This window comes from Eptesicus fuscus, chromosome 13 (genome assembly GCF_027574615.1).
Source record: "Eptesicus fuscus isolate TK198812 chromosome 13, DD_ASM_mEF_20220401, whole genome shotgun sequence".
NCBI classification, from domain to species: domain Eukaryota; kingdom Metazoa; phylum Chordata; class Mammalia; order Chiroptera; family Vespertilionidae; genus Eptesicus; species Eptesicus fuscus.
In genome coordinates this window covers 66524078-66583035 of record NC_072485.1, presented here as the reverse complement: position 1 = coordinate 66583035, position 58958 = coordinate 66524078, and the positions used below count along the sequence as shown (strand labels likewise).

General features: G+C 37.1%; 7 protein-coding genes and 1 pseudogene across 7 annotated transcripts in view; 3 read left to right on the top strand and 5 right to left on the bottom strand.

Annotated features, from left to right (window-relative positions):
- The first annotated feature begins 4597 nt into the window (after positions 1–4597).
- LOC103291002 (olfactory receptor 5L1-like) lies at positions 4598–5548 on the top strand. Its single transcript, XM_008146968.2, has one exon. It carries the CDS (start codon positions 4598–4600, stop codon positions 5546–5548), a length of 951 nt encoding a protein of 316 aa, XP_008145190.2.
- Positions 5549–11264: 5716 nt separating this feature from the next.
- Positions 11265–12200, top strand: LOC103291001 (olfactory receptor 5L2-like). The gene has a single exon (XM_008146967.2). It carries the CDS (start codon positions 11265–11267, stop codon positions 12198–12200), a length of 936 nt encoding a protein of 311 aa, XP_008145189.2.
- Positions 12201–18373: 6173 nt separating this feature from the next.
- Positions 18374–19312, top strand: LOC103291000 (olfactory receptor 5I1-like). The gene has a single exon (XM_008146966.3). It carries the CDS (start codon positions 18377–18379, stop codon positions 19310–19312), a length of 936 nt encoding a protein of 311 aa, XP_008145188.2. The 5' UTR covers positions 18374–18376.
- Positions 19313–21328: 2016 nt separating this feature from the next.
- On the bottom strand, positions 21329–22267 carry LOC103290999 (olfactory receptor 5W2-like). Its single transcript, XM_008146965.2, has one exon. The coding sequence runs from the start codon at positions 22265–22267 to the stop codon at positions 21329–21331; it is 939 nt and encodes a 312-aa protein (XP_008145187.2).
- A 6936-nt stretch (positions 22268–29203) lies between these two features.
- Positions 29204–29540, bottom strand: LOC103290803 (transcription initiation factor TFIID subunit 10-like; annotated as a pseudogene).
- Positions 29541–34496: 4956 nt separating this feature from the next.
- Positions 34497–35435, bottom strand: LOC103290998 (olfactory receptor 1052-like). Its single transcript, XM_008146964.2, has one exon. The coding sequence runs from the start codon at positions 35433–35435 to the stop codon at positions 34497–34499; it is 939 nt and encodes a 312-aa protein (XP_008145186.2).
- A 13828-nt stretch (positions 35436–49263) lies between these two features.
- Positions 49264–50202, bottom strand: LOC129151329 (olfactory receptor 1019-like). Its single transcript, XM_054725708.1, has one exon. It carries the CDS (start codon positions 50200–50202, stop codon positions 49264–49266), a length of 939 nt encoding a protein of 312 aa, XP_054581683.1.
- Positions 50203–58230: 8028 nt separating this feature from the next.
- Positions 58231–58958, bottom strand: part of LOC103290997 (olfactory receptor 5W2-like) — a 939-nt gene continuing 211 nt past the window's right edge. The window contains exon 1 of the mRNA XM_008146962.2: positions 58231–58958. This exon is cut by the window's right edge and continues 211 nt beyond it. Within this exon, the coding sequence (XP_008145184.2) occupies positions 58231–58958 (728 nt within the window).

Sequence of the window (58958 nt, the reverse complement as noted above, 5' to 3'; positions counted from 1 at the left end):
AACTCTTGAGAAACAGAGGTTCTGACCTATTATGGCAAGTATGGTTCATTTCAAAATGGAATTCCTCTTATTTTACAATAAAGAATCACCTTTGCCAATTTATGCACAGAGTGAAATTCACATATGTGTGTCTATTCTGTTTGCTGCTCACTGCTTGCTTCCTTTATTATATTTTTGTTGTTGGCATTGCAGTGTATAATGTCTTTGGAACTTCAGAAACTAATATTTAAAAAACAGAAACACGAATAATAATTATTTCTCAGAAATGTTGGAGAAATTAAGTTACATGTCATGTGTAAAGCACTTAGAAAATTTATGGCACTTAATTAGTTCCCTGTTTCTGTCTCTATTGCTTTATCTGTTTCAGTGTACACGTGTGTGTATATATGTATATATTTATAAAATGTATACATGCATTTAATAACCATGGTCATGAGGGGCAGCATTTCTGACCGTGGCCTTTTTAAACACTTTATTTTTTATTTATCATCATGCTTATTTTACAATTTGTGGATCAAACACTTACTGTGACTTATAGGTGGATGTCAGACTTTGTTTACGTTCTTTATTTATTTTTGCTATTGATGAAATAAATGGCCTTTTTTTATCCTTCCTTAATGGGTAATTCATTCAATCCTGATTTATATGCACTGCTGATAATTTATTTTCCTTTCATTATGTTTATGTCAATTTCTACATTATCTTTACTTAGTCAATGAAGCTTCTCTCCTTATCTATATATATAAGCCTAAGCGACCTTTACAAACAAAAAATCAGAATGACGCGCACCTAGCACCGATTGACACAGTGAGCTTAGGCAAAGTCACACTCCTTTTCAAGCCTTAGTTTTTCCACCTACAAAATGAGGATAGTAATAATCATAATGATACTGTTTCATGATGTAAGGATTTAAAAAGACAATGAAAGTAAAGTGCATAGAATAGTGCCTGGTTCTATGTACCTCCCGCAGTCCCTCCCCCACCCTGACCCCAGGCCCAGCCCTTATCGGCCCCAGGGGGTTGGATGGTCAACCTCCCGTGGCCCCTCCCCCCTATCTGCTGGGCCTCGATTGGTGGCCAGGCCAAGGGACACCACCTGTGTATGAATTCATGCACTGGGCCTCTAGTATCCTATATAATAAAAGCCTAATATGCAAATAGACTAAACGACGGAAAGACTGGTTGTTATGACACGCACTGACCACCAGGGGGTAGACGCTCAATGCAGGAGCTGCCCCCTGGTGGTCAGTGTGCTCCCATAGTGGGAGTGCCACTCGGCTGACCAGGATGAGGAGCTGCTCCTGCAGCGGGAGCAGCTGCTCAGAGGACAGGTCCATAGCTGCTTGGCTGACCAGGATGAGCAGCGCTCCCACAGCGGGCCAATCCCTGCAGGCCACACCCCTCACCAGTGCACAAATCCCGTGCACAGGGCCTCTAGTCTATCATAGTGTTAGAAAACAATAAGCTTGATTTTGCAAAAACCAGGATTTGTGACTTGACCATGAATTTTAAAATTTGACTAGTAATTTAAACTTTTTCATTCCTCAGGTTTAATCATTGAACAATAGTGATAACCTCTCAACATTAGGCTGACGTTATTACTTTTAAATATATTTTTATTGATTTCAGAGAGGAAGGAAGAGGGAGAGAGAGAAAGAAACATCAATGATGAGAGAGATCTAGCCCACCCTCTTGCATGCCCCACATTGCATGCCCCACACTAGGGATCTAGCCAAATGCCCATCAGCAGATGAGTGGTTCAAAAAATTCCATTGTACATTTACACATTGGAATATTATGCAGCTGTACTAAAAGAAAGAACTCTTACCATTAGGAATGGTATGGAGGGACCTGGAGAGTATTATGCTAAGTGAAATAAGTCAGTAAGAGAAAGATATGTACCACATGACCTCATTCATATGTGGAATCTAATGAACAAAATGAACTGATGGACAAAATAGATCCAGAGACATAGAAGCATGGGACAGACTCACGTATTTCATAGGGAAGGCAGGGGTGATTAACTGGGGAACCTATATGCAATAGGTTCTAACGTGTAACAAGAGCCCAAGAAGTGTCTATTAATAGTTTTCTGACCAGTAGGTTATCGCCTTCCTAACATTTGAGGGGAATCTGTGTGGCTTTAGTCACTGTACATTGATGGAATTGAGGAATGCTTATAATATTATAAGAAAGGGGGATTAAAATTAATGAGAAACATTCCTGTGATTTCATTATGGCAATGTGATCTGTGACCCACACATATGACGCTAGAATGGAATATCATACAGCACCATGAAATCTGGAAGGAGGCTTGTTTGCTTTCTAACAATTGTTTCACAAATTAGGGCATTTAAAAATATTCCTGATAATATTCCATAGAGATTAATTATGTGTCTGGTACCACATGAAGTACTAGTTGAATTTTAATTTATTTTTATAGCATAAATGATTAATGATAGAATTGGAACTAAAGAGACCCATTCCCCAGAGGTTAAAATTACAGAAGTCTCTAACTGTTCAAATCACATATAAGTCTCTAAACTGTGTATTACATTTATCCTAACATCTCCAGCAACATGGAGGAACTGTCTGTCACTCAGGTTTGTTAGCTAGAGCTAGGTAGGCTCTGGTTACTTGATAGTGGAAATGAATATATTTCCCCAGCAAACAATTATGTAGGATAAGTTTAACTCATCTGGCTTCTACTTAGAGAATGATTTCACAGATCATATTCCTGTGCACTCACTGATTCAAATGTTTGTTTTTCTTTTAGTATTGAGAGAACATTGATAGTGAAATTAGAACAATTTCCTCTGGAGCACCAAACATTGATGATGTATGTGAAAGAATACAGAGGAAACAAACGGTATTCTCTCTCTCTCTCTCTGTCTCATTTTTGCCTTTCTCCACACCAATTTCTGTCATGGAATTGAGAGCTCCCTAATTGTCAACCTAAATCTGAGGGTTGAATTTATGTGTCCCGTGAGTTGGGGGAAAAGGACGTGTAAACTACCTCTGCTCAGTAAATGAAATGAATTCTTTTAGATTTGTTTTGTGTTTACCATAAACTAGTTTCTTATTATTAGCCTAGAACATTAGGAAGAAGTCTTTCCAAGCTGATTTTTTTGTTTGAATTCTGAAGTGGGCTAATGATTCAGGTTTTGGGGGAGGTCAAGTAATGAGAAAACTATGACTTCAGCAAGGTGTTTTGTTTTCACTTCTTTAGTTTAAGATATGGAGAAAATACCAGGTTATGTTTTCAGTCCAGAATCTCTTCACTCAGTTTTCATTACATATATGTGTATGAACTCATGGGTATACTCATCTACACAGAATGTCAGAGAATAAGATCTCTCACTTTCCATATGACTTTTCTTTAAGGAGAGGTCTGAAGGTAAAATGGGACCTTATAAAACATACAAAGTAACTACTTTCCCAACCAATTATTAGAGAGAATTTAGGAAAGTTTTCACTTACCTCTTTCTCAATGTGGGTAAAAGATTTATCTTTTAGGGTTTGTAGCTAAATCAAAGTGATATCATATGTCATTTCCAGTATATATATTCATACCTCAACATATACATTTTATTTAAATCTACATATATACACCAAGCATACTAGTTTATTTTTTATAAGAATAACCATCTCCACAATATAATATTAAATACTATAACATAACTTTCTGCTTTAGATACGATATAATATAGTTTAAAAATTACTCTATTTTGACAATTATTTTTCCACATTGTGAATATAATAATGCCACAATGTAGTTTTAGGTATAGTTTTTCATAACGTGTAAATGTAATTAAAGCTGTCTTACAATATCATAGTAAAAATAAAATCTCTCATAAATATATTATATAGCTTTTATTATTGTCTGGGATAAGGATATATGTTGCCTAATTGCTTTCCAGAAAAATGTATATAAGAAGTTATACTTTTCTGAGTCATTATTGATATTGATTACTACCATTATAATTAATTAAGTCACTTTGTTAAATTGACAAGTGAAAATGATGATGGATTTCAGTACATATTTTAAATGTCTCTTTTTTCATTTCGCATAACTACAAATTTAGAGTCCACATGAGCCACTAATCTTAGAGATTTGTCACATTTCCCAATAAGGAAACTGTACAGGACCTCACCTGCTAAAACCTTATGCTACTGAAAGACTGACCTAAAAAATGTTAGTGTAAATTACTTAGGATCACAGTAGATGTAATCTTACTGGAACAGAATTTATTACATTTTTTGGGGAACAGGAGTTGATCTAATGTGTTTTCCAAGTATATCATTGGATCTATTTCAAAGACCATCAAAACACCTAAGTTAATTCATCAACTAAATTTCTTGTGGTAGATAACAGTTGGGAATCACACAGATGTCTGCTGATACTTTCAATCTGATCACTGATACCTCCTGACACACTGAACATTTTGAATTATTTGACAATTATATTTCAAATGCATTGTGTTTGACATCAGTTTTATATTTTTCTTAATTAAATATAAATCTGTGTTTTATTATTTCTATTTCAGAAGACACACAAAACTTATCATTTGGTTTTCTAAACCTGACCAATGGTGGAAATGGGGCAGGGGAACTGCACCACCGTGAAAGAGTTCATTCTTCTTGGGTTATCTGATATCCCTGAGCTGAGAGTCTTTCTCTCCCTGCTGTTCCTTCTGATCTATGGAGTCACGGTTTTGGCCAACCTGGGCATGATCGCACTGATTCAGGTCAGCTCTGGACTTCACACTCCCATGTACTTTTTCCTGAGCCACCTGTCCTTTCTGGACTTTTGCTACTCCACGATCATTGTGCCAAAGATGCTGTTCAACATGCTAAACAAGGATAAAACCATCTCCTTCCTGGGATGCATGGTGCAGTTTTACTTATTTTGTGTTTATGCAATCACTGAGGTCTTCCTGCTGGCTGTGATGGCCTATGACCGCTTTGTGGCCATCTGTAACCCACTGCTGTACATGGTCACCATGTCCCGGACTCTCTGTGTGGAGCTGGTAATTTGCTGCTACCTCAGTGGAACTGTGTGTGCTCTGATTCACTTGTGTTTAGCTCTTGAGATCCCATCCTTTAGATCAAATGTGATGAACCATTTCTTTTGTGATCTGCCCCCTCTCTTATCTCTTGCTTGTACTGATATCTCTATGAATGAACTGCTATTATTCATTGTAGCCACTTTCAACGAGATCATCACCATTGTCATCATCTTTACCTCCTATTTATTTATTCTCATCACCATTCTGAGGATGCACTCTGCAGAGGGAAGACACAAAGCCTTTTCCACCTGTGCCTCCCACCTCACAGCCATCGTTGTCTTACAGGGAACACTCCTTTTCTCTTATTGCCGCCCCAATTCTGGCAACAGTGTGGATACAGATAAAGTGGCGTCAGTGTTTTACACTGTAGTGATTCCCATGCTGAACCCCCTGATCTACAGCTTGAGGAACAAGGATGTGAAAGAAGCTCTCAGAAAAGTGGTGAGCTCCAAAATATTTTCCTGGAGAATATTTTCTTAGTAGGACCCACGGTCCTCTAATGGAGGCTGGTGTAGAGGTGAATTGGTTGGCTGCTGTGTTATAGAGTAGAGGGAACAGCCAGGGGGCAGGTTTTTATGAGTGAGTCTTTCACATTCAATTTTCTTTGTCTCCTTAATTGACCCGGGTCTGTTTGAACACATTTCAAAATTTGCAGCTTTGGTCTTTGCTTTTATTCAATCTAAAAAAAAAAGATAGATCTCTTACCCTTTGAGCCAACCTGGAGGGACCTGGAGAGTATTGTGCTGGAACAGACTAAGGAATCTCAGAGGGAAGGTGGATGGGAAGAGATCAACCAAAGAAATTGTATGCAGATATAAATAACCCAGAAAACAGACAATAGGGTGGTGAAGACCTGGGGTTGCCAGCTGAAACTGGCTAGAAGAGATCAAGATGGAAAAAGGGGACATATGTAATACTTTCAAACAATAAAGGTTTTAAAAAATAAAATATTTTAAATGGTTTTCGGTATTGGACTGTTAAGACACACACATTTTGTTTGCTGTAAAACCTGCATAAGATTAATGGAAAACTCTTGAGATACAGAGTTTCTGACCTATTATGGCAAGTATGATTCATTTCAAAATGGAATTCCTCTTATTTTCCAATGAAGAATCACCTTTGCCAGTTTATGCACAGAGTGAGATTCCCATATGTATGTCTATTCTGTTTGCTGTTCACTGCTTGCTTCCTTTATTATATTTTTGTTGTCATTGCAGTATCTAATGTCTTTGGAACCTCAGCGACTAATATTTAAAAATTAGAAACACTAATAATAATTATTTCTCAGAAATGTTGGGGAAATTAAGTTACATGTCATGTGTAAAGCACATAGAACAATTTATGGCACTTAATTAGTTTCCTGTTTCTGTCTTTGTTCCTCTATTGAAGCATAGGCCATCTTGTTTCAGTAACCTCTATGTTGTAAAAACTTCTGTTTGAAATTTTCTACTAAAATGGTCCCTTGTTCTATAAACCTGCTTGCTCACATAATAGGAAAAATGAGCTCCCTTACCTGCAGGATCTGTTTACTTAAGCACTGCTCACATTTGGAAAGGCCATAAACCATGCAACCCGTAGATGGAGTTGTCAATACTGGCGCCAGGCCAGGCCTTGAGATATAGTCTTACTGCCCCATCCCAGCACATAGTTTTTTGTTGTTGTTGTTTTTTGAAAAGCATGTGAAAGGTCTGGAAGCCCCATTCCATGTTTGGGAGACAAAGAAGCTAGAAAGATATAAAGAAAAAATTTCCTCCAGGTTAATTTGCTCAGACTTTGAGAGACAACTCCTCTGAGACCACTAGCGTAATAAAGGCTCCAAATTAATTTGGCTTATTGATTAAGGCGTCTTCTGTTTAGCTTGCTGATTTACAATATAACACTAGCTGTCTCAGTGTGTATGTGTGTATATATATGTATATAAAATATAAACATGCATTTAATAACCATGGTCATGAGGGGCAGCATTTCTTACTGTGGCCTTTTTAATCATTTTATTTTTTACTTATCATCACGTTTATTTTATAATTTGTGGATCAAACACTTACTGTGACTTATAAGTGGATTTCAGCCTTTGTTTATGTTCTTTTTTTATTTTTTCTGTTGATAAAATAAATGACCTTTGATTATCCTTCCTTATGGGTCTAAACTATAATTCTCATTCAATCCTGATTTATATGCACCATTGATAATTTATTTGTCCTTTCATTATGTTTATGTCAATTTCTACATATATTTACTTATTCAATGAAGCTTCTCTTCTTATATCTATAATAATGTTAGAAAACAATAAGCTTGAGTTTACAAAAACCAAGGTTTGCGACTTAATTCTGAATTTTAAAATTTGTCTAGTAATTTAAACTTTTTCATTCCTCAGTTTTAATCATTGAACAATAGTGATAGCCTCTCAACATTAGGCTGACATTATTATTTTTAAATATATTTTTATTGATTTCAGAGAGGAAGGGAGAGGGAGGAGAGAGAGAAATATCAATGATGAGAGAGATCTAGTTCACCCTCCTGCATGCCCCACACTAGAGATCTAGCCAAATGCCCATCAGGGATGAGTGGTTAAAAAATGCTTTGATACATTTACCCAATGGGATACTATGCATCTGTAAAAAAGAAAGAACTCTTATCATTTGCAACAGCTTGCAGGAACCTAGAAAGTATTGTGCTAAGTGAAATAAGCCAGTCAGAGAAAGATATGTACCACATGATCTCACTCATATGTGGAATTGAGAAGGCTAACCCCTATTTGTAAAACTACTGTTTGGAATTCTCTGCTATTTTTTAGACGGCCTCTTATTCTAAAAAAGTAACTTTGCTTTCTAGCCTGCTTTAGCCTGCTTGAATAATAGGGAAGATAAACTTAGCTGTCTGACCTTGTAGGTCAGAGACTAGATATGCCCATAATCTCAATGCCATGCCAGGTGTATTTTTTTAATTGGATAGAACTATGTTGTTTTCAAGGCCAGCAGTGAGATAACCACTAAGCACACATAGGGCTGGTTCTTCAATAAAAAGGGAAGTTCTGCTGAATTTGAATTCATTTTCTCTAAGCCCACCATGGTGAATAAAGTGTGACTCCAAACTTTCTGAGCATTGCTTGATTTATTCCAGTTCTTTGTAACAGAATCTAATGAACAAAATGAATTGATGAACAAAATAGATCCAGAGACATAGAAGCATCGGACAGACTCACGTACTTCATAGGAAAGGAGGGGGTAGTGAGTCAGTGGGGAGTGATTAACTGGGGAACCTATATGCAATAGGTTATAATATATAACAAGAGCCCAAGAAGGGTGAACTAGTCCTAGTAATAGTTTTCTGAACAGTAGGTAATCTTCTTCCTTGTATTTGAAGGAATTCTGGTGTGGCTTTAGTCACTGTACCTTGCTGGAATTTAGGGGAGTTTGTAATATTATAAGAAAGGGGGGTTAAAATTAATGAGAAACATTCCTGTGACTTCATTATGGCAATGTGATCTGTGACCCACACAAATGACGCTAGGATGGAATGTCATACAGCACCATGAAATCTGGAAGGAGACTTACTTGCTTTCTAACAATTGTTTCACAAATTAGGGCATTTACAAAAGTTCCTGATGATATTCCTTAGAGATTAATTATGTGTTTTATACCACATGAAGTATTAATTGAATTTTAATTTATTTTTATACCATGAAAAATTAATGATAGATTTGGAACTAAAGGGATCCATTCCGCAGGGATTAAAATTACAGTAGAAGTCTCTAACTGTGTTAACATTACATATAAGTCTCTAACTATGTACCACATTTGTCCTAACATCTCCAGCAACATGGAGGAACTGTCTGTCACTCAGGTTTGTCAGCTAGACCTAGGTTCTTGTTAACTGAAAATAGAAATTGATATATTTCCCCAGCAAACAATTATTTAAGAATACGTTTAACTCATCTGGCTTCTACTTAGAGAATGATTTCACAGATCATATTCCTGTGCACTTACTGTTCAAATGCTTTTGTCTTTTAGTATTGAAAGACAGTTGATGGTGAAATTAGAACAATTTCCTCTGGAACACCAAACATTGATGTATATGAAAGAATACAGAGGAAACAAATGGTAGTCTCTCTCTCTCTCTCTCTCTCTCTCTCTCTCTCTCTCTCTCTCTCTCTCTCTCTCTCTCCATCTCCTTCTCTCATTCTTTTTCTACCTTTCTCCACACCAATTTCTCTCATGGAATCAAGATTTTATAAAGGAGCTCCCTAATGGTCACCCTAAATATAAGAGTTGAATTTATGTGTTCCTGCGTTGGTCATAGTGAATCAGAATGTGTAAACTATCTCTGCTCAGTAAATGAGGTGAATTCTTTTAGATTTGTTTTGTGTTTACCATAAACTAGTTTCTTATTATCAGCCTAGAACATTAGGAAGAAATGTTTCCACGTGGATTTTCCTGTTTTAACTCTGGAGTATGTAAATAATTCAGTTTTGTGTGTGTGTGTGTGTGTGTGTGTGTGTGTGTGTGTGTGTGACGTAATGAGAAAACCCTGACTTCAGCAAGGTGATTTGCTTTCACTTCTTTAAAATTAGTTCAAGATATGGAGAAAGTATGAAACAGGTTATGTTTTCAATCCAGAATGTTTTTACTCGATTTTTTTACATATATGTGCATGACGTCAAGGGTATATTCCTCTAGGAAGAAAGGCAGAGAATAAAATTTCTCACCTTCCATATGACTTTTCTTTAAGGAAAGGTCTGAATGGTAAACTAAACTTATAGAATATACAATGTAATGATTTCCCCCCAATTTAGAGAGAATTTAGGAAAGTTTTCACTTACCTCTGTCTATATGTGGGCAAAATATTTATCTTTTAAGGTTGTAGCCAAATCAAAGTGATAACATGATAATTCTACCATAGGTATTCATACTTCAACATATATATTTTATTTAAATCTACATATATACACTAAGTGAATTAGGCTGTTATTTATTTATTTTTTTGGCTGTTATTTTTAAATAACCATCTTCACAAGGTCATTTCAAATAACTTGATAACTTTTTGCCTGAGATACAATATACTGTAGATTAACAATTGCTCTATTTTGACAATAATTTTTCCCATCCTATATAATAAAAGGCCAGCAACCATAAGCGTAATGACTGGAATGACCACTTTACCAGTTGCTATGAGATGGGGGGCCGGTGAGGGGAACCAGGTGGCTGACAGTGGCAGCGGGGGGTGGAACCAGGGATTGGCGAGTGGGCGGAAGATGGGCCTGATTGCAGGCTAGATGTAGAGACCCTACCCATGCAGATTTCATGCGCTGGGCCTCTAGTTGTGAATATAATAAACAATTCTGCAATGTAGTTTTGGATATAATTTTTAATAATTGTAAATGTAATTAAATATTTCTTATAATTCCATACTAAAAATAAAATATCTCATGAATATATCACATAGCTTTTATTATTGTCAGGGTTAAGGATATATGTTGCCTAATTGATGTCCAGAAAAACGTCTACGAGAGTTATACTTTTCTGACTTATTATTGATATTGATCACTACCATTATATGTAATTAAGTCACTTTGTTAAATTGACAAGTAAAAATGATGATGGCTTTCAGTATATATTTTAAATCTCTTTTTTCATTCTGAATAATTTCCAATTTGAAGGGTACTCATGAGCCACTAATCTCAAAGAGATTTGTCAGATTTCCCAACAAGAAAATGGTACAGAACATCACCTGCTAAAAACCTATGCTACTGATAAATTGACCAAAAAATATTAGTGTGTATTATATAAAATCACAATAGCTGTTATCTTACTTGAACAGAATTTACAACATTTGTTTTTTCAGGGAATGGGATTTGATCTCATGTGGCTTCAAAGTATATCCCTGGATCTATGTAGTCTATCAAACACCTAAGTTAATTCATTAACTCAGTTTCTTATGGTAGATAACAGTTGGGAATCATAAAGGTTTCTGCTAATACTTAAATTTGGACAGTGAAATCTGACACACTGAACATTTATAATTATTTGATAATCGCATTTCAAATATACAGTTTGACATTAATGTGATATTTTTCTTCACTGTTTGACATCAATGTGATATTTTTCTTAATTAAATATAAATCTGTGTTTGCTTTATTATTTCTATTTCAGAAGCCACACAAAACTTATTTGCTCCTCTAAACCTGACAGATGTGGAAATGGGGGAGGAGAACTGCACCACTGTGGCAGAGTTCATTCTTCTTGGATTATCTGATGTCCCTGAGCTGAGAGTCTTTCTCTTCCTGCTGTTCCTTCTAATCTATGGAGTCACAGTTTTGGCCAACCTGGGCATGATCGCACTGATTCAGGTCAGCTCTGGACTTCACACTCCCATGTACTTTTTCCTGAGCCACTTGTCCTTCGTGGACTTTTGCTACTCCACAATCATCGTGCCTAAGATGTTGTTCAACATGCTAAACAAGGATAAAACCATCTCCTTCCTGGGATGCATGGTGCAGTTTTATTTGTTTTGTGCCTATGGAATCACTGAGGTCTTCCTGCTGGCTGTGATGGCCTATGACCGCTTTGTGGCCATCTGTAACCCACTGCTGTACATGGTCACCATGTCCCAGAATCTCTGCATGGAGCTGGTGTCTTGCTGCTACCTCGGTGGGACAGTGTGTTCTCTGATTCACTTGTGTTTAGCTCTTGAGATCCCATCCTTTAGATCAAATGTGATTAACCATTTCTTTTGTGATTTGCCCCCTCTCTTATCTCTTGCGTGCACTGATGTCTCTATGAATGAACTGTTCCTATACATTGTAGCCACTTTCAATGAGATAATCACCATTGTGATCATCCTCACCTCCTACTTGTTTATTCTCATCACCATCCTCAGGATGCACTCTGCAGAGGGAAGACACAAAGCCTTTTCCACCTGTGCCTCCCACCTCACAGCCATCGTTGTCTTACAGGGAACACTCCTTTTCTCTTATTGCCGGCCCAATTCTGGCAACAGTGTGGATACAGATAAAGTGGCGTCAGTGTTTTACACTGTAGTGATTCCCATGCTGAACCCCCTGATCTACAGCTTGAGGAACAAGGATGTGAAAGAAGCTCTCAAGAAAGTTTTGAGGATCTCTTTTCTTAGCTAATTCAGGGTTTCATCACAGATCTTTAAAGAGAGCTTATTGGGGTGGATATTACAGAAAAGCAAAAGGAGGAACTTTACATGCTAGAGATCTATGCATGATTTCTTGTTTTCCATGCTTCTGTCTTATTAAAGCCATATTTTAATAATATTTTTTGCCTGTAATTATTTTTTGATCAATTAATTTATTGAAATTTATTGGTGTGACATCCTATATAATAAGGAGCTAATATGCTAATTAGACCGAACAGCAGAACGACCATCTGGATGACCTTTTGGACAAAGCTGGGGCTGCAAGGGACTGCAAGGGCTGGCTGGGGCTGAGAGGGGCTGTGAGGGCTGAGCCCCCTTGCACGAATTTTGTGCATTGGGCCTCTAGTTGGTTAATAAAATTATATAGGTTTCACCCTAGTTGGTTTGGCTCAGTGGATAGAGCATTGGCCTGTGGACTAAAGGGTCCAGGGTTTGATTCCAGTCAAGGGCACATGCCTGGGTTTCTGGCTCGATCTCTAGTAGGGGACGTGCAGGAAGCAGCCAATCAATGATTCTCTCTCAACATTGATGTTTAGATCTCTCTCTCTCTCTCTCTCTCTCTCTCCCTCTCCCCTCTTTGAAATAAATAAAAATATATTTTAAAAAATCATATAGGTTTCAAGTATACAATTCTGACACATTATCCTTTTGCCCACCACCCAAAGTCAAATCTTGTTCCATCACCATATATTTGACCCCTTTTATCCTTTAATACACCCCACACCTCTCCCTTTGGTAGCCACCACGCTGTCTGGATGTCCATGAGTTTTTGTTAGTTTTTCTTGTTTGTTGCTTTCAGTTTAAAGCTATACCTTATTATTTTTATTGGCTAGTTCAGTTGTATCTGCTACCTTTTCTGCTATTCTCCAATCTCTAATTGCTTTGAATGGGTTTTTGGTGTGGTATTGTTAGCAAATATATTTCTAGCAAAGTGCACATAGACACATATCTTTATCATCCTTAATGAATACAACTATTTTTATGAAACTGACTTCATTTTTTAACATGGCATGAGTATACATTTGTCTCATATTATGTGTTTTCTCATGAAAATTTGTAGTGAATTTCCTATATGTTTATGTGTATTTGGGGTATTACTTTTCAGTCATTTATAATTATTTTCTTTTTTAGTACCCTTTCTATTGCAAGATTATAATTTTAGAACTTTTAAAACCTTTTTTTGCAAAATAGAGATAATAACACTTGTTGAATTTAAGTATAACACACTGCAAGACCTGGCCCATAAAATACACTCTTATGAATGTTTCTTAATAAGAACATTTTGAGAGCAAGGGTCATTTAAAATATTCCAGTATTACTGGCAAAGACAGCTACTCAGTGTTTTTTAAATAAGTAAGGACTAAAAGAATGGAGATATGTTCTACTTATGATAAAAAATGGCATGGCTTTGCATTGGTTTTTGAATACATTTTGTTTTTTGTTAATCCTCACTAAAGGATATTTTTTCCATTGATTTTTTTTTTTTTTAGAGAGAGTGAAAGGGAGGGTGGGAGGGGGACAGAGGAGAGACAGAAACATCAATGTGAGAGAGCCATATCAATTGGTTATCTCCCACACATGCCCCAAGGGGGGCAAGGAACCTGCATCCCAGATAATGCCCTTGACTGAAATCAAACCCATGACCCTTCAGTTGGCAGGCCAACACTCTAACCACTGAGAAACACCAGACAGTGCTCAAATACTTTCAATGGAGTGAGATTTCCCATATCACCTATGAGAATTTGAATTTTAAGATGAAAGGAGAAAATAGTCTACTTTTGGTTTTCTAATTAGAACAGGGTTTTTCAACCTTACTACTTGTAACATTTAGGGCCAGACAGTTCTGTTCTATAGGGTTTTTCCTGTGCATTAAGGGGTATTTAACAGCATCCTTGGCCCCTACCCATTAGATGCTTGACCCACCCTTCGTCACATTTGTGACAAGCAAAAAAGTCTCTAGACATCATCAAATCTCCCCTAGAGAGCAAATCCTGACCTGGAGTCACTAACCTAGAGTGTGTCAATATGCTTGAGCTCTGGTCTCTCAGACGAACCTTCAGTATTGAACTTCTCTGTATTTAAGAACCATTTACAGCTTCCCAGGCCCTCAAATTTTAGCCAGTTACTATTTTGATCTCTCTCCAGAATCTATTATGTCCTTTTCAGAGATCTTTGATTTTAGGGCTTTAGGGACACAGAGTTACTCTTAACTTTAGCATGGATAATGACTGTTCTCCTTATCTTTTGAAGATGTAAGCATACTTTTGGTACCTAAAAGCTGATTGTTTTGTTTTATTAGCAAAAAAGAAGTCACATTATATTCAGCTTCACAAAATCTTGGAATGTCAGATTTCTATTTTCTTCCCAAAGTTTCTTTATAGGTAACACTCCCAGTTGTCTGGGAATAACCAATAAATACTGAGTGCTTCTCAGACATGTCTGAAAAGCAAGCACATAAAAATTTCCCATTTCTTTAAGCGATTTTACTTTACTACATATATAAACTGGCTACTCCCTTATTTGCAAACTATAGGAATTGATATAGTATTTATCATCCCCTTACTAATTGCATTTCAGTTTCCTGGTGGGCACCCAGCCTCTCATGTTCTTGGTGAGTCTTTGTTTTTGCACCAATGGGATTTGGTGAAGTGTTCATGGCTAACCATTGAAGACCTGGTGATTGCTTTCTGAGTGGACACTAGGGAACTAGTGATTTAAGTTGGAATTTTCCTGGAATTTTTGGGAAAGAAGAGTTTCTTTCTTCTGAGAATAATCTGGGAAGATAGAAGCTTAAATTTTTCTCCTCATTGGGTACTTGTCAAAATCCTTAATGTTCCATTGAAATTATCCTTCTTTTCTCTGTAGAACACTGCCTGACACAACATATTCACAGAGTACATGTGTTTATTGAATGAAGACTCTGGGGTCTATTCTGGCCTTGGATAGGCAGAATTCCATTTCAACATGATGCACATATAACACATACCAGAGTCATTAACTTTGTTTATAATTGTTTTTTTATCTACATGTTGACTTTCAAGATCTCTAATTCTCAATGACCTGATAGATACATTTTTACTTCTTTCCCAGCAAAATGGGATTTGTTGAGGTGTTCATGGCTAGCTATCGAGTTTTTCCACCATCTTATCATATAGCATATTCTGTTGTTTCATAAATTGGTTTGAGCTGGTTAAATCAAATTAGATAGCTAATATCATAATCCAATTTTATGTATAACAGTTTATTATTTCGAGAGCCAATATTTTTGGAGATACTCTCTAGGTGTAGAAAAACACATTACATCATCTCATTTTTGTTTAATCAGCTCCTCAGTAGAACTGTCTAATTGCTCACATAAATTTTTCCACTGGGATTTGGATATCAGAGTGTGTGTTCCTGGGATTTGATGTGAGCTCAGAAAGCTAATTTCAAAGCTTCAAAGCAAAAATATAAAAGGTCTTGCATTATCTAAGGGAACCATAGCCTTCCTAAGGGAGGCACAACTTTCTTTTATGAGCACAGAAGGCCTACACAAATGGATTATAACAAATTTGGCAATGGTCCATTTTTAATCTTTAAGTCACACAATTAATTTTTCCAGTAAAAATTGAACTGATACTGACAACAGTGTAGGAAGAGGTGAGTGAAGAAGATAGTGACCTGGTAAGTGTTCTTACCTTAAACCTAGGATATAAGAGTTTGATGATATTTTAGGTGCTTATCTTCTTATAGGCACTTACTTTACTTAGGAAACTGATGTTTTGAGGAAAAATTCCTGGGATAACACAGCTTTTATTTTTTTATTTTTATTATTATTTTTTATATATTTTTTATTGATTTTTTACAGAGAGGAAGAGAGAGGGATAGAGAGTTAGAAACATCGATGAGAGAGAAACATCGATCAGCTGCCTCCTGCACACCCCCTACTGGGGATGTGCCCGCAACCAAGGTACATGCCCTTGACCGGAATAGAACCCGGGACCCTTGAGTCCGCAGGCTGACGCTCTATCCACTGAGCCAAACCAGTTCCTGGGATAACACAGCTTTTAAATCATCAAGGTATTTTCCACAAAACAATAGACTAACAACCAAAAAAAGTGCATGTTTAACATATGATATTCCTAAAACAATGCTCAGGATCATTGGAGGGGATTTAATGAAGAAAGGAGACATCAAAGCTATCACAGGGAATAGAGAAATAAAGTTTATTATACATTGAAAAATATTAGATTTAACATTAGGAAGTAATTTGGGATGTGGACCAAAAAGAATTTGCTATTGTTCAGACAAAAATCCTACCTCACTTAGTAAGCTGAAGTGAGACAGTGGAAACCAATGCATATGCATATAAGGAAACATTGAAGTGAATGAAGGAAAATAAATAAAAGTAAGTACAGGGCAACATTTTTGAGGATGAAATTGACTTAAATGTTGCTATGTGCTGACAGTTTATGAGAGAAAGATTATTAATAATAGTAAAGATTAATAGCAATAATTAATAAGTATCTTAATTGATATAAACAGTCAGAATTCAGTGGTGCAAAGTTGGAGAGATTAACTCAGAGAGGAGGGACACAATTTTCCCAGAAAAAGAAAGGAGGGAGACAGGGAATTACTGATGAATTCAAATGCTTATACAATGATAAGATGGGATAGTTGAGGATAAACTTATTTGGTATTCTATATTTTCTCCACAAAATAGAAATCACTTTCTGGTAGTGAGAAAAAGGTCATAGAATGAGACCTAAAAAGAAATATGAAGGTTTGCGGTAGTTATTACATGAGGGAAACAAATGTGTATAATATGAAATGTTAAAGAACAATTATATATAAATATATGTAATATAAATCATATATATACACACACATACATGTGACTAAATGTGAATTTTATACAAGTATAAAATGAACATGTGTCAAATATTTTACTTAATTCATTGGTTTAAAAGATAATTTAAAGAATTACAGATCAGGCATTCTACAAATAAATACAAAATTGGCTTTTTGCACAGTGGGGGAAGGAAATCAATTGTCTACACTGGACAAAATATGTATGTCTATAGTCAAGTATCACTTGAATTGCTATCAATTATCTACAACTTACACATTTGTAAACTAGAGCAAAGACAAGGAAAGGCAGAGATAACTCAGAGAGGTAGGTAGGAATGACTTTTCAACATCTTTTACAATTTTTCATTACAGACAACATAGAAACATTTCTGGATATAATTATCATACTGCCTGGATTTAATTTAATGGATTTGTAAGCATGGGAATTTCTCTAGCTATATTCCATAGCTCAGATTCCAGATAAAATAAAATGTCTGAATGGACTTAGAATTGCTATGTTGCCAACTTAGAACAGAGAAATCACAAGATGCTGAGGATATGGAAGCTGGAGAAGAGAATTTAACACGTAATTTGATACGAAAGGTACTGTTGTTCTCCTATTGTAGATTATGAAACTGAAACTCAGTGATTAATTGGCCTAAGGTTTCACAACCAGTAGGTGACAGAGCTAGGAGTCAGAGCCACTTTTATAACTAATTCAGAATCTTCTTTCTGTTACCAGTGAATTTCAAACAACTCTAAGGAGTTCCTTCGTTCCTTAGAGGCAAAACCAGGTATCAAGATGAGAAATACCTTTACATATACAAGGCTTCACCTTAAACAATATGCTTTATCTGTTGTGGAAATAAAAACAACACAAATAGGAATAGAGGCTATTTATTCAGAGTTTGCTATGTAATAAAGTGGTTAACTAGCATTACTTGACATTGGTGGAAGATGAGGGAGTTGAAGAAAATAAGAGTGAAGCCCAGGCTTAGAGTTCAACAACTGGTTTGATGGTGGTGCCATTTAATGTGAAAAATAGTAGCTTTAATTTTATTAACCGATGTCACACCAATAAATTTAATGGAAAAAAAGAAGTGAAATTTATCAATTTACTAAAAAAGGAAAACCTATGCATTATACTACATTAACTGCAGAAATGCCTAGGAGTTATCAGGATGCCCAAGTAGATTTAAAATTACTCTTCTATTTATTTTGACCATTTTTTTCTATTTTTCATCAGTGTTGAACTTATTATTACTATTGCCATCGTTACTCTGCCTCAAGTTCAGAAGTTCAGGAGCACTGCAGAGAATGGAGTTGGAGAATGGCACTGTGATGACTGAGTTCTTTCTCTTGGGATTTAGTGACCATCCGGAACTTCAGAATGTTCTTTTTGCTGTGTTTTTTTCCATCTACTCTGTTACCCTGACAGGGAACCTTGGGATGGTTTTGTTAATCACAACCAGTTCCCACTTGCACACCCCTATGTACTTATTCCTCTGCATGTTGTCCTTCATAGATGCATGCTACTCTTCTGTCATTGCCCCCAAATTACTTGTGGACTTGGTTTCCAACAAGAAGACCATTTCTTACAATGGCTGTGCTGCACAGTTATATTTTTTCTGCTCTTTGGTTGACACAGAATCTTTCCTCTTGGCTGCCATGGCTTATGACCGGTATATAGCAATCTGCAACCCACTGCTGTATACTGTTATTATGTCTAAGAGGATTTGCTGTCAGCTTGCTATTGGAGCATTTTTGGGGGGCACCATGAGCTCAGTTATTCACACCACTAATACTTTCCACCTGTCTTTCTGCTCCAAAGAAATCAACCACTTTTTTTGTGATATCTCCCCACTCTTTTCTTTGTCCTGCACTGACACTTACAAGCATGACATTGTCCTGGTAGTCTTTGCTAGTTTGGTGGAAGCTATCTGTCTTCTAACGGTTCTTCTCTCTTATGTCTGCATCATAGAAGCTATTCTTAAAGCAGGTTCTGCCGAGGGAAGAAGGAAAGGGTTCTCCACTTGTGCTTCCCATCTGACTGTGGTCACTATTTACCATGGGACCCTCATCTTCATTTATTTGCGTCCCAGCACTGGTCATTCACTGGATATTGACAAAGTGACCTCTGTGTTCTATACATTGATTATACCTATGTTGAACCCCTTAATCTATAGTTTAAGGAACAAAGATGTAAAGAATGCCTTTAGGAAAGTGATTAGCTCAAAATTTCCTTCTCTTTAAGAAAGGATGAAAATGGGCCTGACAAGTTTTCAACACTGTCTATATTTTATATTTGGTTCTAAACTATTAGGAGTTAGTTTAATATGGATGTTCCCCAAATCTGTGGGTAACGAAGCCTCAGCCATAGAATAGGGCATGATGCCATGGACAATAGCATTCTTTCTTTCAGTGCCAGGAGTTGAGTGACAGATAGGGAGTTAATTGGCTAAGGTCATAGAGCTGACAAGCAAATGATATTATACTTGAACTCAGATATGAACTCATGTCAGCTTTACTTCAAAGTCTAGTTTTTATCTTATACCTTCTCCCATCATTATCATTTTCTTGCAATGAATATAAATAAATTAAAAAAACACCAAAAAACCTGGTATCCTAACCATATGTAAAGGCGATTAAAATCTTCAGAAAATATTTAAAATACATATTTGAAATATTTTTGTTTATCTTAAATCTCTGTTCAAACAGTAGTGAAAGACTAGTAACTTGCTGAAAACTGAATATTATTAATGTGTTGTTTCACTCTCATGATGTTTTGAAGTACATAATAGCTCATATTATACAATACAGGTAAATATAAAATTACGGAAGAGGATTTAAATAACCCATTATTTCATGTTTCTTTTTTGACAGCCACCTAAATTAAAATGAATACTCTCAAGAATCTGAAATTGTGTTGTTTTTCATAACTGGATAAATTCTTAATTGATCACAGAGCTAACAACATATGCAATGAACTTAGTTTTTAGGATAGATTATAGAATTAACTAATATTCATCTACTCACCAATGGTTTGTTTAAAATATAGTTACTATTTATTTCACAGATACACATAAAATAAATATAAATAAGTATAAATAGAATATCAATATAAATACTATCTTGTTATTTGTTTTCATTTTATTGAACCATTATTAAGTTAATAAGTCTATCTTTTAATTTAAACTGTATAAGTTGGGCATTTTGCTTTCTCTATTTATTTTAACTAGTATAATGCTATGAACACAAGGGAAATGAAGTACTATTTTCCATTGGCCTTTGGAAAAGGCCCAGTCCTTTATCCCCAACTTCCATGTATGCAGTTTCTGTACAGTTGTCAATAGCATCATGTCTGTTCTCCAGAGTGAGACAAGAAGGGAAATCCACAGGCTGATATGAAGACTGTGAGGTGTAATAAAAATCTAGAGCTGCTGATTAGGGATTTGTCTATTGATATAACTGGGCCAGAATGATGAGAAATAGAGGATCCAAGAATTATTTTTACATCAAATAATTCCCCCTGATTCTTATCACATCCAATACCAAAAGACAAGAAGTTCAGATAGATTTCATCTAAGATGAAGATATCAGAATAAAATTGAACAAGAGAATTCCTTTTTGCATCATATTTCAGCCTACACATTAATATTAACCAAGTATTTTGAAAGCTGTCCTGGAACTGGGCATTATTAATAGTAAAGGAGAAATGATGGTGAACAAAGTAGGCAAGGGTTGTGCCTTTATGGAACTTTGAATATAGGAGATTTCTGATTTGTTTTTATTTATTTACTTACTATTTTTATCCCTTTAAGTGTTAGGATAGAATATTTATAGGGTGATGTACCTAGTACATAGGAAGGAGACAAACCTAATTTAACCCATTTAACCTCCCTCTGACTGAGCAAGTTTATGAACCCCATATATATAAAGAATCTTAAGGAGGACATGTTGAATTGACAAGAGAGTAGTAGTTGCTATTTGCATGATGTCTCACTTGGACATACTCATGAACAGAGAATATAAGTATGAAAAGACTCTCTTTGCAAAAGAGTGAAGTGAAATGAACCTATTATTACTTGCCCAGAGTTGGGAGAAAAAGCTAAAAGCAATAATTAATGAACCTTACTTGCAATTCAGGCACAAAGGTAAGAAATGGGAAACATCCAGAAGTTTGTACTAGAGACTACAGGAACCTATGTCACAGTACTTGAAGCTTAGTACTCAGAATCTTTCAATAAATCCTTTTGGGTAGACATGCTTTCACTCAGAACATAACTTAGTGCCAACTGCTTTTTTCAAGGCACCTTTCACATCCTTATTCCTTAAGCTGTAGATCAGTGGGTTTAACATAGGGATGATAACTGTGTAGAAAACAGAAGCCATTTTGTCCGTGTCCATGGAGTAACTCGTGCTGGGTCGGAAATACATGAACAAGAGTGTACCAAAAAATATCGCCACAGCGGTTAGGTGGGAGGCACAGGTAGAGAAGGCTTTGCGTCTGCCCTCTGCTGAGTTCATTCTAAGGATTGTAGTTATGATGTAGCTGTAGGAGAGTAGGACAGTGATGATGCTGGACCCCACAACCCCCCCAATGAAAGTGAACATCACTATCTCATTGATGGTTGTATCTGAGGAGGACAGAACTAGTAAGGGTGGGATATCACAGAAAAAGTGATTGATGATGTTGGAATTGCAGAATGATAATTGAAATGTGCAACAGGTGTGGATGGACGAATCCACCAAGCCTGTGATGTAAGCAATAGTCACAAGCTGGGTGCAGATGCTTCTGGACATGGCAGTTGTATAAAGAAGTGGATTACAAATGGCTATGTAACGGTCATATGCCATGACAGCCAACATGAGACATTCCACGTCTGCAAAAGCACCAAAAAAATACATCTGAATGGCACATAAATTATATGGAATATTTTTTTGCTCAGATAAGAAATCAACCAGCATCTTGGGAGCGACAGTGGAGGAGTAGCAGACATCACAGAAAGACAGGTTGCTCAGGAAATAATACATGGGTGTGTGGAGACTGGGGTCCATGTTGATCAGCAGGATCATCCCTAGGTTGGCGATCACGGTGATGCCATAAACCAGCAGGAAGAGCACAAAGAGCCCCCGCTGCACATCCTGTCTGCCAGAAAGCCCTAAGAGTATGAAGTCAGTAAACGCAGTGCAGTTCTCAGCAGCCATCACTCAGGTCTGGAAACCCCTTCGTGTTAAAGAAGGAAGTGAAAGTGGGGTTGACATCAGATTACTATTTTTTCAGTAACTAGAAAAAGAGATAAACATTTTGCTAAGTATGCTTTAGGTAAAATGACTCTCCTTGATATATATCCAAGTAAGTGTAAGTTGATAAAGTGATTATGCCAATAATATTGCCTACGTTTGTATAGCACTGTCTAGAGTTTGCTGTGCACTTACATTCAAAGTCAATCATGTTATTTTCACACCAATCTATGTAGAACTTATGATCATTTTTACTATTTCTATCTTATATTAAGAAATTGATGTCCTTAGTGTTCTGTATAGGCAATAGTTCTAAAAATTATTTGGTCCAGATAACCCACATATTCTGACAAGATTGTTTTTCTTTTAGTGTTGTAGAACCTATTCTATCCTGTAATAGAAAGTATAGTTAGTGGGAGGTTCAGGTAATGAATGTATTTCTTTGTTATTTCTTCATTAATCCAATTGTGAAACAGGCAGAGTGATTATAGGTTCCTAGATATAACGTTCACCTAATACTGCATCAACTCCTCAGGTCCTATTCAGCCTTAACAAACAAGGGATAGAAATGGTCAGTGATCCAGGACCCAGTGGAACAGTGAGGTTGGTGCTTGCTGGAGTAGTTTTGGAGGGTCCCTGAGAATGTTATGTTAGGGTTCACAGTCAGGAATATGCCAGTACTAACCATGCCTCTTCTGACAGCAGCTGTTGCTCAGAGGAAATGATGAAAAGTTTTTGTGATACTATTCAAATATATGACTGAGAGGAAACAAAGAGAATACAGACTACTTTGTAAGCCCTTCAATTCTAATCTGCTAGAATCCACATGATCTATTCACCAACAGGTCAGATCTGTAACACATATTTAAAAATACTCACTGGTGCACAGTCCCATTACCCCTGAAAGATTCATGTCTAAACTATATTCCCATCCCACGTCCCTCGAAATTATAATATTGTTTTCATTGATCCCTATTTAACATGAACATCTCCAAATTCTCCTTGTCTTCAGTGATGTTGGTGGTCTTTGGGAGGCCAATGGAATTCTATGTCCCACTGTTATATTTTACCCAATCAATTGCTGTATATTATATCATGTGTGACCGTCTCAGTTCTGTGGGAATAGAAAGAAAGTAGATGTGAGAATAGATGAAAGACAAAAAAAAAAAAAAAAGAATATATACATAATAATCTAGTGACTAATGTTCAGCCTTCCAAAACTTTAGCCCAGTGGTCAGCAAACTCATTAGTCAACAGAGCCAAATATCAACAGTACAACGATTGAAATTTCTTTTGAGAGCCAAATTTTTTAAACTTAAACTTCTTGTAATGCCACTTCTTCAAAATAGAATCACCCAGGCCATGGTATTTTGTGGAAGAGCCACCTCAAAGGGCCAAAGAGCCACATGTGGCTCACGAGCCGCAGTTTGCTGAGCACGGCCTTAGCCTAAACTTCTCTACACAGATCAGCAAAAAATATTTTATACCCAGCTGAAGTGTCTCAGGAGTTGAACATTGACCCACAAACCAGGGAGTCTGGGATTGATACCTGGTCAGGACAATGCCCACGTAATGGGCTCCATCCCTGGTGGAGACATGCAGGAGGCTGACAATCAATGAATGTCTCTCATCATTGATGTTTCTTTTTCTCCCCTTTTCTCCCTCTCTGAAATCAATAAAAATATATTAAAAATGTTTCCCATGTAAAAATGAATATATTTTATAAAATATACAAAAGGAAAGGTTACAACTTAAAAATAATAAAAATGACCTACCACCTCCCCAATCCATGCTTACATTTTATTGTATTTATAGCTAAGTACATGTATTTAAATTAAATAAATTAAAAAATCTGTATGGACATGGCTTTCCTGGTATCACTGACACCCCTTAGCATAATACTAAGTGAACAATTGTCTAGTTATAAAGTCTTTCTTCCAAAAAATGGTTGTCTGATCCTGAGAGATGGCCATTGTCATATAAATGCATGACAATGCTACCAAGGAAACCAGGTTTAGTTAAGACTCCCTGTTGCATGAAACACGAAAGGAAGGCACTGCATGTTTTACAAATATATCTATACTAGAAGCAAAGTAGTGTTTTAGGAAAATAAAAAATAATTATTTATTTAAAATATTTTCTGAATGTAGTATGCCTTACTAATTTCACAAGCCTATCTCGAAACTATAAGTTACTAAAGTTTTAAAATTAATACTAAAATCCTGCAGTTGTTTACCATCTGATAGCCCATAATACTTATTTTTATAAAACTTTATAAAATTTTATATACAGGGTACCCCCCAAAATGTATACATACTTTAACAGCTGATAGCTGGATTAATGTTTCTTTCTTTCTTTTCAGATTTAACCCATTGGAATCAACAATGATTCAAAGAGTGTGTGTATACATTTTTTGAGACACTAAATATGGGAATATATACATCTTTTGAAGTTATATACTCACTTTTTAAATTTTTTTTAGAAGTAAGTGAATTTTCAGGATAGAAACATCCTTGCACTAAACACTGAACTAAAAATTTCAAAGATAGTCTTTGAGCTTTAACACTAAAGATATCCAATATGATAGATAGTTTTGTATATTTTCACTAAAGAAAAAACTTGATTTCATCACTGACAATGCTTCTGTATGTTAGTAAATGAAAATTTTTTATTTTATAATTATATTTTAGTTTATTTTTATTGTCGACACTAATAAAGATGTCTCAATCCCCCACCCCTTGCCCACCTAAATGAAACGTTTTATGCTACTGTTTTGGTGTGTGGCATCTTAGTGTTTACTGAAACCCAAAACACGTTTTGCAGATCTATTCTATCACTCACCTTCCCTGGCTGTATGACTGATCTTTACCAAAAGGACAAATCCCTTTTCAAGACAAAGAAATGTGATAAAAAGAAGTGAAAACAAAATAAAGTGTGGAAATTGATATATCTATTTATTTTAAGCTGCCTTTCCCATTTAAATGAAAATAGGTACAGAAACCTACCTGAAATGAGCAGGTCTTTCTGTCCTCATCTCTGGTACATCAACAAAGGCAGATTGCATTTTATTTCTACCTCATGACGGTTGGGGACAAATCTCTGAAGATCTGCCTCCACTCTTCTGTGCTGTGAGAACATGATTAATTAGCTTCCGCTTCTGTGTTTTCCCCTGTGAATGCTGCAACAACTTTAGCAAAGACTCAACTTTAATTCTTCACTCTCTTGACTAAGTTGGTCAGTGTCAGACATTTACCAGACTATTTCAATGCTGTGCTTCTTGGCCTCCATGGGTCTACATTCTCCTCCAGGGAAACCAGATGTCTGATGAAATTAGGTTTTCATCTCCTTTTCATTGTTTAGCCTGTTTCTTCCACCTCTGAAACATCTCCTTCACTTCTCACTTAGAAATATGGCCGTCTCACATATTGCTATTTTCATTAGTCATTGTTGGGTTCCTTCCCACAAGTACACATCAGCTGCCCTCATTGCAAGGATTTTTTTGACTGTGTAGGGGTGGGAAACTTTTCCTTCTTCTCTTCTGTTTTCTTTGACTGGCCTAATAGGAAATTGGCATAACACAAACTAACAGGAGAAAGCCAAATTGAATTTTGCACGGAGAGGAGACCCATACCAAATGTGAGACTCAAAGAGGTGACCAAAGGACACAGTTTATGTACCTTTTAGACAGGAAAACAACAAATGTGTGAAAAATTGAAGACTGACAAGACCAAGGGGTTTAGGGTTGGGATAGTGAAGAAGTAACAAGTTTTGTTTATATAACCTTCTGGGCTTGAAATTCCCATCTCTGGTGATAAGAAAGCAAATAGAAATTGTTACAAATTGAAAACTAATGTGAATACTACTTTGCTCTTTTTTTAATTTTAATTATCTACTTTTATTAGTAAATGTCCCTTACAACTTAAACTTTGTAAATTGGGCATTTGTTTTTTTTCTATAATTTTAACTAATACAATGCTATGGACACTTCAAGGGAGATGGAGTCCTTTCCTCCAGTGACATTAGAGAATGTCCAGTTCCTTTCACCCCCAACCTTTACTTATGCAGCTTCTGTCGAGTTGTCAATAGGACCATTTCTGTTCACCAGAATGAGGGAAAGAAGGTAAATCCACAGGCTGATGTGAAAACTGTGACGTGTTTCTTGATGTTGTATGACCTGGCAGCCTTGGGGGATTATTTTTGCATTGTCCATTTATTGAGTAATACTTTATTTTGAGTTTGAATCATTTATATAATGTATAATAATCATTACATTAGCTATACATCTTGAATATTACCAGAGTTAGTTTAATTGCCAGGGATCTGTAAAGGCAGAATTTGTTTAAACAAGAAAGATAAGATATGTGAGGCATATAGAGTTTGTGCACTCCAATCGTTCAGGAAATTTCATGTTTCTTCTGAAACCTCACCTGGAGTAAACAGGAACATAGGTTTGCTGTTATTTTTCTCTCACTTGTTTTTCTTGTGTGTTGTTATGTAGTTACTCCTAGCTTCTAAAGGTTGAATAATCTCGGCACAATTCAGTGAAATTAATATATTTTTAATTTTGTAAAATTGCTCTTATTGACTAGTTTTAATTTCTTTTCACAATGTAATGCTCTTGCATGTGTGATGATCCCAATAGTGAAACACCAAATGTACTCCCGTGGGAGATATTGCTAAGGCAAATCTCAAACCACCTAAGTAATTGCTAGCAATGTACCAGTAGATGAACATAAGAAAATGCTATATTTATAGTACTTGAGAGCTTTACTACCATTCTCTGCTTCCCTGGTATGTACAGTATTTGGAGGAGGCAGGGTCATTCTTGGTCACCTTCTTCTGATTCCCTTCCATACTTATTTTTCCCCCACGTACTCCCTCTCCAGGGATGTCAATTTCCTCAGGCTGCACTCCATTGAGGCAGGATCCAAACTTTTATCTTTGAAAACATGGAAGCCCCTCCAGACAGGTAGTCTAACTCCCAGTTCCCATTAAATGCATTACATGGGTAGCAATATATTGCTGAAAATTGGGTAATGTAAATTTCTTCTCAAAGGATTTATGTTCTAACAGAATAGCTTTCTTTAACTATGGGGTGAGGATGAAGATTTACAAAATAATTTAAGATATCAGACACAAACAATTGTGAAAAATATTCCTTCACTACATGGCTTTCCTTATATCACTGTTGCTTCCAAACATAATAGTGCATAGATAACTGTCGACTTATAATCTCCTTCTTCCAGAAAATGGTTGTCTGTTCTTGAGGCAATGACCGTCATCATATAAGTTCAGTGCATGACAATACTACCAAGGAAAATGAGGTTTAATGTATGTGTGTATCTGTTGATAAATGAAAATTTGATTGTGGATGGTGTTCACATTTTTTTCTAGATGTATATTTCAGTATGTGAGCCATATGGACTTGGATTTATACATAATGGTATTTATAGTGTATCTATTATTATTTGAAAAAACAGGAGCAAATATTAAATAATGTATACAATGATATCTCTTGCTCAGAGATAAAAACGTTTACTTATGAACTTTGATTACAACATAAATAAGTGAAATATTTAATTTCCTTATACTAATGACAAAGGAGTTCTGACAAATTCACACAGGTCTAACAGGAAACATCATTGTCCATTAGATTGAATAGGTTATTTATCTGAGTAAGAAGATATCAAATTATTCCTTTACAAATTACTCAATACTTGATTCCTCATTTTTGTTAACAAAGCATGGAAGAGATGGACAGATATCAGGAGGAAAGGGGGGTTGGGTTGGAAGAGATTAACCAAAGAACTTATATGCATATTTGCATAGCCCATGGACACATAATATGGTGAAGTCCAGGGGTGAGGCTGAGCCAGGTGGATGGGGGCAAAGAGGGAAAATGGGGGACATCTGTAATACTCTCAACAACAACAATAATAATAAAGAAATTGAGCCATCTGCTACAATATAGTTGGACCTTAAGGGCATTATGTTAATTGAAATAAGTTAAAGAAAGACTAATACCATAGAATCCTATCTAATAAAAGGGTAATATGAAAATTAACCATAACTCCATCACAAAGATGGCAGCACCCATAGCCACAAGATGACAGCGCCCAGTCCTCTCAGCCCTGCCTGAGTCCCCCAGTCCCGGGGGGTGGCTGCTGAGAGTGGGCAGCGTGAGCGGCCTGGCAGAATGCTTGCTTCCTCACTGCAGCGACAAGGCAAGCATTCTGCACCCGACCAGGGATGGGCCTCTGGGCCACGGAGAGCCTCTGGGCAGTGGGTGTGGAGCAGCCAGGCCCCGCAGAGACCTACTGGTGCACGGATTCGTGCACAGGACTACTAGTATTATTTATATTTGGAATGAAAAACAAAATTAATGAACCAAAAATATGAACTCTAGATATAGAAAACAGATTGTAGAACTGAACATTACCTGAGATGGGAATGGGAGTGGAAAAAATGAGTGATCCAGGTCAAAAGTACAAATTTCTAGTTATAAAATAAAGAAGTCATGCCATGTAACATGGTGACTATAGCTCATAATACTGTATTGTATATTTGAAAGTTGCTGAGAGAGATCTTAAAAATTCTCATCACAAGAAAAAATTGTATCTATTGTGATGCTGGTGTTCACTAGACTTATTGTGATGATAATTTTGCAATGCAAATATCATTATCATTGTTTTGTATACTTGAAACTAATATAATATGTCAATTTTATCTAAATAAAAAAATTTCTTTCATATATATATATGTATATTAATTAATGATGGCTAGCGAACCTAATTTTGCACAGCACAAGAAGGTTACATTTTTTTTAAACAAGAAAGTTTATTATGAAAACAGGCTGGTGTGGGGACAAGGAGACAGACAAGTACTTATAGGTCGGGTGGCTCAGCTGAAATAGCGCGGCTTCTTCACATTGATGCCACACTCGCTGAGGGCAGGGTCAAGTCCTCCATGGTTAGAGTATACTTGTGGTCCTTGCTCTTGCTGCGGAAGCTGCCAGAGGCTATGCCCTTCACTGTGTAGTGCTGTAGTGCATCGTTGGTAATATCTGAGATGAATTTCTGGGCAGCTAGGGAGATGAGCCAAATTATGTGAGGGTCTGAGGCCTCAAAGCCAGCGCATTCAGGCAGTAACCAGTCACTGCATCTGGGACCATGGGCATATCATCCTCTAGCTGCATCAAGAAGTCCACCAGAGGTGTGCTTCCCACCACCGGCTTCATGTGGGGCTGGTCTTGTTCTCTGAAGCGGTGTGAGCTGGCAGTGTGGTGGGGGCTGTGACTGGGGGTGCCTGCCAAGGGCCAAAGCAGCTCAGGCCAGTGCAGCCTCGGGTCCGTGCAGGAACCGCTGCAGCTCATCAGGCCAGTGGGAGAGGCGGCAAACCAGTTTAGTTTTGTAGATATAAATATATTTAATGTTATTAATAAAGTACATTAAGTTGGGAAAAGATCTGAACGGTGATTGAGAGGTTCTGATATGTGATATAGTCTGTGAACAACAAAGTATTGGAGATTATAAAAGGAAATATTTGACATAATAAAATATATTTATTTTGTCTAAAACTGTGTTCAATAAGTAATGCAAGAAAAATAACCAGCTGAAAATGGCATGTTTTTAATGTGTTATTTCATTCTTACAATGTTTGAAGTATGTAACATTAAGTGCACTTTATACATTAAAGGAACATATATGTGTGTATATATATATGTGTGTGTATTATATATATATATGTGTGTGTGTGTGTATATGTGTATGTGTGTGTGTGTGTATACATATATGTGTGTGTGTGTGTATGTGTGTGTATATATATGTGTATGTGTGTGTGTGTGTGTATATATGTGTGTGTGTGTGTGTGTGTGTGTGTGTGTATCCCTATATATCCTATCTAATAAAGAGGGAATATGCTAACTGACTGTCATGTCCTTAGAAAGATGGTGGCGCCCACAGCCAATAAGGAGGGAATATGCTAACTGATTGCCACACCCTCAAAGATGGTGGCTCCCAGTCCTCTCAGCCCTGCCAGGGCAGCAGGCGCGCAGCACAGCCAGGCCCGCCCCCAGGTGGGTCCGGCCACTCCATGCACCTGCCTCTGGATTCCCCCAGTCCCCTCAGCCCCCCAGCTGCCCAGGGCCAGCCTGAGGTAAAGGAAAGCCTCAGATGGTGGCTGCCCAGCCACCCAGGGCTGGCCTGAGGGACGACCAAACTATTGAACAAGCAGGCTGTGTGGGGTGACAAGGCCTGCAGGGGGTTTAGTGAGGGGGCGACCAAATGACTGAACAAGCAGGCTATGTGGGGCAACCAGGCTGGTGGGAGGGCCATGAGGGGCAACTAGGCTGGCAGTGGGGGCAGTTGGGGGTGATTAGGCTGGCAGGGGAAGCAGTGAGGGGTGACTAGGCTGGTGGGGCACAGTTGGGGGCAACCAGGCTGGCAGAGGGGGGCAGTTGAGGGTGACCTAGCTGGCAGTGGGGGGCAATTAGGGGCAATCAGGCTGGCATACAGAGGCAGTGAGGGGTGATCAGGCCAGCAGGGGTGGCAGTTAGGGGTGACCAGGCAGGCAGGCAGGCAGGCAGGCACGCAGGTGAGCAATTAGGATCCAGCGATTAAGGATTGTGAGAGGGATCCCAGATTGGAGAGGGTGCAGGCTGGGCTGAGGGGACTCCCCCCCCCCCCCTGCCCAGTGCACAAATTTCGTGCACCGGGCCTCTAGTATGTATATAAAGGTAGAGGACCTCAGTGAAAAACCTTGTATAATCTATAACTCTGTCCTCCAGAAAGAAGAAGAGAGAACCTCCATGTTTCTTACATATAATAGAAACATGAGAAATAAATGAATACCCCAAAAACCTTGAAATTGTATAATGTTTTTCATAACTGGATTAATAGCTAATCTATAATAGTACAAATATCATGTACAATTACCTTAAGTTATTAAAATAGATTTTAGCATTGCTTAATATCCAACCATAAAGCAATGACAACTATTGAAATTGTGTTTAGAATACAGTTTCAGTTTATTTCACAGATACACATAGAACCAATTTAACTCATTGCAAATGGAATACTAATGTAAATACTATTTTGTTCTTTGTGTTTTTTCCCCCCTTGAACATAAATTATTGTTAACTCTGGGCATTTAAGTTTTTAAACAAATTTTGTTAATAACTCTTGCATTTCATTTCTTTTTTAAAAAATTAACTAGTATAATGCTATGAACATGTAAAGGTAGATAAAGTTCTTTTTTTTCTAGTAGCCATTAGGGAAGGCCAAGGTCCTATACCCCCAACATAATTCATGCGATTTCTGTACAGTTGTCAAGAGCCTATATCTGTTCTCCAGAGTGAGGGCAAGAAGGGAAAGATAGTCTGATGTGAAGAATAACAAGTGCAATATAAATCTAGAACTGCTGCCCTGTCCAAGTGGCTCGGTTGGTTGGAGTGTCCTCCCATGTACCAGATGGTCACAGGTTCAATTCCTGGTCAGGGCACATACCTAGGTTGAGGATTCCATCCCTAGGACATGTATTGGAGGCAACAAGTTGATGTATCTCTCTCACATCTTTCTCTCTCTTCTTTTCCCTCTCTCTAAAATCAATTTAAAAAATTAAATCTAGAGCTGCTGATCCTTGGGACAGAATGACCAGAATTAATGGATGCAAAATGTTCTCTTCATCAAATGATCCCTGTATCTGATACTTACTCAGCTTAGACCAAAAGAAGAAGTATAGTTGGATTTTATGAAGATGAACATGCTAGAATAAAATTAACAAGAAAAGTTTGTGTGTTTTATTTTTCATTGAAAAAGGCTTCTTTTTATTTTTTTGTTCATTCTCACCTGAGGATATTTTTCCATTGATTTTTAGAGAGAGTGGAAGGGAGGGGGAGAGACACAGAAATGTGAGAGAGACACATCAATTGGTTGCCTCCCTCATACACCCCAGTGACAAGGTCCGGGGATTAAGCCTGCAACCTAGGTACGTGCCTTTGACTGGAATTGAACCTAGGACTCTTCAGTCTATGCTCTATCCATTGAGCCAAACCAGTGAGGACCAAAGGCTCCTTTTTTATATCAGTCTTGCAGGGGACACACATCCATTCACTCGGTAATTTTTTTATTGAATTTATTGGGTTGACTAATAAAATACAGGTTCCAGGTACACAATTCTACAATGTATCATCTGTATGTTGTATTGTGTGTTTACCACCCCAAGTCAAGTCTCTTTCCATCCCATTTATACTCCCTTTACTTTCTCCTACCCCCTCCATACCCTTCCCTCTGGTAATCACCATATTGTTGTCTGTGTCCAGGAGTCTTTTGTTTCTTTGCTCAATCTCTCACCTTTCTCATCTAGCCCCTAACTCCCTCCCTCTGACAGCTGTCAGTCTGTTCTCTGTGTCCATGAGTATGTCTCCACTTTGTTAGTTTATTTAGTTCACTAGATTCCACATATAAGTGAAATCACATATAAGTGAAATCATTGCCTTTCTCTGACTGGCTTACTTCACTTCAGCATAATAATCTCCAGGTCCAACTATGCTGTTGCAAAAGGTAAGACTGCCTTCTTTTTTGTGTGGCTCAGTAGTATTCCATTGTGTACACGCATCACAGCTTTTTTATCCAGTCATCTACTGATAGGCACTTGGGCTGCTTCCAAATCTTGTAAATATCCTATCTAATAATAGAGTAATATGCAAAGTAACCATCACTCCGTGACAAAAATGGCGGCCCCCATAGCCACAAGATGGTGGCGCCCAGTCACCTCAGCCCTGCTGCTGGAGCATCTGGCCTGTCCGACCAACAAACAGAGGCCGGAGAGCAGGGCATGGTGGCTTCCTTAGTGCGGGTGCAGGGAAGCCCCAGGCCCAGCAAACAGATCCCAAACAGCAGGGCTTGGAGGCTTCTGTGGAAGTGGGAAAGCCCCAGGCCCTGCAAACAGAGCCCAGAGAGCAGGGCATGTCGGCTTCCTAAGCGCAGTAGCGGGGAAGCCCCAGGCCCTGCAGACAGAGCCTGGAGAGCAGGGCATGGTGGCTTCCTTAGAGCAGAGGCAGCGGGAACACCCCAGGCCCAGCAGACAGAGCCCAGACAGCAGGGCTTGGGGGCTTCCTTAGTGTGGCAGTGGCGGCGAAGTTCCCAGACATGGCAGACAGAGCCCAGACAGCAGGGCTTGGGGGCTTCCTTAGCAAGGTGGCGGTGGGAACACCCCAGACCCCGCAGACAGAGCCTGGACAACAGGGCATGGGGGCTTCCTTAGTGTGTCCCTGTCGGCAAAGCCCCCAGGCCTGGCAGACAGAGCACACTGCAGGGCATTGGGGCTTCCTTTGCATGGCGCATGGCAGCAGCAGGCAGAGAGCAGACAGCACGGCATGGGGGCTTCATCTCCATGGCTTCAGGGAAACCTCCAGGCCCTGCAGAGAGCAGAGAACCATGGGGAGTGGGCCTAAGCCATCAGTAGGACATCCCCTGAGAGCTCCTGGATTGTAGAGGGTGCAGGTTGGGCTGAGGGACCCCCGTGCACGAATTTCATGCACTGGGCCTCTAGTTGTAAATATTGCTGCAATGAATGTTTTTGAATGGCATCCTGAAAATGAGCATTGTAAATAGCAAAGTAGAAATAATTCTGAATAAGACAGTCAAGAACCTTGCATTTATAGAACATTGAGTTAGGGCAGGAGAATTTAAATTTAGTCTTAATGATTTATTTACTACTTATTACTTCTAAGTGTTATGATGGAAAATGTATATATAGTAAGATGCCAGCACATAGGAAGAAGATAACCCACCCAAAAAAACAATAATATCTAATTTAAACCACTAAAATTCTTTTCTGACTGAGCAATTTTATTAAATCCATTGTATTGAAAAAAAAATGGAGCTTTAGGTAGAATAAATTTAATTGACATGAAGGCAGATGCTACTATACCCATATCTGGGACATACCCATGAATAGAGAAAGTGGCATAAAAAGACCCTCTTGGCAAAACAGTAGAGCAAACATATTACTACTCTTCCTTAGTTTGAATAGAATAAGATTAATAATCACTGTATCCTATGCTCAATTTAGGTAAAAAGAGGTAAAGAAATATCCAGAATTGTACTGGCAAGACTACACAGAACACTTGTCAAAGTATCAGAAGGTGATCTTTCAACACCTCGAAACAAAAACTTTTTGGGTGAACACGCTTTCACCCAAGACATAACTTACTGCCAACTGCTTTCCTCAGAGCACCTTTCACATCCTTATTCCTTAAGCTGTAGATCAGTGGGTTTAACATGGGGATGACAACTGTGTAGAAAACAGAAGCTACTTTGCTCATGTCCATGGTGTTACTCAAGCTGGGTCGGAAATACACGCAAAAGAGTGTTCCAAAAAATATCGCCACAGCGGTTAGGTGGGAGGCACAGGTAGAGAAGGCTTTGCGTCTGCCCTCTGCTGAGTTCATTCTAAGGATGGTAGTTATGACGTAGCTGTAGGAGAGGAGGACAGTGATGATGCTGGACCCCACAACACAGCTACAGGAAATGGTCAATGCTATTTCAATGATGGTTGTATCTGAGGAGGAGAGGGCAAGTAAGGGTGGGAAGTCACAGAAGAAGTGATTGATGACATTGGAATTGCAGAATGACAATAGAGTTGTGCAATAGGTGAAGATTGTCATATCCATCAAACCTGCAATGTAGGCAATGGCCATGAGCTGGATGCAAACACTCCTGGACATGGTAGTTGTATAAAGAAGTGGATTACAAATGGCTACATAACGGTCATATGCCATGACAGACAGCAGGACACATTCCGCAGCTGCAAAGAACCCAAAAGTAAACATCTGAAAAATGCATACATTATATGGGATCCTTTTTTGCTCAGATAAGAAATCAGCTAGCATCTTGGGAGCGACAGTGGAGGAGTAGCAGACATCACAGAAAGACAGGTTGCTCAGGAAATAATACATGGGCGTGTGGAGCCTGGGGTCCATGTTGATCAGCAGGATCATCCCTAGGTTGGCGATCACGGTGATGCCATAAACCAGCAGGAAGAGCACAAAGAGCCCCCGCTGCACATCCTGTCTGCCAGAAAGCCCTAAGAGTATGAAGTCAGTAAACACAGTGCAGTTCTCAGCAGCCATCACTCAGGTCTGGAAACCCCTTTGTGTTAAAGAAGGAAGTGGAAGTGGGGTTGACATCATATTACTATTTTTCACTAATTAGTAAAAGAGATAAACATTCCTAAGTATGCTTTATGTAAAATGACTCTCCTTGAAATATACCCAATTTATTACAAATTGTTGAAGTGATTATGCTAATAATATTGCCTACATTTGGATAGCGCTGTATAGGGTTTTCAGGGCACTTTTATTAAAAATCACTAATATTATTTGCACACCAACCTATGTAGTACTTATGATAATTTTACTACTTCTATCTCATGTTATGCTATCGATGTCCTCAGTGTTCTGTATAGGCAATAGTTCTTAAAATTATTTGGTCCAGTAACCCACATATTCTGACAAGATTGTTTTTCTTGTTAGTGTTGTAGGACTATTCTGTCCTTAATAGAGAAGTGTAGTTGGTGAGAGATTCAGGTAATAAATGTACTTTTTTATTATTTCTTCATTAATCCAATTGTGAAGCAGGCAGAGTAATTACAGTTTCCTAGATATAACATTCTCCCAATACCCCATCAGCCCCTCAGATCCTATCCAGCCTTAACAAATAAGGGATAGAAATGGTCTGTGACCCAGGACCCATGGAGCAGTGAGGGTGGTGGTTGCTGGAGTAGTTTTGTAGGGTCCCTGAGAACGTTATGTTAGGGTTCACAGTTAGAATTATGCCAGTGCTAACCATGCCTCTTCTGACAGCAGCTGTTGCTCAGGGAAAATGATGGGAAGCTTTTGGGATACTATTAGCACAGGTGACCTAGAAGAAAGAAAGAGAGTATGGACTACTGTGTGAACCCTTCAACTCTAATTTACTGGAACCCACATAATCTATTATTCACCAACAGATCAGATCTCTAAGACATTTAAAAATACTCACTGGTGCAGAATCCCATTATTTTAGAAAGATTAATATTCAAACTATACCCTCACACCAATTCCCTAGAAATTGTAATTTTGTTTTATTGTTTTCATTGACTCATATTTCACGGGAAGATCTCCAAATCGGCCTCCCTTTGGTGGTGTTGGTGGTTTTTGGGAGGCCAATGGAATTCTATGTCACACTGCCATATTTTACCCAATCAATTATGCTATGTATTAAAATGCTAAGTGTCTGACTGATTGGTTGACCCTTCGGTTCACTGCTTGACCAGTTGCTGTGATGTGCACTGACCACCAGGGGGCAGACGCTGTGACGGGTCTGGCCAATCCAACCTGGGTGAGAGGGTCAGACATGCCCTGGAGCCCTTCCACAGTCCCTCCCTGACCAGCTGGCCCCCATTGGCCTGATCTGGAGTGGGTGAGATGGCCTGATTGGCCCGATCGCTGGCCAGGCAGAGGGACCCCACCCGTGCACGAATTCGTGCAGTGGGCCTCTACTAATATCAGGGGTGACCTCCTTAGTTCTGTGGGAATATAAAGTAGAGTTGAGGGTATATGACATGAGAAAAAAAAAATCTGAATAAGGATCTATTGATCAATGTGCAAGATTCCAAAACCTTGGTCTCAGGTTCTCTAGATATGTCATCAAGAAATGTCTTCCATGTAAAAATAAATCTATTTTGGAAAATGTACAAAAATAGAAGTTAGAATGTTAAAATAATTAAAAATGAGCTACCGCCTCCCCAATCCATGCTGACATTTCATGTGATTATATCTACGTGCATGTGTTTAAATTAAATAAATAAAATATATCTGTATCTACATGGCTTTCCTGATATCACTGGTGTCCTTAAGCCTAATACTAAGTGAACAACTGCCTAGTTATAAAATCTATCTTCCAGAAAATGGTTGTCTGATCCTGAGAGATGGCCATTGTCATATAAGTGCATGACAGTGCTACCAAGGAAACCAGGTTTAGTTCAGCCTCCCTGTTGCATGAAACAGGAAAAGAAGGCACCATAGGTGGCCAAAAATACCTCTGTACTATAAGCAATGTAGTGTTTTAACAACATAAAAAATAATAATTTAATTGAACATTCTGTGAATCTAGTATGCTTTACTAATTTCAAAACATATATTGAAACCATATTGTATAAAATAAACTGCTAAAGATTTAAAATAAAAAATGGATTCCTGCAGTTGTCTACAATCTCTTAGTAGATACTCCTTGCTTTTATAAAACCACTTAAATGTATACACACACACACACACACACACACACACACACACACACACACACACATATATATATATATATATATTTATCTATACTTTTTAAAGTCATACACTTATTTTTTTCTGTACTTCATACACCATTATCTACTATTGGATTTGATGCAAATCCTTTGTGTTAATAAATTGATAGGCAGGTAGTGTTTTAGAGTGCATATACTGGCTACATATTTTCTCTGCATTAAACATGTTTTTATGTAACTCATTTTGAATTTGCTCAACTAGTTTATTGAAATAATTTCAATGAATTAGCACTGCCAGGGCAAAGGATATTCAAAATTTATATTTTGATTAAAATACTAGCTCTCTTCCTAATTGTAGATACTCCTCATCAACCTGTCTCCCAGTGTTCAGTTATGAGAGTTAAAACTGTACAACACTGTTCAAAATTGAAAAACATTAGTCAGTGTTTTTATTCTGTGACAGTGTGATATTGCAGATAAATTATTCTGTCACTATTTAGCACAATCATCATAAATGCTTAATCCTTGACCATCATTTGTATTACTTCATTTTCTTTTTTCCAGTTTCCTTGGAGTATAGTCTCTCTGTTACTGATTTCTAAGAGCTTGTTTAAGACTAAAGATGTTAACCATTTGTTAGTCATTGCAGATGAAATACCATGTGTTTTTTTGTTGTTATTATTTTACTGTGGTGTTTTACTTTTTGGTTGTACCAAAGTTGTGTATTAAATATAATCATGTTTTCTTGTTGTTGTTTTTTTAAAGCAAATGAATTTTCAGAATGAAAACAGCCCTGCATTAAACTCTGAACTAATAAAAGAACATTAGCATTTCAGAGACAGTCTAAAGCTTTAATACATGGCCAATATGATAGTTTTGTGTTTTCACTAAAAAAAAAAGACTGATTTTATCACTGACAATGGTACTGCATATGTAATTAAATGACAAAAATTGTTTTTCTTTTCTTTTATTACTTTATATTTATTGTTGACAATATTGCAGATATCTCCATACCCTCCCCGTCCCCCTTTACCCACCTAAATGAAAGTTTTTATGCTACTGTTTTGGTGTGTGGCATCTTATTGTTTAATGAAACCTGAAACATATTTAGCAGAATTATTCTATCACTCATATTCCCTGGTTTGTAAAAGCACATAGAACCCATTTGTATGACTGACCTTTGACAAAAGGGCAAAACCATTTTCAAGCCAAAGAGATGTGATAAAAAGAAGTGAAAACAAAATAAAATGTGGAAGTTTACCTATCCTTTTATTTTAAGCGACCTTTCCCATTTAAATGAAAATAAGTACAGGAAAAATAAATGTTCTTGAGATATATAGGATTCTGTCTTTTTTCTATGAAAATCACTATGTTTATGTGTGTCTGCTGATATATGAAAATTTGAATGTGGGCAGTGAGTGGTCTAATTTTTATTTTTTCTAGACTTAAAAACTATGATATGGATTAACAATGATACTTTTGAATGTATTATCTCTATTATTATTTGCAAAACACAAGAGCAAACCTTAAATTGACATGTACAGTGATGCCGGGGATCTTTCTCAGCATCTGCAAGGGGTTTAGGAATCTGGAGAAGGGGCTGCTGTACATTATTAAAGAGTCTAGAGACGAAACATAATTTTGGAAGGCATTTTGGAGGTCCAGAGAAGACTAAGCTAAAGAAAGCAAGTTCTCCTGTCTCTCTGGACCCCTTGCTTTTTTATTAACACAAATTGTCCTAAAGCAAGGTAGATGTACATATCAAAGGCAAGGTTTAGTATACAGAATCTATTGTCAGATTGGTACAAATCTTTAGATGTGGGAAAATGCCCTTAGCCATTTCCAGCAGACAATCCTCAAGGTTCCAAAAACCTTTTGATGAAACTTCTTACATTTATGACATGCTATTGTAGAGTGAGAAAAAGTAATGGTTTACTTATCAACATTTATTAAAATGTAAATCAGATATTTAACTTATACTAATGATAAATGAGGTTAGACAAATTCACACAGGTCTAACAAAGAAATATCATTATATGGCCATTGGTATGAAAAATTTATTTAACTGAGTAAGCAGATATGAAATGAATCATTAACCAAATTCCCAAACCGGATTCTTCATTTTTCCAAAAGTAAGGTTTTTCTTTGCCCTACATTCTTTACGTTAAGCCATTTAGAAACCTACCTGAAATGAGCAGTTCTTTCTGTCCTTATCTCTGGTACACCAACAATAGGCAGATTGCATTTTATTTCTACCTCATGACGGTTGGGGACAAATCTCTGAAGATCTGCCTTCACTCTTCTGTGCTGTGAGAACATGATTAATTAGATTCCGATTCTGTGTTTTCCCCTGTGAATGCTGCAACAACTTTAGCAAAGACTCAACTTTAATTCTTCACTCTCTTGACTAAGTTGGTCAGTGTCAGACATTTACCAGACTATTTCAATGCTGTGCTTCTTGGCCTCCATGGGTCTACGTTCTCCTCCAGTGAAATCAGATGTCTAATGAAATTAGGTTTTCATCTCCTTTTCATTGTTTAGCCTGTTTCTTCCACTTCTGAAACATCTCCTTCACTTCTCATTTAGAAATATGGTTGTCTCACATATTGCCATTTTCATTAGTCATTGTCGGATTCCTTTCCACAAGTACACATCAGCTGCCCTCATTGCAAGGATTTTTTTTTTTTTTTTTTTTTTACTGTGTAGGGGTGGGAAACTTTTCCTTCTTCTCTTCTGTTTTCTTTGACTGGCCTAATAGGAAATTGGCATAACACAAATTAACAGGAGAAAGCCAAATTGAATTTTGCATGTAGAGGAGACCCATACCAAATGTGAGACTCAAAGAGGTGACCAAAGGACACAGTTTATGTACCTTTTAGACAAGAAAACAAAAAATATGTGAAAAATTGAGGAATTGACAAGACAGAGGTTTAGGGTTGGGATAGTGAAGAAGTAACAAGTTTTACTTATACAACCTTCTTAGCTCTAAATTCCCTATCTCTAGTGTTAAGAAAGCAAATATAAATTGTTGCAAATTGACCAATATGAATACTACTTTGTTATTTTTAAAAATTTTAAATACATACATTTATTAATAATTATTTCCTTACAACTTAAACTTTATAAACTGGGCTGTTTAGTTTTATTTCTATGATTTTAACTAATACAATGCTATGGACACTTCAAGGGAGATGGAATCCTTTCTCCCAGTGACATTAGAGAATGCCCTGCTCCTTTATCCCCAACCTTCGTTTATGTAGCTTCTGTAGAGTTGTCAGTAGGACCATGTCTGTTCACCAGAATGAGCGAAAGAAGGGAAATCCACAGGCTGATGGGAAGACTCTGAAGTGCAGTGTCAATCTAGAGCTGCTGATCCTGGGGATGTCTGCTGGTATAATTGGGGCAGAGTGAGGAGAAATAGAGGATCTGAGAAGTTCTTGACATGAAATGATCCCTGCCCCTGATACTCAGCTGAGGCTAAATGAATCAGTGGAGATGAATCTCTGTAAGATGGCATACTAGAATAAAATAAAACAATTGTGGTTTTTAAAAAATGTACAAAAGCTCTAAAATAAAAAGAATAAATAAAATAAAAAGGATTTTTTGGAGGGATGAATATACCAAGGCTCAAATGCATCAATTTTGTAGGGAACAGTCATTCATTATTCAATAAATGTTTTAAAATGTCATGTGGGAGCTGAACATTATAAATAGCAAAGTAGAAATATTGTGAATAAGGCAGAAAAGTGACTTGCATTTATGGATTATGAGTTGGAGCAGCTTTCAAATTTTTTCTTATACATGTATTTAGTACTTACATATTTCTGAACTGTGTTCCATCTCAATTTGCTAGGTTTAAAATGTGTTTTATATATTTATTTTGGATTCATATTTTCCTTGAATATCACAAACATTATTACATTAAACACACTCACAAAGTAAATATTTTTGGAAAATACTGACCAAAATCACACTACCAATGTTGACTATATTATTAGATTTTTAACTTTTAAACCCAAATTAGGTCAGAATAAATATACCTTATATATATATTACCAAGTATTACGAATACAGATAGTGTATATCTTTCTACTCTTGTGTATTAATTTATTCAATGTACTCTCTGCTAATAGACACTTGGTTTATATGTAATTGTTCATAGCATGAAAAACTGTGAGATGAGTAAATTTATACTTACATAATTTTTCATATCCATGTATTTTTAAAAATAAATTATGAAAATCATGCTTAGAAGCAAAGAGATTGACCTTAAATAAAGAAAATTTGGCCTTTTTGCCCAAGACAGATGTTTAAATACCTAATGATTAACACATATTATGATGTATTTAATATATTTCAAGGTTGACTTGTCTCTAACAACTTCATGATATGAAACAGAACATGAAAACCAGAGGTGATAAGTTAATGTCTAGAGTCTCTTTGACATTGTTTCATTGCATTAATAGATGTTGTTCCATAGATTCCTGAATACAGTGCAATGAACCAAATTTGTCTTAAAATATAACTCTCTTAAATACTCTCTAGAATATTATTGTGTGTTTTTGTTAAAGTGACATTTAAAAAGTCACAAAATTAATGGCCCATAGACTCCTAGATTCTGAGAGAAGTGAGAGACCGTTTAAGTCCCACTTCTAAACAAACGTGGGATCCTAACACTGATAGAAGACAGAAGGGGCAATTAGGAAGGGCTACTGCATTGGGAGTGTTTTCTGTATATCAGCTGGGCAATGGAATAGAGTTAATGCTGGTGTGAAGATAGCGATGTAGAGGGCAGCTGCATTGCACCATGCCCAGGAAGCATTAGTAAATGAGGAAATTGGTCCCTTGATGTTGTGCAACCTGGCAGCTTTGTGGGATAATCTTTGCATTGTCCATTTATTGAGTAATAGTTTATGTTGAGTTTGAGTCATTTATAAAATGTGTAATAATCATGTACATTAGTTATACATCTTGAATATTATCAGAGTTAACTTAATTGCCAGAGACTTGTAAAGGCAAAATTTATTTAAACAAGAAGAAAGATAAGATGTGTAAGGCATGTAGATTTGTGCATTCCAGTAGTTCAGGAAATTTCATGTTTCCATTGAAACCCACCTGGAGTAAACAGGAACATAGGTTTGCTGTTACTTTAGCTCACTTGTTTTTTTTTTTTGTGTGTGTGTTGTTATGGAGTTACCCCTAGCTTCTAATGGTAGAATAATCTCAGGTAAAATTCAGTGAAATTAATGTATTTTCAATTTTTGGGAAATTGCTCTTAGTGACCATTTTTAATGTCTTTTCATAAAGTATTGCCTTTGTGTGTGTGATGATCCCAATACCAAAGCACCAAATGTACTCCTGTGGGAGATATAGCTAAGGCAAATCTCAAACCACCTAAGTAATTGCTAGCAATTTGCCATCAGATAAACATAAGAAAATGCTTTGTTATGGTACTAGTGAACCTATTGTCACTCTTCCTTTGTCTCTCTAATGCTGGTGTCTTTTTAAATACTATTTTGAATATAGAATGATACATTAATTCATCTAAATATACTTCGGAGATAAGAAAGTCAAAACCCAGGAAAATATAAAAACTTATAGAAAATTGCATACATCATGAGAACATGAAGATTTAGTTAAGTTTTTCGGTCCCTATCCCAGTTTTTCTTATAGTTTCATATAAATAGCAATGTTTCTTTTAAAAGAGTGGGTACATGACTAGGAAAAAACAACACTCACTTGAGAAGATATTGGTAACCCCATGTTCATAATAGCATCTATATGTATAAAAGGCTAATATGCTAAGTGTCCGACCTCACTGGTCATTTACAGAGAACCCGCACCACGGACCTGGTGCCGACAAAGCAACACTCAGCTTCCCTCAAGTGGGACACAGGCTCTGCCACCACCCCGGAGCGACAGCCCACTAAATCGCAGCTGATGCTACCAAGATCCCATGGCGTAAAATGTGGCCCACAGCCCAGTCCAGCCCAGCCCAGAAATGGTGGCTGTGGGTGCCGGGTAATGACATCACATAGCAACGCCCAGCTTCCTCTCCCTAGTGACAACTAGCCTCCTTGCAGTTTCTTCAGCCCAGGAATATGACTTGCTTTATAGCCAGGTGCAAACATTTCAAACTTTAACCAAATGTCTGTGAAGCATTTTCCCGTGCCTCATTTCAGTTGACCTTCACAGAAGTCCTGGAGTAGGTAAATAGGAGACTTGGTGGAATCCTATTTTCTTTTCATTAGCTGGAAAGCAGATATTTAGAAAGCTTAGAAACTTAATCTGACTGAAAAGAAGTAAGAAATGGTGGACTTTGAAAATGACTGCTGGTTTTCTCACTGTGCAGAATATAGTCAAAAACTGCTGCAGTTAAATATTTTACCCTTTGTTCTCTCTGAGTGATCTACAATAATAATCGGCTTTGTGTTGATATTTACTGCTGTGTTGCTGACAATTACCTGAAAGAGAAGTTGGGGTGCTTCACTGGGCTGGGAAAAGTTTAGCTAAATCAGAAAACAGGTCTAATTAAGCAAGTTTATCAATATATATGAAGCTCTAGCTGGTGCCAATTGCAAGCATGTGTTTCGATCTGTCATTGTCGATCATGAATTTGGTTGACACTTCTATTATAGAGAAAGGGGAAATAGTGATATTAAAATATTTCTTCTAATTAATTTCCTTTCAATGTGCACAAATCTGTGCACTGGCCCACTAGTTACTAATGATAGCCAAGATGTGGAAACAACCTATATACTCATCAATAGATGAATGGATAAAGAAAATGTGATATACATACAATGGCATATTATGCAGCCATAAAAAAGAATGAAACCCCCAGACACCAATCAGAATAATATATGCACTCCTATATTCATAACAGTGTTATTTATAATAGCTAAGATCTGGAAACTACCCAGGTTCCCATCAGTAGATGAATGGATAAAAAAGCTGTGGTACATTTACACAATGGAATACTATGCAGCAATAAAAAAGGAAGATCTTCTATCCTTTGAGACAGCATGGATAGATCTTTAGATTATTATTTTGAGTGAAATAAGCCAGTCAGAGAAAGACAAATATCACAAGATCTCATTTATCTGTGGAATCTATTGAACAAAATAAACTGACGAATAAAACATAGTAAAAAATGTGGAAGTATGGAACAGAATGATGAATCTCAGATGGAAGAGGATCAGGGGGTTGGGATGAGATTAACCAAAGAATTTATATGCATATATGCATAACTCATGGACTCAGACAATAGTGCAGTGAAGACCTGGGGTGGGGTGGAAGCCAGGTGGAGGGGGGTAATTAGGGTAAAGTGGGAGACATCTGTAATATTCTCAACAATAAAGACTTTTTTATAAGTAGGGAGTTTGCACAGAAATCAGTCAAGGGGTAGTTTTTAATGGCATGATGATGAGATCTTTACATTGATTTTTAAATTGAATTTATTGGGGTGATATTGCTTAATTAAATGATACAGATTTCAGGTATACAATTCTATAACACATCATCTGTATATTGTGTTGTGTTTGTTTACCACCCCAAGTCAAGTCTCCTCCCTTCAACATTTATCTCTCCTTGACCCTCTTCTACCTCTCCCACACACCCTATACAGTATCTTTCATGATTTTAGGGATCTTGCTTTAGAAGCACAATAACTCTACATGCTCTGATGATTAGAAGATTAGAGTTTTAGAAGTTACACGCATATATATGTGTGTGCATATGCATATGTGTATATATGTGTTATACATATTATATACATAAAATCTGGCCTTGTTCTCCACAGTGGTGCCGGCGGGCAGTGCAGCCAGATGCCACGACCATCCGTGCCAGGCCCAGGCCAAGGCAGCTCAGGGCGGTGCTGCCCTGGAGTTAGTGTAGCTCATCAGGCCTGTGGGAGAGTTGGCGAACTGGTTTAATTTTTGTAGAAATAAATATATTTAATATTTTTAATAAAGTACATTAAGTTGGCTAAAGATTTGAACAGTGATTGAGAGGTTCTGTTATGTGATATAGTCTGTGAAAAACAAAATATTTGGGATTATTAAAGGAAATACTTAAGACATAGTAAAATACTTTTTTTTGTCTTAAAAATGTGTTCAATAAGTAATGCAAGTAAAATAACCAGCTGAAAATTGCATGTTTTAATGTGTTATTTCATTCTTATGTTTTTTAAAGTATATTACATTAAGTACACTTTGTACATTATATTAAGGTTAAGGACCTAAATGAAAAACCTTGTATAACCTATAACTCTCTAGAAAGCAGATAGAACCTCCATATTTCTTACATAATGGAAACCTGAAAAATAAATGAATACTCTGAAAACCTGAAATTGTATAATGGTTTTCATAACTGGATTAATAGCTAATCTATAATAGTACAAATATCATGTACAATTACCTTAAGTTATTAAAATAGATTTTAGCATTGCTTAATATCCAACCATAAAGCAATGACAACTATTGAAATTGTGTTTAGAATACAGTTTCAGTTTATTTCACAGATACACAGAGAATCATTTTAACTCATTGCAAATGGAATTCTAATGTAAATACTATTTTGTTCTTTGTTTTATTTCATTGAACATAAATTATTGTTAATAACCAAGGGCATTTCAGTTTTCTTAACAAATTTTGTTAATAACTGTGGGCATTTTATTTTTTTAATTAATTAGTATATTCCAGTGGTCTGCAAACTGCAGCTCATGAGCCACATGCGGCTCTTTGGCCCCTTGAGTTTTTAGCAAAGGCCAGCTTAGGAGTACCCTAATTAAGTTAATAACAATGTACCTACCTATATAGTTTAAGCTTTAAAAATTTGGCTCTCAAAAGAAATTTCAGTCATTGTACTGTTGATATTTGGCTCTGTTGACTAATGAGTTTGCCGACCACTGGTATATTCTATGAAAATGTAAGGTGAGATAAATGATGAACAAAAAGATAGATACAGAGACAGTAAAGCATCAAATGGACTGTCAAATTACAGCAGGAGGGTTAGGGAGGGGTGGGGGAGATAGGGGATCTACCAAAGGACTTGTGTGCATGCGTATGGGCATAACCAATGGACACAAAACTCTGGGGGGTGAGGGCAGGTATGGGAGTGGGGTGGGGGGGGGGAATGGTAAGATATGTACACATATAATCCTACCTAATAAAAGAGTAATATGCAAATTGACCACACCGTCGCTATGCCCAAGCCATGCCCACCAGCCAATCAGGGAACGTATGCAAATTAACCCAACCAAGATGGCAGTTAATTTGCATATCAAGACAGCATAGAAAGAAGCCAAGCCTGCAGAAGGGAGCGAAGCTGTGGAGAAGCAAGCAAGCAGGGCGACGGAGAAGGAAGGGAAGCAGGCAGGGCTGTGGGAGAAGGGAGGAAAGCAGGTGGGGAAGTGACCACAGCAGGAAGCCCTATTGCAGGAATCTTCCTGCAACGGGCCACTTGTACCTTAATAAAAAAATGAAAAAAAAAGTTTTATTTTCTAGTAGCCATTAGAGTAGGTCAAGATCCTTTACCACCCACTTCATTCATGCAGTTTCTGTATAATTGTCAAGAGCATGTATCTGTTCTCCAGAGTGAGGGCAAGAAGGGAAAGATGTGAAGAATAAGAAGTGCAATATAAATCTAGAACTGCTGCCCTGTCCAGGTGGCTCAGTTGGTTGAAGTGTCCTCCCAGGGACCAGATGGTCACAGGTTCAATTCTTGGTCAGGGCACACACCTAGATTGAGGATTCCATGCCTAGTCAGGGCACATATGGAAGGCAACCAATTGATGTATCTCTTTCACATGGGTCTCTCTCTCTCTCTTTCTTCCTTCACCCCTCTCTAAAATCAATTAAAATAATTTTAAATCTAGAACTACTGATCCTTGGGGCAGAATGATCAGAATTAATGGATCCTAAAAAGTTCTGTACATAAAATAATTCCTTATCTTATACTTAGCTTAGGCCAAAGGAAGAAGTATAGGTGAATTTTGAGAAGATGAACATACAGGAATAAAATAAAACAAATAAAGTTCTTTTTCTTCTTCATTGATAAAAACTCCTTTTTATTTATTTTTATTTTTTCTTAATCCTCAATCAATGAGATATTTCCCATTGATTTTTAGAGAGAGTGGAAGGGAGGGGGAGAGACAAAGAGAAACAACTAGGAGAGAGAGACACATCAGTTGGTTGCTTCCCACACTCACCCCAGAGACCATGGTGAGGGATGGAGCCTGCAACCAAAGTATGTGCCCTTGACCAGAATCGAACCTTGGACCTTTCAGTCCAGGGGCTGATGCTCTATCCACTGAGCCAAACCATCTAGTGCCAAAGGCTCCTTTTTATATCAGTCTTGCAGGGGACACAGATGCATTCCTTCAATAATTTTTTAAAAAAAATTTATTGGGTTACATTGGTTAATAAAATACAGGTTTCAGGTATACAGTTCTACAACACATCTGCTATATATTATATTGTGTGTTTACCACCCTAAGTCAAGTCTCCTTCCATTCCATTTATCCTCCCTTTATCCTCTCCTACACCCTTCACCCCGATCCTCTGGTAATCACCATATTGTTGTTCGTGTCCATGAGTCTTTCCTTCTTTTCTTTGCTTAATTGCTCATCCTCCTCATCCACCCCCAAGTCCATCCCCTTTGACAGCTGTTTGTTATGTGTTCATGAGTCTGTTTCCACTTAGTTGGTTTATTTTGTTCACTAGATTCCACATATAAGTGAAATCATGTGGTATTTGCCTTTCTCTGATTGGCTTGTTTCACTTAGCATAATAATCTCCAGGTCCATCTATGCTGTTTCAAAAGGCAATATTATCTTCTTTTGTGTGTGTGTGTGTGTGTGTGTGTGTGTGTGTGTGTGTGTATGTGTGTGTGTGTGGCTGAGTAGTATTACATTGTATAAATGCACCACAGCTTTTTTATCTACTCACCTACTGATGGGCACTTGGGCTGCTTCCAAATCTTGGCTATTTGTAAACATTGCTGCAATGAAATTTTTTGAATAGCATCCTGAAAACGAGCATTGTAAATAGCAAAGTAGAAATAATGGTGAACAAGTCAGGTAAGGGCCTTGCATTTGTAGACCTTTGAGTTAGGGCAAAATAATTTAAATTTATATTATTAATTTATTTACTACTTATTACTTCTAAGTGTTATGATGTAAAATTCATAGTATGATGCCAGAACACAGGAAGAAGACAAAAAAACAACAACACAAAAAAACAACAACACACACACACACACAAAAAAAACCCACCTAGCTTAAACCACTAAAACTCCCCTGTGACTGAGCAAGTTTATTAAACTCATTGTTTTGAAAAAATGGAGCTTTATGGAGGATAAATTTAATGGGCATGGAGGGAGATGAGACTATGCCTATATTTCTCTGGGAGATACCTCATGAATAGAGAGAGTGGTATAAAAAGATCCTCTTTGCAAAACAGTAGAGTAAACCTATTATTACTCTTCCTAAATAAGAAGAGATTAAGATTGGTAATCACTGTATCTTACACTTAATTTAGACACAAAGATAGATAAAGAAATAGGCAGAATTGTGCTGGTGAGTGTATAGGACACTTATCAAAGTACCTGAACTTTAGCTCTCAAGATCTCTAAATAAAAATTTTTGGGTGAACATGCTTTCATCCAGAACATAACTTAGTGCCAACTGCTTTTCTCAGGGCACCTTTCACATCCTTATTCCTTAAGCTGTAGATCAGTGGGTTTAACATGGGGATGACAACTGTGTAAAAAACAGAAGCTACCTTGTCTGTGTCAGTGGAGTAACTGGAGTTGGGTCTGAAATACATGAAAAAGAGTGTACCAAAAAATATCCCCACAGCGGTTAGGTGGGAGGCACAGGTAGAGAAGGCTTTGTGTTTGCCCTCTGCTGAGTTCATTCTAAGGATGGTAGTTATGACGTAGCTGTAGGAGAGGAGGACAGTGATGATGCTGGACCCCACAACACAGCTACAGGAAATGGTTGTCGCTATTTCGATGATGTTTGTATTCAATGAGGAGAGAGCTAATAAAGGTGGGATGTCACAGAAAAAGTGATTGATGATGTTGGAATTGCACAGTGATAATGGAAAAGTGCAAGAGGTGAAGATTGTTACATCCATCAAACCTCCAATGTAGGCAATGGCCACGAGCCGGAAGCACACTCTTCTGGACATGGCACTTGTATAAAGAAGTGGATTACAAATGGCTACATAACGGTCATATGCCATGACAGACAGCAGGACACACTCCACAGCTGCAAAGAACCCAAAAAGAAACATCTGAAGAAAGCATAAATTATATGGAATCCTTTTTTGCTCAGATAAGAAATCAGCTAGCATCTTGGGAGCGACAGTGGAGGAGTAGCAGATGTCACAGAAAGACAAGTTGCTCAGGAAATAATACATGGGCGTGTGGAGCCTGGGGTCCATGTTGATCAGCAGGATCATCCCTAGGTTGGCGATCACGGTGATGCCATAAACCAGCAGGAAGAGCACAAAGAGCCCCCGCTGCACATCCTGTCTGCCAGAAAGCCCTAAGAGTATGAAGTCAGTAAACACAGTGCAGTTCTCAGCAGCCATCACTCAGGTCTGGAAACCCCTTCGTGTTAGAGAAGGAAGTGGAAGTGGGGTTGACATCATATTACCATTTTTTCAGTAACTAGAAAAAGAGATAAACATTTTGCTAAGTATGCTTTAGGTAAAATGACTCTCCTTGAAATATACCCAATTTATTACAAATTGATCAAGTGATTATGCTAATAATATTGCCTACATTTGTATTGCACTGGATAGAGTTTGCAGTGCACTTTCATTCAAAATCAACTATGCTATTTTCACACCAACCTATGTAGTACTTATGATAATTTTTACTATTTCTATCTTATATTAATAAATTGATGTCCTCAATGTTCTGTATAGGCAATAGCTCTTAACATTATTTGGTCCAGATAACCCACATATTCTGACAAGATTGTTTTTCTTTTTAGTGTTGTAGAACTATTCTATGCTGTAATGGAGAAGTGTAGTTAGTAAGAAGGTAATGAATATATTTCTTTGTTATTTCTTCGTTAATCCAATTGTGAAGCAGGCAGAGTGATTACAGGTTCCTAGATATAACATTCCTCCAATACCCCATCACCTCAGGTCCTATTCAGCCTTAACCAACAAGGGATAGAAATGGTCTGTGATCCAGGACCCATTGGAGCAGTGAGGTTGGTGCTTGCTGGAGTAGTTTTGGAGGGACCCCGAGAACGTTATGTTAGGGTTCACAGTCAGGAATATGCCAGTGCTATCCATGCCTCTTCTTACAGCTGCTGTTGCTCAGGAAAATGATGGGAAGCTTTTGGGATACTATTAGCACAGGTGACCTAAAAGAAAGAAAGAGAGTATGGAGTACTGTGTGAATCCTTCAACTCTAATTACTGGAACCCACATAATCTATTATTCACCAATAGATGAGATCTCTAAGACATTTAAAAATACTCACTGGTGCACAATCCCATTATTCTAGAAAGATTCATATCTAATCTATACCCTCACACCAATTCCATAGAAATTATAATTTTGTTTTATTGTTTTCATTGACTCATATTTCACGTGAAGATCTCAACATTCAGCCTCCCTTTGGTGGTGTTGGTGATTTTTGGGAGGCCAATGGAATTCTACACCCCACTGCCATATTTTACCCAATCAGTTATGTTGTACATAATATGTGTGACCTCCTTAGTTCTGTGGGAATATAAAGTGGAGCTGAGGGTATATAAATGTGAGAAAAAGAATATATGAATAAGGATCTAGTGATCAACGTGCAGGATTCCAAACCTTTGGTCTTAAGTTCTCTAGATACGTCATCAAGAAATGTTTTCCATGTAAAATTGAATCTATTTCAATAAATGTATAAAAATATAAGTTAGAATTTTAAAATAATTAAAAATGTGCTATCACCTCCCCAATACATGCTGACATTTCATGTGATTATATCTACGTGCATGTGTTTAAATTAAATAAATAAACTATATCTGTATCTACATGGCTTTCCTGATATCACTGGTGTCCTTAAGCCTAATACTAAGTGAACAACTGCCTAGTTATAAAGTCTTTCTTCAGAAAATGGTTGTCTGATCCTGAGAGATGGCCATTGTCATAAAGTGCATGACACTGCTACCAAGGAAACCATGTTTAGTTCAGGCTCCCTGTTGCAGGAACAGGAAAAGAAGGCTCCATAGGTGGCCCAAAATACCTCTGTACTATAAGCAATGTAGTGTTTTAACAACATAAAAATAATGATTTAATTAAACATCCTGTGAATCTAGTATGCTTTGTTAATTTCAAAAGCATATCTTGAAACCATATTGTCTAAAACAAACTGCTAAAGATTTAAAAATGGATTCCTACAGTTGTCTACAATCTGATAGTAGATAATCCTTGCTTTTATACAACCACTTAAATTTATACATATATATTTATACTTTTTGAAGTCATATACTTATTTTTTCTGTACTCCCTACACTATTATTTACTATTGGATTTTTTGCATTACCTTTGTGTTAATAAATTGATAGGCAAGTAGTATTTAGGGCGCATATACTGGCTACATATTTTCTCTGCATTAAACATGCTTTTATATGACTCATTTTGAATTCGTTCAAGTAATTCATTGAAATAATTTCAATGAATTAGCATTGCCAGGGCAAAGCATATTCAAAATTTATATTTTGATTAAAAACCAGCTTTCCCCCTAATTTTAGATACCCCTCATCAATCTGTCTCCCAGTGTTCAGTTTTGAGAGTTAACACTGTACAACACTGTTCAAAACTGAAAAACATTAGATGTCAGTGTTTTAATTCTGTGACAGTGTGATATTGCAGATAAATTATTCTGTCATTGTTTAGCACAATCATCATAAATGCTTAATCCTTGACCATCATTTGTATTATTTCATTTTCTTTTTTCCAGTTTCCTTGGATTATAGTCTCTCTGTTACTGGTTTCTAAGAGCTTGTTTAAGACTAAAGATGTTTACCATTTCTCATGCTTTGCAGATGAAATACCCTATTTTTGCTATTATTTTACTGTAGTGTTTTACTTTTTGGTTGAACGAAAGTTGTGCATTAAATATAATCATGTTCCATTTTTTTTAAAGCAAATGATTTTTCAGAATGAACACATCCCGACACTAAACTCTGAACTAAAAAAAGAACATAAGCATTTCAGAGACTGTCTAACGCTTTAGCATTAATAGATGTCCAATGTGGTAGATTTTCACTAAAGAAAACAACTCTAGTTTTATCACTGACAATGGTACTACATATGTTAGTAAATGACAAAAATTATCTTTCTTTTCTTTTATTATTTTGTGTTTATTTTTGACACTATTACAGATGTCCGCATCCCTCCTGCTCCCCTTGCTCACCTAAATGAAACTTTTTATGCTACTGTTGCCGTGTGTGGCATCATAGCGTTTACTGAAACCCGAAACACCTTTTGCAGAAGGATTCTATCACGCACCTTCCCTGGTTTGTGGAAGCACTTAGAACCCATTTGTATGACTGGTCTTTGCCAAAAGGACAAATTCCCTTTCAAACCAAAGAGATGTGATGAGAAGAAGTATAAACAAAATAAAATGTGGAAATTGACCTATCTTTTTATTTTAAGCTGTCTGTTCCATCTAAATAAAAATAGGTACAGAAAAAATAAAAAAATAAATGTTCTTGAGATATATAGGATTCTGTCTTATTTCTATGAAAATCAGTATATTCATGTGTGTCTATTGATATATGAAAATTTGAATGTGGGCAGTGAGTGGTCTAATTTTTATTTTTTTTAATAGGCAAAAACTATGGCATGGATACTTTTAATGTGTTATCTCTATTATTATTTGCAAAACACAAGAGCAAATGTACAGTGATATCTCTTGTACAGTGATAAAAGGTAATGGTTTACTTATGAACCTTTATTAAAATATAAATAAAATATTTAAGTTTCTTATACCAGTGAAAAATGAGGTCAGACAAATTCACACAGGTCTAACAAAGAAATATCATTGGCCAATAGAAGGAAGAATTTATTTAACTGAGTATGCAGATATAAAATGATTCATTAGCCAAATTCCCAAACTGGATTCTTCATTTTTCCAAAAGTAAGGTTTTTCTTTGCCCTACATTCTTTACGTTAAGCCATTTAGAAACCTACCTGAAATGAGCAGTTCTTTCTGTCCTCATCTCTGGTACATCAACAATAGGCAGATTGCATTTTATTTCTACCCCGTGACTGTTGGGACAAATCTCTAAGCCTCTGCCTCCACTCTTCTGTGCTGTGAGAACATGATTAATTAGCTTCCGCTTCTGTGTTTTCCCCTGTGAATGCTGCAACAACTCCAGCAAAGGCTCAACTTTAATTCTTCACTCTCTTGACTAAATTGGTCAGTGTCAGACATTTACCAGACTATTTCAATGCTGTGCTTCTTGGCCTCCATGGGTCTAAATTCTCCTCCAGTGAAATCAGATGTCTGATGAAATTAGGTTTTCATCTCCTTTTCATTGTTTAGCCTGTTTCTTCCACTTCTGAAACATCTCTTTCACTTCTCACTTAGAAATATGGCAATCTCACATATTGCTATTTTCATTAGTCATTGTCGGGTTCCTTCCCACAAGTACACATCAGCTGCCCTCATTGCAAGGATTTTTTTTTTTTTTTTGACTGTGTAGGGGTGGGAAACGATTTCCTTTTTCCCTTCTGTTTTATTTGACTGGTCTAATAGGAAATTGGCATAACACAAATTAACAGGAGAAAGCCAAATTGAATTTTGCATGTAGAGGAGACCCATACCGAATGTGAGACTCAAAGAGTTGACCAAAGGACACAGTTGATGTACCTTTTAGACAAGAAAACAACAAATATGTGAAAAATTGAGGAATTGACAAGACAAAGGGGTTTAAGGTTGGGAGACTGAAGAAGTAACAAGTTTTATTTTATACAACCTTCTTAGCTCTAAATTCCCTATCTCTAGTGTTAAGAAAGCAAATATAAATTGTTGTAAATTGAACACCAATGTGAATACTACTTTGTTATTTTTAAAAATTTTAAATACATACATTTATTAATAATTATTCCCTTACAACTTAAACTTTATAAACTGGGCGGTTTAGTTTTATTTCTATGATTTTAACTAATACAATGCTATGGACACTTCAAGGGAGATGGAATCCTTTCTCCCAGTGACATTAGAGAATGCCCTGCTCCTTTATCCCCAACCTTCGTTTATGTAGCTTCTGTAGAGTTGTCAGTAGGACCATATCTGTTCACCAGAATGAGGGAAAGAAGGGAAATCCACAGGCTGATGGGAAGACTCTGAAGTGCAATGTAAATCTAGAGCTGCTGATCCTGGGGATGTCAGCTGGTATAATTGGGGCAGAGTGAGGAGAAATAGAGGATCTGAGAAGTTCTTGACATGAAATGATCCCTGCCCCTGACACTCAGCTGAGGCTAAATGAATCAGTGGAGATGAATCTCTGTAAGATGACATACTAGAATCAAATAAAACAAATTGAGATTAAAAAAAAATTACAAAATCTCTAAAATAAAATAAAAAGGATTTTTTTGGGGGATGAATATACTAAGGCTCAAATGCATCAATTTTGTAGGGGACAGTCATTCATTTTTTCAATAAATGTTTTAAAATGTCATGTGGGAGCTGAACATTATAAATGGCAAAGTAGAAATATTGTGAACAAGGCAGAAAAGGGACTTGCATTTATGGACTATGAGTTTGAGCATCAGCTTTTTAAATTTTTCTTATTCATTTTTTACTACTTATATATTTCTGTGATGATGGAATATTTATTGGCTAATCCTGGTACATGGGAAGGATACAAACATACCTCATATAATCCACTAATACTATATTCTACCTGAGCAAATTTATTAAACTCATTAACAAAATTGAATCATAATAAGAATCATTTGAATTGACATGGGTGGAGAGGTTATGATATTTCACTGGGGCATACCCATGAACAGAGAAAAGGTGTATAAAAAGAACTTTTTGCAAATGAATTTATTAATACTCTCTCTAGTTTGGAAAGCAGATTAAGGTCAATAATGACTACTCTGTACATTTTGTTTAGGCATAATAATAATTAATGAGTACTCTGAAAACCTGAAATTGTATATTGTTTTCCATAACTGGATTAATAGTTAATCAATAATAGTATAAACCTCATGTACAATTACCTTAAGTTATTAAAATAGATTTTAGCATTGCTTAACATCCAACCACTAAGTAATGACTACCATCAAAATTGTGTTCAGGACACAGTTTCAATTTATTTCACAGATACACAGAGAACCAATTTAAGTCATTGCAAATAGAATAGCAATGTAAATACTATTTGTTCTTCATTTTATTTCATTGAACATAAATTTTTGTTAATAACTCTGGGTATTTCATTTCCTTTTTAAAAAATTAATAAGTATAATGCCATGAACATGTAAAGGGAGATAAGGTTCTCTTTTCTAGTAGCCATTAGAGAAGGTCAAGGTCCCATATCCCCAACTTCATTCATGCAGTTTCTGTATAGTTGTCAAGAACATGTATCTGTTCTCCAAAGTGAGGGCAAGAAGGAAAAGCCACAGTCTGATGTCAAGACTATGAAGTGCAATATAAATCTAGAGTTGCTTCCTTACTGGTGTTGCTCAGTTGGTTGGAACATAGTCCTGTGCATCAGAAGGTTGCAGGTTCAATTTCCCGTCAGGGCACACACCTCGGTTGTGGGTTCCTCCTTGGTCAGAGTGCCTATGGGAGACAACCAATGGATGTATCCCTCTCACATTGATGTTCTTCTCTCTCTCTTTCTCTCCCCCCTCTTTAAAATAAATTAAAATAAAAAAAGTTTAATCTAGAACTGCTGATCCTGCTGATCCCTGTGACAGAATGTTTAGAAATGAAGGATTCAAGAATTTCTCTACATCAAATGATCCCGGTCTCTGATACACAGCTTGGGCCAAAAGAAAAAGTACAGGTGGATTTTGTGTAAGATGAACATACAAGAATTAAATTAAACAAAGAAAGGTTTTTTTTCCTTCTTCATTGATAAAGGCTCCTTTTTATATCAGTCTTGCAGGGGAACACACATTCATTCAATCAATTTTTAATTGAATTTATTAGGTTGACATTGGTTAATAAAATACAGGTTTCAGGTATACAATTCTATAATACATCATCTGTACATTGTATTGTGTGCTTACCACCCCAAGTCAAGTCTCTTTCCATCACCATTTATCTCCCCTTTACCTTCTCCTCCCGCCCTCCACCCCTCTTCCCTCTGGTAATCACAGCAATGTTGTCTGTGTCCAGGAGTCTTTTTTTTTTTTCTTTTGCTCAATCCCTAACTCTTCTGATCTAGCCCCCAACTTTCTCCCCTCTGACAGCTGTCAGTCTTCTCTGTATCTATGAGTCTGTCTCCGTTAGTTTATTTTGTTCACTAGATTCCACATATAAGTGAAATCATATGGTACTTGCCTTTCTCTGATTGGCTTATTTCACTTAGCATAATAATCTTCAGGTCCATCTATGCTTGTTGCAAAGGTAAAATTGCTTTTTTTATGTGGCTGAGTAGCATTACATTGTGTAAATGTACCACCACTTTTTTTATCCACTCATCTACTGATGGGCACTTGGGCTGCTTCCAAGTCTTGGCTATTTTAAATATTGCTGCAATGAATGTTTTTGAATGGCATCCTGAAAATGAGCATTGTAAACAGAAAAGTAAAAATAATGGTGAACAAGACATGCAAAGGCCTTTTATTTATGGAACTTAGAGTTAGGCAGGATGATTTAATTTATTCTTATTATTTACTACTTATTACTTCTAGGTGTTATGATATAAAACTTATAGTATCATGCTAGTTCATATAAAAAAGCCAAAAATGAGCTAAATTAAACCGCCAAAACTCCTTCTGGTTTCGCAAGTTTATTAAACTCATTGTGTTTTCTTTTAAATGGAACTTTAAGGAGGATAAATTTAATTGAGATGGGGAGAGATGTGACTATGCCTATATTTCTCTGGGACATACCCATGAATGGAGAGAGTGGTATAAAAAGACCCTCTTTGCAAAACAATATAATAAAACTATTGCTCCTCTTCCTTAGTTTGAAAAGATTAAGTGTTATATCACATGATCTCACTCATTTATGGAATATAATGAACAACATAAACTGATGAACAAAAACAGATCCAGAGACAGAGAAGCATCGATCTGACTGTCAAACCTCAGAGGGAAGGCAGGGGAGGGTAGGGGTAAGGAGGAGAGATCAACCAAAGGACTTGTATGCATGCATATAAGCCTAACCAATGGACACAGACACCAGGGGGTTGAGGGCATGAGTGGGGGTAAGGTGGGGGGGGGGCAATGAGGGGATAAGGACACATAATACCTTAATCAATAAAGAAAACAATTTAAAAAAGAGTGTTTCCTATACTTAATTTAGACACAAAGATAGATAAAGAAATATCCAGAATTGTACTGGTGAGACTATAGGACACTGTCAAAGTACCTGAACTTGAGCTCTCAACTCTCTGAATAAAAACTCTTGGCGTTAACATGCTTTCACCCAGAACATAACTTAGTGCCTAGTGCTTTTCTCAGGGCACCTTTCACATCCTTATTCCTTAAGCTGTAGATCAGTGGGTTTAACATGGGAATGACAACTGTGTAAAAAACAGAAGCCACTTTGTCCGTGTCCATGGAGTAACTGGAGTTGGGCCTGAAATACATGAAAAAGAGTGTACCAAAAAATATCGCCACAGCGGTTAGGTGGGAGGCACAGGTAGAGAAGGCTTTGCGTCTGCCCTCTGCTGAGTTCATTCTAAGGATGGTAGTTATGACGTAGCTGTAGGAGAGGAGGACAGTGATGATGCTGGACCCCACAACACAGCTACAAGAAATGGTCAACACTCTTTCAGTGATGGTTGTATCTGAGGAGGAGAGGGTGAGTAAGGGTGGGATGTCACAGAAAAAGTGATTGATGATGTTGGAATTGCAGAATGACAATGGAAAAGTGCAAGAGGTGAAGATTGTCATATCCATTAAACCTGCAATGTAGGCAATGGCCACGAGCAGGAGGCACACTCTCCTGGACATGGCTCTTGTATAAAGAAGTGGATTACAAATGGCTACATAACGGTCATATGCCATGACAGACAGCAGGACACACTCCACGGCTGCAAAGAACCCAAAAAGAAACATCTGAAGAAAGCATACGTTGTATGGAATCCTTTTTTGCTCAGATAAGAAATCAGCTAGCATCTTGGGAGCGACAGTGGAGGAGTAGCAGA

What these genes read in the sequence shown, in the direction of transcription:
- LOC103291000 (XM_008146966.3), top strand. Translation starts at nt 18,377, where the DNA reads ATGGAGTTGGAGAATGGCACTGTGATGACTGAGTTCTTTCTCTTGGGA.
- LOC129151329 (XM_054725708.1), bottom strand. Translation starts at nt 50,202, where the DNA reads ATGGCTGCTGAGAACTGCACTGTGTTTACTGACTTCATACTCTTAGGG.
- LOC103290998 (XM_008146964.2), bottom strand. Translation starts at nt 35,435, where the DNA reads ATGGCTGCTGAGAACTGCACTGTGTTTACTGACTTCATACTCTTAGGG.
- LOC103291002 (XM_008146968.2), top strand. Translation starts at nt 4,598, where the DNA reads ATGGGGCAGGGGAACTGCACCACCGTGAAAGAGTTCATTCTTCTTGGG.
- LOC103291001 (XM_008146967.2), top strand. Translation starts at nt 11,265, where the DNA reads ATGGGGGAGGAGAACTGCACCACTGTGGCAGAGTTCATTCTTCTTGGA.
- LOC103290999 (XM_008146965.2), bottom strand. Translation starts at nt 22,267, where the DNA reads ATGGCTGCTGAGAACTGCACTGCGTTTACTGACTTCATACTCTTAGGG.